Here is a 66752-nt window from a genome sequence, read left to right as displayed (position 1 = left end):
CATCCTATCAGGTGTCACACAGCGATCTATAGCTCGCTACGATAAACCCACATGAGGCTGCACAAGGTTACGCATCATATTCAGATAGTGAAGCCACTACGTCTGCTGCTACAGAGGCTCTTAATGCTGTTTATGTTTATGTTTTCAATTGGAAAAAAACACACTTACTTCCTAAAGGACAGCAGTAGGTAAATGATTTTTACGCACTGCAAAAAATCTCCATCTTAACAAGTCATTTAGTCTGTTATTGGGTCGTAAAAATCATAATTTTCTTAAAACAAGTGAAAAAAATCTGCCAATGGGGTTTGATCATTTCACTTGTTTCCAATGCAAATCGACTTATTTCATGAATTTTGTAGAATCGAGTGTCATGTTTTGATAGCAGTGCAGTGATCTGCCTTATTCTGACTTGATTCAACATTCTGACTCATTTCTAGAAAATTACTGAAACAAGTGAAGCTGCATTGGAGTTATCTCATCTCATTGACAGAATGTTTCTCTTGGTTTAAGAAAAATAAGATTTGAAGGCTGAGTATGTGGCTAAATGACTCGTTAAGATGGGTGTTTTTTGCAGTGTGGACGGCAACATAATGAAAAACACCAGCTGTTGAAACGGGAAGGTTTATTAAAACTCCTAAAGATGAAAGAACATCTACTTCTACTTTGTGATTTGGGAGAAACTGAGAATGAGATTCGTTTTAAGTTTTACTGTCCGGCATAATGTTGATCTACGAAATGTGTTAGATAATTATGAAAAATTTGAACTGTGTTTTAGAAAGGGCAGCTTCCATATCGCTCGCTTCAAGCATGGGGAAAAAAAGGCAGGATATTTTGTCTGTGTGATATCAGAATTTGCTGAATCTTTTCTTTTTTATGATACACCCATGTAATACTTGGCTGGGCATCTTGTGTGTATGACACTCTAATAAACTAATCAATCAATCAAAAAGCACTTTTACAGACTGGATCCTCTATATTTAATACATTGAGTGATGAACTTGAGATAACTACTTTTCCAAAATGGATACACAACATTTAGAAATGAACCTCTGCAAACTCAATTCTCATGAAACAGACAATTAATGCATTGAGGATCCCATCTCCGCTGGGTAGAGCATCATTTTAGTGATCAATTGTTTTTGTTTCCTAAACATAATCACTTAATGCACATGAAATTCGATATTGAACGGTCCAGCTGAGCCGGTGGCTCCACAGCTGATCGATGCGGCTCTGTAATGAGATCAGACGAGTAGGAAGTAGAACAGGAGGATCCTCTCTCTTCACGAGGGGCGGATGTTATGATTTTATGATTAATAATCTCTGAGCCTCGTTCAAGATGTGTTTAGTCTGGAAACAGTGATTTGGGCTTTGACAGTGTGGCATTTCATAAAGCGGCTTAGTAGAAAATACATGGAAACGCCTCCCTGCTGAGTCCTGTGATGTCACTGCGATGTCACGGTGATGTCACTGACTCCTCCTTCTCTACTTCTAGTAGTCAGTAACCCTAAAAGTTCAGGATGCAGGTCTCTAACTAGAAGATCACTGACACGAATCCCAAAACTGACTGGGCCAGTCATGGTGAGGAAAATGAATTAGAAACCAAGAATAATCTGTTGAAGTTCCCATGAGCAAGGCACTGCACCCCCAACTGCTCTTTACCTGCTTTTATATTTCATTTCAATTATTTATTTATATAGCACTTCTTTAAACATGCTTACAAAGCGCTTCACTAAAATAAAATGAGAATAAAACGACCTGACAGAATACAGATATTAAGAAAAAAGAGAAGCAACAGCAGACAATAATAAACAACAATAAAATGTGTATAAAAGAAACAATACGATAAAAAGGAAAATATATTATATGTACAGTACTTGCTGTTTATCTACTCTGTTTTATAACCTGCATTGTTTTATGTACTTTTTAATATACTGCTATATAGCTTTTTCTTTTACTCGTTTGTACTTTATTTACCTGTCTGTTGATTTTTACTGGTTGTGAATCACTTTGTAAACTTGTTTTAAGAAAGGTGCAATATAAATAAAATGATTCTTATTATAAGCTGCTCCAGCAGGCCGACAGACAGCAGGACTGGTTGTACTGGGCGGCTCCCAGGTGTGAATGTGTTTAACTTTCTAAAATAAGATGAGCTTTAGTGATTCCCTGAGGGAGTTGGATAATGAACTGGGCTACGAATGTGAAGCAGGGTGTTCTTAAAACAGAAAGAAAACTTTCCCTGGATAAAGGTAAAGTAACTAAAGGGGCAATAAGTATGATTTTAACTGCCCCATGGCACAAAATGACCATGAAATATCTGGATTTGATAGGTTTGTTGATCAATACCAAGGACTCAATGATTACTTCACCAGCTGCTGAGATTTTCACTGCAGATCATTTTCTAGTGGTTTTATCACGTTATGAGATATTTGCTATTTTTCCTTCATCTTCGTTGTTTTCCAAAATAAATCTTTCGAAATAAACACTGTCTAAATATCACAGTAATGAAGAAGAGGGCAGCAATTTTACGCTGTAATTTGTGTAAAATCTGGCTTTAATTTCTGTTTCATTTTACGGACTATAGCTGGAGGAAGTGTCTTGTTTTGGTTTGTCTGTTGGATTGACTGGGTAACCGCAGAGGATGTTAGCTATTGGCTGAAAGAAGAGGAAAACGTGGAAATCGGATTATTGTGACCCAGAAGCGGTTTGTTTACAAGCAGGAAACTGAAGTAAGACGCCCCCTGCTGTCTCATCTCGGCTCAGTTCCCGAATGCAACACATTAATATGAAACAGTGACTGGAACTTCTTTAAAAATGTAAAAGTTTAGCGCCTGATATTAGCGTGGAGCCGGGCCACACCCACAGAAACCACAAATCAGGCGACTGAGTCTTGGTTTCTGCTGAAGCCGGTAATACAGGACAGAAAGAGACACAGTGCTGAGAGGGCAGAATGTATTGTTGGAGGTTATATGAGACAGTTTCAGACCCGGACCGGACTCGGGTGATCCGCCGCCCTTCATCCACCTCCAACAGGCCGAGGTCAGATAGTATTAGCGTCTCACGATTCATTTTCTCCTGCGCAGGAGCCAGACGGGCGGAGTTTACCACAGAGGAAGAGAGGGAAACAGGCACAGGTGATGATGTGAAGGTCAGGGTGGAATTATTTAAAAGTGAGTCAAGAATGACTTGAAACTGCTGTGTAATCCCTGCTGGTCTTATAGTTGAAGATGATTATATTTACATTTTAGGATTTAGACATTTAGCTCATGCTCTTATCCAGAGCGACTTACAGTATGTTGATATTACGAGGTAGAAAAGCTACAAAAGAAAAGTGTTGCTGGCTGGTTGTCGACGGTTCAAGTCATCAAGTTGTGTGCAGCAAATAATAATTTCATACTGTCATAGCTTTGTTTTTGTCTTGTTTTTATTTTATCGTTCTTGTTAATTGAAATAATCAAGTAAATAATAATAAAGCAAATACAACTGGCCTACGCTACCTTCCCTCTACTCTGATTGGTTCGCACTTCACGGCATCATCAGACAAAGCAAACAATAGTGAGAAGGTCAAGGGTCACGATCACAGTGCCGTGAAAACATTCCTGTGACCCAAGAAGGATCATGTAGAAGAAAAAACTTAAGAGTTAAGGAGAAAGCTAGAAGGGCTTTTTTGCCCATAATTAGAGTGAGTATAGGGTTTTATGATCCAGTGGATTCAGTGTGACGAAAAATAATTATTTTTCATTTCATTAACTTGAGTAAATCATTCAGTTGATGTATAACAATAACTTCAGTAAAATCCAAATAAATCAAGCCTATAACTCTTCTTTTCAGCCCTCAAGGTTAATGACATTTGCTGCTTAGACAAAAGCTTTTTCTATTTTGCTCTCTCCTCTTGTCTGCATATATCCTGCTAGGATTTAGGTGACATTTATGAGCGATCAATAATTGGATGAGGCCACACAGACTGAAAGCCACTTCATCTGTCTGGGTGGGACTTGGGATTCTTGTTGTGTATCTCAATATTTAAAATGGAGATGAACTGGCTTGGGGAGCAGGAGAGACTTGTTTCAGAGGTTTCTCTTCAAGTCAAGTCTCAAGTCTAAATGTAGAACAGCAAGTCAAGTCAGAACAAATCAAGAGTCCAGTATCAATTTAATATCTTAAAGAAAACTAAATATCTAGGACTTTTCAATGCAATATGGTTTTAATAGGATAAAAACTTGGTAAGAGCATCATGAGTTTGATTTCTATAATCAGTTTCAACTTCAATAAATTCAATCATTCCATACAAATTCAGAAAACAGAATTTAAATTCAGTCGTCTGCTGGAACAAATCTCATCACTTTCAATCTGAGTCATTTACACAAACACAAGATCTCAAGTCAAGACTTTAGAAACCTTTTCAAGTCATCAGAGTACAAGTCAGAGTCAAGTCCCAAGTCACCAGAACCCAAGTCAAGTCAAGTCTCAAGTCTTCTCTTCATGCATCAAGTCAAGTCTCAAGCAGTCTGTGACTCAGCACTAAAACTATGAGTCATCTTAAGACCTTTGCTTAAAAAATAGCAACGTTTTTGAGGATAGAGTGAATTTCAGAAGGCAAAATCTTTGCAAAATGGGTATATATATTAACATTTTGGACCGAAACCCTTTATGCACAAGGGAATTTTTATGCTTCATCATCCGTCTGAAATCATCATCATCACTTTGCATAACTGACAATGTTAATTAGCTGAGACAGAAAGGGTCATGAGCACATCACAAGACCTGAACACAAACTCACTGTGGTGTTTCGGGATATTGTGGAGAATGTTAATATCTATCATCTCCACCACACACACACACACACACACACACACACACACACACACACACACACACACACACACACACACCCTGCTGCTGTGTTTGCCCTGGAGTTCACCTTCCCCCCTCTCTCTCTCTCTCTCTCTCTCTCCCTCATCGACTTTGTCCGTCTCTCTGTCTTTTTTTTTTGTCAAGTCACGGTGACTCAGTAGAAATGATCGGTCACATGACGGCGCCCCGAAACGCCTCAGCTGAGGAGGAGGGTCAGTAACGAGAGCGTCAACAGGTCAAACGTTTGTGTCATCTGATCTTTATTTAAGCGACTTCGTCCCACTGAGAACAGCTGTTTTCAAAGAGAGACCCGACCAAGACAGCAGGACGAGATGCAACTAAAAACTATGAATATTTACTACATCATCTATTGTTTACAGTCACAGTGTTTCACAACTCAGTCCTCAAGCTCTCCTGATCCAAACTACACACTTCCATGCTCGCCCTGTTCAGGTAGATCTGTCTTTCCTGCTCAGCCAATCAGCATTAAGGCTTTAATTGGATCAGGTGTGTAAGAGTAGAGGTGGAACAAAAACATGCAGGATAGACGCTAATGAGGACTGTACTGGAAAACACTGGCACAGTAAGACAGTTCACTAGGGTGTGACTGATAGTTGTTTATGAAGGTTGATGTTTATAGACTGATATTTTTGTATTAAACCTGCCGATATCGATATTCAATATCTTTAAATGTGGCCACTTTCATGCCAAGAAATTACAATAATTAAATATTTCTCCTGCAGTTTTCTTCTTGCCAGGGTGGAAAAGCCTCTGAATCAGCATCTAGTCCATCATGGGACACTAAAACTCTCCACTGAAACCAGACTACTTTACTACTTTAGTGTTAGCAGCTCTTTAAGGCATTAAGACTCACCACACCTATTGAATGGTAGAGGAAACTCTGGGATACATGTTTTAAATGAATAATTAATTTACTAAATGCATAACTGAACAATTAAATTAATCAATCAAATGTGCAAAGAAAATACAATGTCATTGCAGGATTTACAGCAAGACACTTCTGTTTTGGCAAAATTAAGAATACAAAATGTTATTGCTTCAGCATGCAGTGACATCTGAATTGGGTTTATGAACTAACATTATATCATTTTGGTGACAAATGTTCAGCCAAGCAGCTCTAATCTGTTTGTTTTTGCATTTCTGATGCAAGTTGGATATTTTCTCTGAAGTCTGAACAGCTGAAGAACAAACAGAGTCAGATCTTTTTAGGCGGCTTGAAACGTGATTCAAATCACATCTCTGGAAACTCAGTCTGATAACCACAGATCGAATTTCAAGTATTTCATTCCCATCACTCCCCACGTGACATGGATTGGACGTCACACATCGTGACACGAAGAAGTAGAGAACAACAAACATGGAGGAGAGAGATGGAGAGGTTTCATGACCAATGGATTCTGCAGCGACTAGAAAACACCTCGCAAAACAAAGTCAGAATAAGCTACAGTGACATTTCCATGTCACTAGCAGCATCCAGAGTTGCTGAACAGAAAACACACCCTTAGTCAGCGTTCACACATCTGCATCGTTACCACGACAACCAGTGTCATAATGACAGCAAAGGATTATACTGCCTAAACACACAAAGACAGTCAGCCTTAAAGATCGAATTTGAAAAAGAAATCGCATTTAAAAGCGAACAGTGTTAAAACACCCAGCAAAGTCTTTTTACAGCCAAAAGCATCAACACTTCTGATGAAGGTCTGAAGACCGAAGCGTCAATTAATAATAAGGAATTACATTATATTCAAGTGCAGAAAGCATGGGAGTCGCTCTCTTTGGCTCATCTAAAGTGAACAATGTTGAATTAAAAACGCTGAAAACATTCACAACATTCCTACAAGTGTCTCAAGTACAAGTAAGTATGTAAGAATCAAACAAGTAGGCTATAAGTCTAAATGTCCTTGTCAAACTACAATTCTGAATGGACTACAACTCCCTTTCCATCTCTCTTCCTGCTTCACTTCTTAATCCTGCCTGCATTTGTTCGCCTGAAGCTCCAAGCCTCTTCATCTCTCTCTCCCTCCCTCTCTCTCTCTCCCTCCCTCTCGCTCTCTCTCTCTCTCTCTCTCTCTCGCCCCATCCATCCATCCGAGAGTGTCTGCATCCCTCCCTCGTTCCTTCGTCGCCATGGCAACAGCCTGGAGGTGACAGTTTTATTGACACGGGCTGAAAGTAACCACAACACACACACAGCAGGGTCTAATACACTAAAGGTGACACTTGTGTTAATGTATTGATAGGCTGCATGTGGGAGGGGAGACACACGCACACACACACACACACACACACACACACAGTGACTTTGTCCACACAGCTCTCTGATGACCTACATCTGGCCAATGCCAACTGCTTCAAAATCATCCCATTCAATCTTGGAAGAGCCAATCAAATCGGCTCCTGTCTGAAAGCAGGAAGTGGGTGCGGGGTATCGAGCTGTTTTCAGTGAAAGATTCAATAACATGACAGGCTGGATCTGGCGTGAGGATCGCGTATTGACGAGATCAATAGCTGGCATGAGTGGGCAGAACGCTACGCCAAGTCACGGCATGCGGGAATGTATACACACACACACACACACACACACACACACACACACACATGTAAGATCCTCTTTCACTATTATATCATCAGTCTGTGATGTTCACTGCATTCCAGGAGTTATTTAGTGATGAAGTGTGGCAATTTACTTTTTTGGTGAACCCACTTTCCCTCAACCTGCCTCGTCTACTTCTATTGCAGTTAGCAATTTCCTACGTTTCCCAGAATGCCTTTCAACAAGCCCCAGAGAACGGGCCTGAACTAGTTGCATTCGATACATGTAGGTGGAGAGAGCGATAGTGATAGTAATAGTAAGAGCGAGGAGAGTGGGAGTTTTTGTGTTGTTCTTACTCAACCCCAAACTGTCTTGATGCTGCAGTGCATTCTGGTCTCTCTCCTGCTCCTGTGGGTGGAGAAACTGGTCTCTCTCCTCTTCTACGATGGATTTCTCTCCTGTATGATTGTTGAACGTCTCTTGGTGCAAAACGGCGGCTCTAGAAAGAAGCCCTCGCTCTTTGATTCTGAGGGACTGACACCAAAACCTGACGTTTACCGCTGATGTTTTACATCCTGAAACATTTTCTCATATCAAACTCCATTGTAGCCGCACTAGAGATATCTCAACATGACGTCACCTCGTCTACGATTGGCCAGTTATCCACCAGGAAGAAGAAAAATACAACAAACAACAAAATGGACCCAGGAACGGAAGGTACATCACTAGCAGTTTGTTTGTTTAACAGTGTTAAAGTGTTTTAGGGTGGAGTTTTCCTTTAATCCTCACAACTACAATCCTAAATTTAACCCTTACCCTAACATAAACATAATCCTAGTTTTAACCTAAACCCTAAACCCAAGTCTTAACCATAAACTAGCCCCTTAAAGAAGTGAGGAGTGGCAACATAGGAGGAGTTTCCTCGTCTTTCTATCATGTGGTCCTCACAAGGATAGAAGGACACACAAGGACATAATCAAGGAGTCAAACATACAGAGACATTGCCTCTCTCTCTCTCTCTCTCTCTCTCTCTCTCTCTTTCACATACACACACACACACACTTGCTTGCTACACACATAATCAGTCAAACATACACAAACATACACACACTCTTCCCGCCACTCACACACAAACAAATTAAATTGCACACCATACACAAAATCCTCAGTCAAGCGCTCCTACTCTACACTCACAAACACATTTACAAACATACACACACTTGCACACACACATTTGCACACACACACACACACACACACACACACACATCTGCATTGCTCATGGGTGACTCACAGACTTATGGCATACAGGCTTAACACCGCCCACGCAGCTCAGCATAGTGACTTTATATAGAAACACACTCTTTCTCTTTTCACATGCAGAATTCACAAACCCAGCCATGTCTGAGTTGTAAAGACAGACAGAAAAAACAAAACATCAACAGCAAACATTTCCTGGTTTTATCTGGAACCAAAATCCCCCCCAAAACACACAAAAACTGGGTCAGAAGCACTCACCTGTCCCTCCATCTTCTCAGGGAGGATGGACGATGTTGCTGTTAAAATTTACTCCAAAAAAAACAGAGATGGAGAGAGGAGGTGAGATCTTCAGGTGGGGGGTGAGAGCTTGCAGGACCCGCCCGGCGGCGCTGAGAGCTGCGAGAAAAGGAACACACCTCGTTAGGCGCTGTCCATGGTACCAGGCTGCTCACGAGGACATGACCGCTACTCCCTGCCTCCCATCACTCCAATAAACCGATAACTAACAATCACTATCATATATTTTACAGTGCACACGCTGAGTTAAAGCCTGGATCTACTTATTCAAGAGGGATTTGTCTGTTACTCTCCTTCCTTTCTCTGTAATGTCGGTCAAACCGGCAAAAGCACAATCTTTCCCCATCCCCGTTTCTCCTAAATGACCCCGCGCCCGTCTAACAGCAGCACGAGCCGGGCACCACACACATATTCACCTGTCGTGACTGCAGTAAATCCCTCTGGAACTACAGCAGCCGTTTTCCAATGTCTCCCTCCGCTGTGGTTCGTTTCATATAGAGACGGGAGCGCGAGCGGCGCCGCACGTCACAGCGCAGGGTTTGGTATTTTGTTTTTTTTTTGACTCCTTACATCAGCCTATGGCAGCCGGGGATGCTGGGATGCCGAGCCGCTGCCTCCGCCCTTCTCTTTTGCATCCAGAAATCCGTGACTCGTTTTTTTTTTTTGCATCACCGCATCTCGTGACATGCAGCGCGTGCAGCGTTGCAGCGTCGATCTCCTATTATGGTTATAACGTTAATCGGTTAGTTGGTCAGCTCTGTGGATCCAGGGAGCATGCGCGGAGGAAAGGGGGAGGGGGAGGGGGAGGGGGCGGGGGTCCCAGCCCGGGGGTCGTTAGGACTGATTCAAGATTGGTTCTCCGTCCTGCTCCTCGCCTTCCCATGATGCCTCTCGCCGGCGACCTTGAGAGTTGCTGCTGAGTGATGGATGCTGCTGATGCTGATGCAACGCGGGCCGTTACCGAGGCAACGGGTCATGCGGTGCTGGGTGGATGCGGGTCAACTCAGATGATGCAGTTTGCATATTATATACATCAGCATACTGCACTACATTTTCTTTTATTTGATATATTTTACTGTATTTTCTATTATACTATACTCTCTATACTCTTCTATTACCATTAATCTATTCTCTATTTTACATATATTGTTATTATTACAAGTATTATTATTATTACCATTATTCCAATCGTTTCTGTTAATTTTGTTGGACTTTTTTCATCATCATTATCATTATTGATCACTACCAAAGCTTTGACAATATATATTGAATTGTACTTCATGCCACTGAAGTTCATTGAATTGAATTGATGCCATGTCAAACACCCTCAGACAGACGTTTAGAGGCTGAGGAGTTTGACTTTTACTATTTTCTGTAAGCTGTGTGCAATATACGCAGTGTGATGGTTCTGTAGCACCTGACTCATATCAGTGTTTATTCCCACAGAGGACAGACTGAATGAACACCGGCCATATTGGATATCAACTAAATGCAGCGCTGCAGTTTCTCCAGTCTTGTGATCCGCTCCTGATACAGAAACAATAACAGAAGTCAGCTGATCGTGCGTCAGGGAAGTTTAGGCAACACAAAGGATTATGCAACCGGTTTTTATGCTCTGTCCTGCCTAAATGGGTTTAGAAAAACTCAATGGGACAATTTCATCTCTCTCTCTGCCTTCAAGGATTATCAGACATCCACACACACACATCTGTTTCTCTGCAGAATGATGACACTAACTTCTCTATCAGTGCTGCTGAATGTCTCCAGTGTTTTGTGATGTCCTTCTTGTTGCTGGTGTTATGCTGTTTGCCGTCTCCGAGTCCTTACATGTGTCTGTCCAGCTCATGCCTGTCCTACTTTACTGTTTCTTTCATCATTAGTTTCTGTTGCCTTCTTGTCTTGTCTGTTTTGTTTTTTGTTCCCTTTCCCCCCAAATCCTCATCAGTCAACTGATTTTAGTCAACAGGCCACGGTGGCTGATAAATCCTTTAATTTAGCACCAAAGAACTTGATTCTCAGAACAGAATCAGATGTCAAAATGATGGTTGTTACCTGCAAGTGGCTCGTCCACAAACTTACCAGCTGCAGCCAAAATGTGCAACCATTTAGTCTGTGATCGGTGTAATTTCCCTCCCTGGTTACAGCAGGCAATCAGTGTCAAACACAAATCAGAAACAAACACAACATGGTTTCCTTTAACATTAAATAATTTATTAGTCGCTTCTGTACAGAAACAGCAGAACGCTTCACATTAAGATACTGAGGTGAAGAGAGAACAGGAGGGAAGGATGGAGCGGAGAGAGGAGAGGAATGTGTCCGTTCAGATCTTCCCCGCAAAATTCCCCGTCTCGATCTGCTCGTCCCATTTCTGCACCTGTAGAAGAGAGAAAGAAAGGGTAAGAGAATGAGTGAGAGGATGAGAGAGAGAAAAGACAAAGGACAAAAGGAAATCAGGCAGATGAAAGCTTAGTGCTGTAATTTTGTGTCCTTTCAGCCACTTTGTTAACCTGATACAGAACAGTCACCTGTAGTTTTCAGACCGTCGCTAATATACATTTGACACACGATGGAAAATGCTTCATAGGTTTAATTAATGTTTAATAAATGAGGAAAACAGTATTCAACATTGACGGTTGTCTGATGTCTCATACAGATAAGTGGCAGGTAGGTGGGTCAAAGCAACAAGCTCTCTGATCTCAGTTCAGTCGTATGTTCTCTGTGTGAATCAGTGTGCGATTGGTGCGCGAGCTTTGACAAGCTGCTCAACTCTGAGCAGATGAGTGAGAGAAGAAGAAAAAGTGCGAGGAAACCAAACAGGTTTAGGAGACAATATGGAGCGAAGCAGAACAGAGGAATTCCTCTCCTCCAGCCTCCTGAACCAGGCCAACCAGCGGTGATCGAAAACCGCCTGCTTTTTAAGTGGATCAATAGATGAAAAGAGAGAAAGCGAGTTTATCCCGTGTTGGAGAGAGAATTTCACGTGGGTGTGACACAAAACACAGCAGTTGACCTGTTAAATTATGCAAAATGGTCGCAATGGATCTGCAAATCATTTTCCAAATAGCAAATTCATATGTAGGACAGAGGCATTGAAAATTCGATGTCACTAATTTAATTTCACAATTTAATTCACTAGAGAATGACTGTTTAGAGATGTTTAAAGAGCTTTCCCTCTGTGGGTACCTCCACTCCTACAGCAGAGACAGTTGTGTACTTCTACTCTAAAGACAAACTAGCACTAAAAGTCTGCTCAGACTGGGACACAGTCTTTATCTGTGGGTCCCTGATGTGGAAACGCAGCGTACGTACCCAGCTCATGAGGCAGAGGCTCTTGTAGACCCTCTGGTACCACTCACAGGGAGCCGTGTCCTGGTCTTTGGCTGACAGGGCCTTGTTACATCTGTGGAAGTCTGACATGAACACAGAGAGGGGAGGAACTGTGAGTGACAAGTTTAAAATAACAAATACCCAACAGCGTTCATATACATGTTTGTTCATCAAATGTCCTGACACACACTCCACATTTCCAAAAAACTGCACCTTGCCTTAGAAAAAAACTGATGTTATTAACTGACGTAAAACATGTCTGTACACAAAATAGTAACAAATTTGAAGATAAAAATTCCTAGTAATGAAATACTGACTCACAAATTTCAGGTTGCAATCATTTTCTAAATGTATATTTGGCATTTTGGAATTAAACAGGTTAAGATTTGTTTTTCCTGAATAGCTAATTCAGCAATAGATTGATTTTTTATCAGTATTGTGCAGCCCATCGTAGAAGTGACACTAGAAACAGAAGTAATTCATTTTAGTGCATAGATTACAGGGCGTGTAGCTCCACTGTGCCAGTACTTTGTTATTATTTTGGGAGGAACAGGTTTACAGCTACTTTTACTGTGAGAATGAGCAGGGAAGCAGCAGCGATCAGTATGAAGACGGTTGGACAAACTGCTCATCCATCAGAGTGACGGCTGGCAGCAGAGAAGCTGAAATGTGACGCTGGCTCTCCAGGCTTGAAATAAAGCTGGAGCAGAGCCACTGTCAGCTGCAGGGGAAGAGTTATGGAAGGATCCCCGGCCAGAATAAAGACATGACATAAAAATATAACACAATAGAAAGTGGATTTGGAGAAAGGCCCAGACTTTGAAAGCATCATCACTCCAACATGAATCAACAGTCTGGATTGGTCAGTTCAGTCGGCTGGTTCGCTAAACGGCTGCCAGGGAATGTGGTTACTCTTTTAGCAGTTCTGATTTTAAAATTCAAGACCTTTTCCAGACATTCATTTCACAACTGTATTTGAATATGTTTGTCAGCGTTCAATATGATTTGTGCTTATTGCTCAGCCACTTTTAGCAACACATCATGTTATAGATGATAATTCTTCAGAATAACAAAAATATACACAAGATGACAGAGGTATAAAACAGAAAACGTGTACAGTGGTCATATGTATATTGGGACTAGATGTAATTTTTCTATACTTTTCAAACATTTTTGTGCAATTTCCAAACTTTCTAAGACCTGGAAATTACTGTATGGAAACCTAGTCTAGCCAAGTCTGAATCTAGATACAAGAATAACTGTATAAAATTTTGTAAGGCTCATCGATTGGCCGGAAATAGAAGGTAAAACATGATTTAATAGGTCAAAGGACTCTTCATCTCAACAGATCAATTGTGAATGAGATAGACAACTAGTTTTATGGTCTACCTCATGTCTTTTTTCTCTGCTAGACCTGTGACACTTTGTCATCATTTAAAGTAAAACAGGTGAAGCAGGATGCGGTTCTGTCTTTCTCACCCAGATAGTTCTGGAAGCAGTTGCGTGTCTGGTTGGTGTTGGGGAAGCGGGCGTCGAACGGAGCCGTCCGGTATTTCTTGATCTTCTCCTCGATCACGTCAGACATCTTCAGATCCTGGTGGGCTGGTAAAGAAATACGCGTCACAATACAATGCATATAGTGCTTGAATTGGAATAAACAATAATAGAATGAGAATCAGAGTTTTCCATGCATCTTTTTTTCGTTGGTCACTTAGATGAAACGTGAAATGCACGATAAGCTACACTTCCTTTCTCTTCCAAGGTTAAAGTAGTTCTTATTTGTTGCTTGGAGCTTGTAAATGCTTCTCAGTTTGATGTTTTCACCTTAAGTTTGTGTGTTCTCAGTCTTCAGCCTCCCTGTGCTCATGCAAAAGTCACCACACTGACAATGTTACACCCCTAAACCTTTCTGAAAGCCTGGGAGAGAGTCTGTATCAAATACCAACACACCTAGACAGAGCTTATCTCTTTACAGGCCAACTTGCATTATAGTGTGTTACAGCTTTGTGGCGCTACAACAAGCAACAAAGTGAAAACACTATTGTGCATTTACCTGACTTGACTACCTCACTCACGCAAAGTGCATTCATGGTACGTTATGTGCAATAGTATCTCTCATACAACATGACTGAAAACCTTTTAGGATTCATTAAAATCCACTCTTCACTTCGGCATACATCCAATACGCCAAGCACCACTTATTTCAATAAAATATCAACTTTTAAATTGGTTCGGCTGTCCGACAATGTTCTTCCACCACACCGACTTAACGTTTGTTACATCGTGCAGGTGTAGGCCTATATCGAGTAATATGAACCAGATTTTAAACGTGATAATTTACTAAAATTAAGCTTGTCTTGGTGAATCATTTGTATGCCGAATGTACCAAAAGACCCTACTGATTCGTGAAAGTCTTTAATTATGCTGTATCAAGTGTGTATGTCTGCCGACAACAAGGCAACATTAAATTCCCGGATTTTTAATGGAGTTTGGTGTACCGTTCTCTCCATACAACAGATAACGGAACGCATCAGGACTGTTGATGCTGAATAGTTAACGGTAGGCTTACCGCGTTTGTCACTGACAGTGAATTGTTGTTTAGCTAACATGCTAAAATGTACTGAAATGTGTGTAAAGACGCGTCTGGATGAAGAACCCAGTTTCCAAAGTAACACAAATTAAAAATTCAGTTCAAATAAAGACTTGTTAAACAAATCTATAAAGATGTCTGATGAACTTTAACTGGTCACTGCTAACGTTAACTAGTTAAATCCGCTAGCATAATTGCTAGCCAGCGCTAATAATACTCCCATATCCAAATTGTCCCGTGTTTAACTGCGGTGACATTATAATGGTAGGCTTTAACAAATACAAAACAAATATCTCAAACAGACTGATGAAGTAAGATTGAGGGTATTTCTGAGAGAGATAGCTTACCTTTGATACAGAAATACCGCTAGTCTCAACCTCAACCGACCTCTTGCAGTGTCCTCTGAAGGGCTGTGAGCGCGCAAAGCATGACGGGAAACAGAATGTTCAGCTAGTTAGAAAGAGAAGTGCTGCCACCTGCTGGAAGAACGAGGAGGTGCAACTACACACTGAACTGTACAAGGCTGACAGGTAGGCAATTATTCTGATTCTGATGATGATGATGATGATGACGATGACACTGATGATGATGACGATGACGATGACGCTGATGGTGTATAGCATAAAGCTAACACAAAGACATTGACACCAGGGATGAAGATTAATTTACAGATCAGGTTAGTGGAAAATTATCCTCAGTGGCCAGAATTTCTTGAAATAAAAAGACAATAGCAAGTAAAGTGTTTTATTGTTATGATTAAAACATGAATAGGTTTGAAACTGAAGCAAAGAAGGCTTATATAAACAGCAACACTCCTCTCCTTTCTCCTCTCCTTTACTCTGCTCTCGTCTCCTCTGACCTTGTTTTGTTTCCTTTGTTTTGTTTCCTTTCCTTTCTTCTCCCCTCTCCTTTCTCCTCTGATCTTGTTTCCTTTCCTCTCCTCTGCTCCTTTCCTTCACTCCGCTCCTCTCTCCTCTGATCTTATTGCATTTTGTTTCCTTTCCTTTCCTTTCCTCCTCCTCTCCTCTCCTCTCCCCTCCTCTCCTCTCTCCTCCTCTCCTCTCCTCTCTTCTCTCCTCTCCTTTCTCCTCTCCTTTACTCTGCTCTTGTCTCCTCTGACCTTGTTTTGTTTCCTTTGTTTTGTTTCCTTTCCTTTCTTCTCCCCTCTCCTTTCTCCTCTGATCTTGTTTTCTTTCCTCTCCTCTGCTCCTTTCCTTCACTCCGCTCCTCTCTCCTCTGATCTTATTGCATTTTGTTTCCTTTCCTCTCCTTTCCTCCTCCTCTCCTCTCCTTTCTTCCTCTCCTCTCCTCTCCTCTCCTCTCCTCTCCTCTCCCCTCCTCTCCTCTCCTCTCCTCCTCTCCTCTCCTCTCCCCTCCTCTCCTCTCCTCTCCTCTCCTCCTCTCCCCTCCCCTCCTCTCCCCTCCTCTCTCCTCCTCTCCTCTCCTCCTCTCCCCTCCCCTCCTCCTCCTCCTCCTCCTCCTCACTGCAGACTTGCTTGTCTCCTCTCACAGATCCTCCTCAGGTTGTTGGAGCATCTGGAGTTGACCCAGCCCGTTCTGTAGCTTTCTCCTGGAGAAATTCGGGCACAAAGCTCCCTGCTGTCTCCTTTATCTGGCTCACTCTCCCAAAACCTGGACAGATGAAGGAAAACACTGACTCACTGTTACCAAGGCAACAACCAGTCTTCCTGGAGTCCACATATAAAAACACATAATACATTTACAGCAGCAGCGCTCTCCCTCTCCCTCCCATTAATGTAAACATTGCAGGTAGGGCTGCAACTAACGATTATTTCATTTTCAATTAATCTAGCGTTTATTTTTTCACATTTAGTGTATAAAATGTGCTGTGGCAAACTGCTTCGTAGTTTTTCTTACCTAAGGAATCAGTCTGAGATGTTTGTTGCAACATTCTCAGCCAATTTCCCTAAATTTAGGAAAAATAAAACCTAAAGTGAACTTGAGATGAATAATATCTACGACTGCCCACTGGTGGTGACCTTCAGTCCTCAAATCACCAGTCATCATCACGAAGGGGTTTTCCCTAAATGAAACACACCTGGCAGATGTTCAGGTGAGGTTCTGTCCCGGGACAATATGTTTCTGAAACAAGTTTCCGGTGTTGGAAACTGGACTGCGACTGTGTTTTTACCATCCGGGCTCCCAGACTGACGGACCTCACCTCTTCTTAAAACACACTTTTACTGTAAACACTTGCTTTAACGCAATTGTTTTTGATCCTGACCGTTTTATATCTCATGTTGTTTCCTCTTTCTTTGATCTGATTTTATTTGACATATTTATTCATTCTTCTTTTAATGTGTTTTCTTTTGCTTGCGCTTCTTATTTTTATTTTTTATCTAATCTTTATATATTTTACTATTCTTGTTTCTGTGCCTTCCTTGAAAGCGCTCTGTAAACTCTGCTTTTTGATTTATTTATTTTCAAGTTTATTATTATATCTGTGCCATGAGTAAAGCAGTAGGTGAAACATCAGTTGCAGATTTAATTTACATGTCTGCCTCTCTTATAGTTTTTCCCCCACAAAACAATGACTTCACCCAGGGTCCATATGCATCTTGTATCTTCCTGTGTCCTAACAGCAGATGTAATCCAGCTCCTACAGGCCTACAGGAGTACAGATGGAGGTCTGGTTTGTCACCTCGACTGCCCCGGTTTCCCGGTTTCCCTGTTTCCCTGTTTCACCCTCATCATTTTAAAAGAAAGCTAAAAACTTATCTCTTCACTGTAGCCTTTAACTAGCTATGACTTTCCCGATACAGGCCTTAAACTCTTTTTTTTTTTTTTTCTCACTTTGCTTCGCACTTGTGCACTGCTGCACTTCTTTTAAAATCTGTATTTTACTTGATTTTATGCATCCTATGTACTTTTACTTTATTTTTATTATTATTTTACAGTGGATTTTATTTTCCATCTTATGTTATGCATTCCTCATATTTTTACTATTGTTATTCAGTGGGTTTTATTTTCCATCTTATGTTATGCTCATTCTATGTCTATTTTCATGTGAAGATGCATTTTATGTATTCTATTCTCCTCTTTATCTTATTCTCACTATCATTATCAAGTTTTACGTGAAGCACTCGGTGCATGTAATTTCTCTGTTGTAAAGCACTTTGAGCTGCATTTCTTGTATGAAAGGTGCTATACAAATAAAGTTTATTATTATTATTATTATTATCATGTCTTACTGTGGCCCCTGGTCCAGCGGGGCTCCGTCGCTCCACTGCCAGCCCCCCTCAGCACCGCTGCTCCTCAGGCCGACCCAGTAGGAGTCTCCGTGGCTCAGAGCCTTGGCCTGGTTCCACAGGAAGACCTGAGGAGGACACAGCAGACACAGATCACACTGAAGGAGGATACTGCTGTGGTTTAGAGCAGTGGTTCTCAACGTGGGGTCCGGGGACCACCAGGGGGTCCATGAGGGGGTTCCAGGGGGTCCGCAGCAGACTGATGAATTGTTAAACTTCAGCATTATATCATTTACAAGAAGTTAACACAATTAGAGAATGTAGAAGAATGACTGTTTTGATCATAGTTTCTCTGTTATCTCTCTACCTACAATACAGACAGTCATGGGATTCTGGACAAAATGATATCTAACAATAAAAATATTCTCAGATTTGGGTCCGAGAGACAAAATCTCATCAAATGGGGGTCTGTGGCTCTAATGTGGACTAAATTAGGGTCCTTGATATGAAAAAGGTTGAGAATCACTGATTTAGAGTTACAGCCTGTTTGCCTCTGTCTACGTCTAGTTTACATTTCACCCAATCATTCTGCAGTGCATGTTGTTAGCAAATTAAATTAGATTTTTTGAACATTTAGACGTTTTTCATTGGTTTTAAATTCCAACTTTGTGGTGTCAAATCTAGCTTGAAATCTGACAGGGCTAAAAAAAAGACGGCCTAAATAAAAAGACATGGATGTGACAGTAAAGACCTTGTTATTTACATGTGTACATTTCAGCCATTTAGCTAAGCACCTTACCCAGAATGCAACAGCATCAACATGACAAGAGACAACCAATAGAGACACAGGACAATACTGTAGATGTAAAAATATTCCTGTGATCCTCTAATGATCTTTATTTATTTAACAGAAGTATGTTTTAATGACATTTTTGGGAAAGCTGAAATTTCTTTATTTGGGTCCTGGGATTAATTTATTCATGTGGAATTGAAGAGTTAATTCCAAAATGCTAGACATCATTACCACAAAGTTAATCATTCAGTATCTCTAAAATGTAAAGGATACAGTCCATAAAAATGACATTATTTTGTCCAGCAAGGACTTAAATTACATTCATAAAGTAATGTAATTTGTGATTTGAGTATGTGTCACGTTTTTTTCAAATGGTTTGGAACAAAAAAAAAGTGATCCAGACTGAGTCACATGTACAGTAGGAGGAAAATAAAGTGTAAATCCAGCCTGAGATGACCTGAGGCAGAGACCGTTCCTGCAGACGTCTCCATGTTTCATCCAGCTCTTAAATCTATTCTTAGATGTGTGTGTGTGTGTGTGTGTGTGTATGTGTGTGTGTGCGTGCACAAACGTGTGACCAAGCAGCTGATATTTCATCGGAGAGCATCTCAAATGTTTACAACTGCAAAGATGTACGTATATCATCAATGAATTTCCATGTAACTCAAACACAAATAGAGCTAGCTGTATCAGCAAGAGTGTTTTAAAAAAAAAACCCCAAGGGCATAAGGCTTTCAAAGAGGAAAAGAAATCATCATAAAACAATGAAGAAAGTCTTGAAACAAGAAATTTTCTCCGAGACAATTTCACTTTTACCAAGAAAATGTCCTGAAACAAGTTACATTCTCCTGAAAGAAAAAGTCTGTGAGAGAGAGAGAAAGAGAAAGAGAGAGGGAAAGAGAGGGAGAGAGAAAGAGAAAGAGAGAGAGAGAAAGAGAGAGAGAGAGGAGGGAGAGAGAGAAAGAGAGAGGGAAAGAGAGAGAGAGGAGGGAGAGAGAAAGAGAGAGAACGAGAGAAAGAAAGAGAGAGAGGGAAAGAGAGAGAGAGAGAGAGCGAGAGAAAGAAAGAGAGAGGGAAAGAGAGAGAGAGAGAGTGAGAGAGAGAAAGAGAGACAGAGAGAGAGGGAGAGAGAGAGAAAGAGAAAGAGAGAGAGAGAGGGAAAGAGAGAGAGAAAGAGAAAGAGAGAGAGAGAAAGAGAGAGAGAGGAGGGAGAGAGAGAAAGAGAGAGAACGAGAGGAAGAAAGAGAGAGAGAGGGAAAGAGAGAGAGAGAAAGCGAGAGAAAGAAAGAGAGAGAGAGGGAAAGAGAGAGAGGAGGGAGAGAGAGAAAGAGAAAGAGAGAGAACAAGGGAAAGAAAGAGAGAGAGGGAAAGAGAGAGAGAGGAGGGAGAGAGAGAAAGAGAGAGAACGAGAGAAAGAAAGAGAGAGAGGGAAAGAGAGAGAGAGAGAGAGCGAGAGAAAGAAAGAGAGAGGAAAAGAGAGAGAGAGAGAGAGAGAGAGAGAGTGAGAGAGAGAGAAAGAGAGAGAGAGATAGAGAGAGAGAGAGAGAGAGAGAGAGATAGAGAGAGAGAGAGAGAGATAGAGAGAGAGAGATAGAGAGAGTGAGAGATAGAGAGAGAGAGAGAGAGCTGTGTGTACCTGCTCCTCCTCAGTGTTGACCGTCACCAGTGCGCCCCCTGCTGCCATGCAGCGGTACTGGCTGCCGATCCAGTCGGCCCGGTCCCGGCTGAACAGGTAGCAGCTCTCGCCCCGGGCCGTCCAGCTGGCGAGGCACGGCCGGCACTCGCGCTCTGGACCCAAAAACACCGAGGAAGACAGACTCAATAAATCGTCCTCAGAGTCTGTTTTAATCCGCTTCGAGTGCCAGATGATGTTTTCACACCAGAAAGGTCAAACCGAGGTCAAAACTCAGCTGTGTTTGAATTTTAAAGTTGAAATGGTGACAATAGACTCACTTTCTGTACAGACCAGTGCTGTTAGAGTTCATGGGACAAAATAGTGGTTATAATTACATTTCTGCTCTTCAGTCGATGACTCGTCGGCCTTTCTAGTGCTTAGAGTCAGATTAGTAGAGCTATTACTGAGAAGCATCCTCTTATAATGGACTGGTTAGTGTTCTCTGTGTGTAAATGATGCATTCAGGAACAAAGCTCTGCAGGACTGTGAATAATGGCTGACTTGAGACCTTTTGCCCCTGGTGAAATCCCTCATGAAAACATCTTGCTGAAATGTCGGGGCTTTTTATCGGTGTCATGTTGTTAGAATAAACATTTAAGTTAAGTGAATCATTCCATCAGCAGCAGGAGACACGGCTGATGTGTTTCTGCTGAACTGCTAGTGGCTTGATGGCCTGTCACCCGCCTGGCTTAGGACCAAGAAACACCTCGAGAATCACCATGGAAACAGGTTCAGGACTTTTTGTGCTATCAACGAGAATTTTCTTCTTCACATCTTCTGCACACACAAGTCACACGTTTTCTTTTCATTTGCAAAGGAAAGAAAGAAAGAAAGAAAGAAAGAAAGAAAGAAAGAAAGAAAGAGAGAAAGACATGCAGCCAGTCTCATACATTCAACCTTCAAGTCAAAGCCAAAGCCCCCCAAATGGTAAAATACAGAAACCACCAAACAAACAAACAAACACATAAAGAACAACAACAACAACAACAACAAAAGCTAAGCAAATAAGGCAAAACAAAGCAAAACAAAACATTTACAAACTAGACAGAGAAAGAGAAAGAAAGAAAGAAAGAAAAAAGAAAGAAAGAAAGAAAGAAGATGGGTAGTGCTCAGGCAATACAGTACAACCACAGGAAACAGTTTGAGCATTAGTTTAATATTTTCTGTGACTGACAACTTCCCAGGTAAACTCCACCCACCTGGTGCTCCAAGCAGATTAAATCAAACACCAAGAACTATTTGCAAAATACCGTTTGACCCCGGTCCGGTCTAATTTGCATAGTGATTTGCAAAAAGCACATAGACTACAAACAGCTCAAGAGTGACAATGTGAACCACACAGTTTAAATGGATATAACTGGCATTCTCATTCAAATCAACAGGGTGAACGGTCACTTGGCTGCTACAGTAAAGATGGCCGCCGCATACTGTAATATACTGTGTATTCTGATTGTATTGAGGGCAGAAAGCATTGGCACAGTCCCAAGTCAGTCTCAAGTCTAAATGTAGATTACCAAGTCAAGTCCAAGTCAAGTCCAAGTCATTAATGTCAAGTCTCAAGTCTAAATGTAGAACAGCAAGTCAAGTCAGAACAAATCAAGAGTCCAGTATCAATTTAATATCTTAAAGAAAACTAAATATCTAGGACTTTTCAATGCAATATGGTTTTAATAGGATAAAAACTTGGTAAGAGCATCATGAGTTTGATTTCTATAATCAGTTTCAACTTCAATAAATTCAATCATTCCATACAAATTCAGAAAACAGAATTTAAATTCAGTCGTCTGCTGGAACAAATCTCATCACTTTCAATCTAAGTCATTTACACAAACACAAGATCTCAAGTCAAGACTTTAGAAATCTTTTCAAGTCATCAAAGTACAAGTCAGAGTCGAGTCCCAAGTCACCAGAACCCAAGTCAAGTCAAGTCTCAAGCAAATACAATTGTGACTCGAGTCCAAGTCATGTGACTCGAGTCCAAGTCATGTGACTCGAGTCCCCGCCTCTGGTATCATCACACTGAACATCCCAGTAGCAGTTACTACAATACAGCCACAAGATAGTGCTGTCTACATACAGTATATACTGCAGATAAATGTTCTTTTTGCAGCAGTTGAACATGTTACCTGCTTGGTAGGTTTGTTAAATGCTCATCAATAATACGCTAAGACATTTTATTCCTTGTTCTCATTGAGGGTCTAAGGTTGGCGGTGTTGTTTTTGTTTTCATTTATCATTTCATTTTTCATGTCTTGTTTCATAATAAGAGTGTTATGAAGCCCTTTGAGACTGTAACTGTGATTGATTACGGGACATACAAGTAAACTCGACTTGACTTCACTATATTTCAGAAATCAATAGAGGCTCATTACAGGCATTATGCATGGCCACACACACACTTATAGGGTGAGGGTTCAACCAATAGTGCCAATACTGATACCAATATTTTTAGAGATGAATTCACTGACACTCGCTATTCTGTATCTTTCAATTTGACCAGTTTCATGCCGAAAAATTACTAGGATTCAGTGTTTCTGTCTGAAATATTTTCATTAGGCCTTTGAAGAATAAATAATTAATTTACAAAAAACATTATTGAAATGAAAACAAAATGAGTTAAGAAAATAGAATTTGCTGTTTTTCTGTAGCTGTGGACGACACTAACTGGCTGATATCTGATATTTAATAAAAGGCTAATATCGGCCCAATATCTCTCTAACACTAATCAATACTATTGGTTTGTTAAAGCTATTATTCAGTTACACACAAGCAGACAAAAAACACACACACTTGGAATAATATCATGGTTTCTGTGGGCTTCTCCTGTGACTCTGCACACACACACACACACACACACACACACACACACACACACACACACACACACACACACACACACGCACACACACACTCACCATTGGTGGTGGTGTTGGTGAGTGGGCAGTACTGGTTGAGGGCTGGATACTGGGAGAACAGGAGGCGGTGGGACTGGTTCAGCTTGTCCAGTTTGTGTGTCAGGTCCTTCAGTCTGGCTTCCTGCAGCGTCGACTGTGAGCGGAAGACCAGGGTGATCTGTGCCACTGTGGCACACACACACACACACACACACACACACACACACACACACACACACAATCACGGTAAGACAGACAGGCAGAAAGACAGAAAAGCATATATGCACACACACACATAACACACAAACACAAAGTCAGTCACACAGATAGACAGACAGACAGACCGACAGACACACACACACACGCACACACACACACACACACACACACACACAAACACAGTAAGACAGACAGGCAGAAAGACAGAAAAGCATATGCTCAGTTGCACACTCACGCATACACACACACACACCAACAGCCAGAGAGACAGAAAAGCATATATGCACACACACACACACACATTCACACAAACACAAAGTCAGTCACACACAGAGACAGACAGACACACACACACACACACACACACACACACACACACACACACACACGTTGTCCCAACACCCGTTACCATGGATACAGGATAATAAGGGATGTGTGGGGGGAGAAAACAAAGCAGAGAGATAGAGGTAAAAAAAAAAAGAGATGAGACCATTCAGAGAAGGCTTCAATAAGAAACAGAGAGAGATTTCTAAACCTTCAAATGAACACATTCAATCCAGAATGAGATTTTCAACAAACCGACGCCAGCAGTCTGACAACATGACAGCAGTATGTTATGGTTTATTATTTAGCATTAGAAAGGCAAAAGCCACCCTCTGTCGACGGCCGTTTTGAATTTCAGCATTTAAATATCTCAGCTTTCAAAATATCCCTCCACAATGTTTCCAAGACCCGCTTTCTGTACAAACCATTGTCAATTTTTCAAAATTATGCGAGGAATAATAATAGTTCCTTTGTATTTAACACCTTCAAGTGACAGATTGTTGGCCTTCTCTTTAGATTCCCAAAAACATGGATAGTCTTAAGCTCTTTGCTTGCGAAATAGCCTAGTTATGATTTTAAGGATAGAATCACCTGTATTTTTGAAGTATTGACTGATGAATTTCAGAAAAAACCCCATCAAATATTAAGTATAGTACATTGATTGTAGGAGTCTCACTTTTTACTGGCTGCAACAGTGCAGTCCATCTCATTTACATATTTATTGATAAGGTGTATTGGTTTTTTTTTTGCAATGCACGAATGCAAGCCAGGACACTTTCTGTACATATGTAGTGTGTTTATGGCCTTCTGTAGACTTGTTAGTGTGAATATGATATTATGATATATATTGCTGTAAATTCACTTATCTGCTTTCTTTAAATTCCTTTATCCCTCTCATTGTTGCATACACAGCATTTATATTCATATTTTATAATGGTTTCACCTATTTACATAATGTTGCATACATATAGGTATTGTTGGAATGTTTTGCTACCAATGTCATACAGCATATTTCATAGTGTGGGTATATTTTCATATTCTGCACTCATTTATCCACTCATTTTGCCTCAGTGACAAGAGCCACTACTCTTTTGTACGGCCTAACAATGTAATGCATATTTTCCATACTTAATTAACTCATTGGTTGAGTTAAACCTCAGTGGGCGGAGCCAAAGAACCACAGTTTTTCAGAGCGCAAGTTAGCTAACTGGCTAACTTGAATGGCAAAAAGGAACTCTGGTCAAAATATAGGCAAAATAAAAATAAATATACGCAAAATAACTAGTTTTTTCACATCCATTCATGATGACCTTGGCATTTATGATGCTGGAAGGTCAGCAGTTAGCTAACTAGCTTACCTACAGTAGATAGCTATAGGCTAGTATGACAAGTTTGAACCCGTTTGAACTTGGAAGGTAAGCTAGGCTAAGTAGCTAACCCAGATAACTTTTTTCACTTAGTAGTAAGAGCGCTAGACTTCAAAATATTAGCTACCTCCTCTCTTACCCTTTGCCTTTTTTGGGATTCAGTCTAACGTTACTCAGTTTTGGAAGTGTCGTTACTTGCTTTTAAGAAATAAAGTCACCTGAGTGGTCTGAAAAGTTGCTAAATCCCTGTGAGGTTTAGCTCAACCAACAGGATTATTTCTGCCTCCAGAGCAGCTCTGCCTCTGAGAAATGTTTGTACAACCTGCTGAGAAACGGCCAAGCCGACATGAAGCAGGCTACTCACAGCAGAGAGTCTGGAACAGAGAGGCGATGGTCAGCAGAAAGCAGAGCAGGCCGAGGTAATGAGCCAGCTGCCGGTAGTGAGAGCACCAGTCTGAGGGACAGAGGAGCACGCTGTAACACCTTATCACTCTACTACAAATTAAAAATTAAAAGTGACACCTATAGCTGTAGCAGTGTTATTCCTCCATGTACTGTGAAGAAGAATTACCTTTCTCTGTGGATGTTTGCTGTTGCTTAGATTCCAGAATAGCTGATCCATTATTCACGGCCATGTTTTCATCAAACAGGACTGAAAATGCCTGAGGAGGCACAAAGAGCGTATTTAAATTCCTAAAGTGTCCCTCAACAAACACAAGAGAACTGTCCGGTTTGCCTCTGGTTAGACCGAGTTATATCTCACATGAATATTGAAATTATGGCTCCTCTGCAGCCGTATGCAAAGTAGGCCTGTGTCTGATAACCAGTAGAAATCGCACTGAGATGAGAGTATCTACACTAGCAGTCAAAAGTTTGGACACACCACATTTGTCTTTATTTTTTACTATTTTCCACATTTTAGAATAACAGTAAAGACATCAAAACTATGAAATAACACAAATTGAATTATGCAGCGACCAAAAAAAGAGTTAAACAAATCAAAACTATCTTATATTTTAGATTCTTTAAAGTAGCCGCCCTTTGCCTTGATGCAAAGGCAAAGGCTTTGGAGAGAAATTCATACATAGGATCAACTTCACTATTTATATTTGTCTAAGAAACAAAATTTCAAGCATTTAAGCAGAAGCCTTTAGATCAGAATGGCTTTAAGAGAATGAAAAACATACATTCAATCAGGTGTGTCCAGACTTTTGACTGGTAGTGTAACACTAAAGTAGGATTTACAGCTAAATACCTAAAATGTACAGGTAAATATACTGTAACCAGGCCATCCTGTCATTATCAGCAGCAGTTAGTTAGTGGGCATACTGTTAATATATTTTCACAGCCTTGACTACGCCACCGACTGGATACGTCAACGTGTTTCTGCACGTGTCTTGGTCTTGTGTTGCTCGGACACCTGAAGACTATAAGCAGCTAAAATAAACCACAATATTAACCTCCTGCCTCTAAGCCCCTCACCGACTTACATAACAAACAGGAGGGGGTTGTTTTGATGTGTTTACCTCTGCTTTCACCTCTGACTCCTCGCCAGCCAGCATCCTATGAAAACAGACACCGGCCTAATAATCCATAATCATATCCAACACCAATTTTCACGCTCTGAACACTAATAAGGCTTGTGTAAGCTGCTCTGTCTGCTGCTGCTGCTGCTGGTGAGTGTGCACAGTGTGTGTGTGTGTGTGTGTGTGTGTGTGTGTGTGTGTGTGTGTGTGTGTGTTTTGTGTGTTTCTTGGTGTGTGTGGGTGTGCACTCGCTTCTTTGTGTGCTTGTCTGCATGTGTATTAATCTGTCTTTGTGTGTATGTGAATGAATGGTTGTCTGCTCACACTTGTGAATATGGATTTTTGTGTCTATGAGCATGTACAGTATGTACTTATATGTACTTATATGTTTATTGTATATATGTATGAATATTATTATACTTGGTACAGATTCAGATCTACAAGGGATAAAATAGTCACACGTCTAATACAGATAAGTTACTATTAATTCGAGTTCGACCGATATTCCAATACTGATATTTTTGGATTGAAGGAGAAATACTTTATGCTATCGTTCAATATCTTTAAATTTGACGATTTTCATTGCCCAAAATTACATGAATTCAGACCATCATGGGACACTAAAACTCTCCACTTAAAGCCAGGATAATTGTGTGGAATCTGATCAAAATGTCACATGACATCAATTCAGGTTAAGGGCTTTCCATAGACAATCAGTGTTGTGTTGATCAATTATACAGTACAGTATAATTGATCAACACAACACTGATCAATTATACTGTACTGTATAATTGATCAACACAACACTGATCAATTATACAGTACAGTAGATATTTAATCAAACAAACTGCATCATATCCATAATTTTTGAGGTGGATACACACTGGCTAATATCCAACTTTTAATAAAAGTTGGCCCGATATATCAGTCTAAAACTATTATTAATGATAATAGAATGGGTCAAGATACATTCCAGCCATGCTGATAATTCCAATAATGAGTTATATTAGTTGCAAACCAATCAGAGAACTAGTTATTGATCTTTCTTGCTGTTTTGCATGTACATTCTCCAGAATAAAACCTGTTATGTATATTACTTTGAAAAGAACAATTCAGTCAGTCAGTACACATCCGTTGGTGAGGAAGATCTTTACTGTGACTTGTGTGACTTGAGTGCTGCTGACCCTTCATCACAGTAAAGAGCGCCCTCTAGAGTATAACTGCATATCACTGCATTTAAAAATCAAACCATTCATAACTTATTACATTGTGTGCGGTTGTTGCACATCATACGGTGTGCAAAGGAATGAATTTGCAGTCCAGTTTGAATTCATAAAATATGCAATACTTTTATTGAAAATCTTGACTTATATACAAATATGTAACAGCTTTTATAGTGCATTTTCTTCCTCTTTCAAGTTTTACGATTGAGTTTATAGTTTTGGCTTACACACAGGGGAGGGACTGTTGACCAAACACACTGTAACACACACATAACTTACATATATTTACAGCCCAAGACACAAGAATAAACAAACAAAAATATAAAGAAAATGACCTATTGAACTTCTGTTTATATAAAGTTTCAGATTTACACCAAAGGCGAGAATAAGCGAAGTCTTTTATGTTAACGATGTATATTGTGAAGTTGTGTTTATGATTTTTTACATGTCTTACGTATTTGCCACCATGGCCAACGTTCAGCTTACAAACTACTCAGTTCCATTGTAGTAGCATGTGCAGCCGGTGTCTATGTAACAAAGACAGAAGAAGAAAAATAAGAAAAAAAATGTTTGTGAGAAGTCACGCACATTTGGCCCACTATCATGAGAGGAGAACAGGAGCATGGTTTCAAAGTGCTGCTCGTCTTGGCATTACAGTCAGGATACGAAAACAAACCACTACTCAAAGATATTTACAGTCGTAGCGCGATGCTGTCGAAAAGATGCGGTCTGGTTTGCGCGGCCGGGGGGCGTGTCCGGCCGAGAGAGCTATTCTATCACCATGGCAACAACAGATACCCCTTTTTTTTACTATCAGTAGAGAGAGTTCAAAGCAGGAAGACGGAGTCCGAGTTTAACTCAGGGGAACAGGAACACGGTAAACAAATATTACAACAATTTACTCCCAATGTGCTTTACAAACAAACAAGGGGTAAAGACTGGGAGGAGGAAGAGCTCTGCAGGGGATTCATCGCACATTTTCAACTCGTTTACTTATTTACAATGTAAGACGTACCGTAATAAATCTGTGCCTTTCAATTAAAAATAGGTTATCTGATATAGTCATAGTTTTACATGTACAAAAAGAAAAGGAACCTCTTTTGTTATAAAAACTTGAAAGTGCAGCTACATACAGTTAGCATGATGTCAACAAAGACCACCAGCATTACTCTTTTCACCTCCTCATCTCCTCTGAGCATGTGCGAATACGTGTGTGTGTGTGTGTGTGTGTGTGTGTCTGTCACTGCCATGTGGTGTGGCCGGTCGGCACAGAAATAGGCAGGATCAGATCAGTTCTCGACAGGTAAATCCCGCCGTAAGCCACCGGTTGCCGAGGAGACATCAGCATTACCGCGGCAACACGTTGAGGGGCGGTTAACCTGTATTTATGCGGTCAGCTGGCTCGTGGCCCATGTCTGACACTGTGCTGATCTTACGTAACGGCTGTTTGCCTTTTGAAAGGAGAAAGCAGATCGACAAACAGATTGACAGACGAAAAAATTAAAACCCCATCCTCAATCCTGCATAGAGTATGACAAAATGCCATGTATTTTGTTATGAAAGTAAAGTTTCTCAACAACACAGAAGCAAACTCCTCTGTTTGCTTCCTACAAAACGCCCGGTGTAGAACTTTTTGGTATGATATGCTAGTACAAAACAGGCTGCTGAAATCTCAATGTGCAAGGTAGAGTTGAAAAGGTTGACTGACTCTGTGCCAAAGCTTACAGGCCTTGTGAAAAAGTCCTACAACAACAACAACAATCTTTAATCTCCATACACAAATAAGGAGACATTCAAGTGTCCATCAAGCAATGTGCTTGAACTCTTGCCATTCACGTCTCAGGTGAGTTTTGCTAGTCCGCACACTAGTCCGTAACGTCTACGCTAGCTTGGTTTGCATCAGAGTAAGCTATCTTGTGCCTTTTAGCCACTCTTTCACCTCCCGTAATGTTTGTGTTGCTCAAATACCAAGCAAAACAAGCTGGTACCGCCTCACTAATGCCAGAGATCACCCGCTGGACCCATTTTGAGGGAAGGGAATCCTATTATGTGGGTTGGATCCCTCAGAGCGGCGACGGTCATGACCACACAGCCGGTAAATCCAAAGCCAAGCGCTCTTAAGAGCCCTCCAAGGTAGAGCGATGAGGGTGAGGGGGGAGAAGGCAGAGAAGACAGTAAAGGAATGGCAAAAACAAAATGTCGAAAGCAAAATGGCTCCTTGCTCTTCCTGTCCGTTGTTGTTGCCGAGCGCTGACCTTCTTGCTGAGGGTCTCTCAAAACCGTAGACCAGTATGACGAACAACCAGCACTAGCAATGAAATAAAGTATTCCCCCATCATTTTCCGCTCTCCATCAATTTTGACATGGGGGTGTAATCGATTAGAGAGGCAAAGACGGGAACTGTGGTCCATATAGCAGCGGGTGTTGGGAGTCCGGTTGCAGTCCTTTAGTGGCAGGGGTCGAAGGGGTACTTGGCGAGCCCGCCGTGGAGCTCCACCGTGTCCTCTGACCAGGACATGATGTCTCCGGCGAGGTGGCCGCTGCAGCTCGTCTGGCTGTAGATCTCGTTGGGCGTCAGTACTCTGGACCAGAACTGGAGATCCGCCATCTCTCCCATGAAGGACTGAGTGGCGTCGAAACGGCCTCCCAGCGTGTCCTAAGGAGCGGGGAGGAGCGTTAGGGTCAAGATTTAAATTGTAATATGGATCGAATCTAAAAAGTTGGACAGGCTGTAAATTGTATCTGTTTCTTTGTTTAATTTATTCGTAGAGGAATTATGTAAGGGACAAAAACACAGCTCCTACCTGCTCCTGTCCCATGATGAAGATCCCGCCTGGCTTGATGGGATGCCAGGCAGACAGGTTTTGTCCGGAGCCCTTCTTCACCCCGTCCTGGTAGGCCTCCCAGAGGCCGTCGCGCGTCGACCACGTCACACACACATGGTGCCACTTCCCATCTGTCAGGGTCATGGGCAACGTCACCGCCTTGACACGCAGATAGAGGGACAGACAGAGACAGACAGACATGAAAGATTAGGATAATGAAATCAGTTTGAGCAAATGAAGGGTTTGGTTCCGCTATCTATTTTGGATATCTAGCTGAACCGAAATCCATCAGTGAAAACTTTAAAAACAGCTGATTTTAGCCTCAAAAACACAGCTACAGAGGGCTTTCAGGTGATGCAACCCTCTGGCGGCCATATTGGAGGTCTTGCTCAACAATGGCTGTGAACAGCTGACTGCGTTTCTAAATGTCCGACTTGGCCATATCAACAGAATTCAATAGACATGAATCATAGCTGTGCTGTTCTTGACTGGAAACTGATCATTTCATAACTGATACATCTGAGCAATTTTGTGTTTAGATAATATCAGCTTGTTAGCTAGCTAACATAGTATCTGGTCAGCTAACCATCACTGTCTTGTTGTTAACACATCTGATTTATGCACTAGCTAACGTATCTTGTAGAAGCTAGCGTTAGAAGTGGCTAGTAGTCGTATCTTAACATTTGTTGCGTTTCTAAATGAGCCTGCTGGCTAGTTAGCTAGCTAACAGTTTGTTCAGGTTAACTGAGCTGACTCTTCTCAAGCTACAACTCAGAGTGTTTTGGAGTAGAGACTAGGGCTAAAGACAAGACAGTTTACTGTGTCACAGTAACCTACATTTGGAAACAAATCCATCTTATCACACTATTCACTTTTACTGAAAACATTACTGATTGGATTCACACCTTCACCACAATCTGTTTTAAAAGGTGTCTCTCTTTATCTTGCACAGTTATCCATGCACAGCTAATTCTCCACTCAACCTCCATGATATCCTCAGACATGGTTGCTAGGATTTTTTGTGACACTCCAAAGCCTCTATTGTGAGAGCAAACGTCTTAGGATGCTTTAACAAGAAAATTAGAAGTCTCTGCTTTAACTAGAAATAATGCATTTTGCTTTCATGCTAGCTTTTGTTATATTAGAGTCAGTGCCAGTGTTTTCAAATAGTGGATATTTCACTTTGGAATTATTGATGTTGAGATTAGTAACAGGCTAACGCTATATGCATCAGTTAAGAGAATGAGCCTGTGATTGGATAATGGGATAATTGAGGCTTGACCTGCAGTTAGCCTACTTGGGACACGTCACCAGGTTGGAGGAGTGACAACAAAAGTAAAAGGTTATAGACTCTTCCTCCCTGATCCTTTTACAGTATAATATGAACAGCCAACCGCCGTTTCTTTGTTTTTGTCAGGGAGGAAGAGGCGATAACGCTTCAGTCTCTTCTTTCCCCAGCGTCACGGCGTGGCCTTGCGACCACTGGTGACAGCTTTCTGTGACAAGTCTCTATAGGATGATAGCTTTAAACAGCTTTGCTCACTGCTGCAGGGAAAGTAGATTAGTAAAAAAAATTAGAATCTCTACTTTCTTCTTCATCATGAGCCCCAAGACATGAATCCAGTCCTGAGAGTGAACTCCATTATGAAGATTGTTTAACTGTGTCATCGATCAATTTGATGATTGCCAACTAGGTGACTCAAAGAAAACAGACGTGACAGTTTATCCCTCCTGGCAATGTGACTTACACAATTAAGCCAATCAATTAAGATAATCTGATTAATTGCTTGGTTAATTTGTTTGTTCATCTCACTGCGCACAGTACTGTACCGTACCGTGTGGGTAAAGGCAGGAGAAAAAGCTGAACGTCGATCTTTCGTTTAGGGAATTTCTACCAGTATTTCAGAGAATGAGAGATCATTGTTAACTGATAGATTAATAGAATAATTGATTAATTACATTGTCAAGAACTTGTGTGCGAAGTAACGTCTCCTTAAATCATAAAGTTTCAGTCAAAATGAGATATCCAATATTTTAATAAAGTCAAACCTAGTCTTACAAAATGAGTGATAGTTCAACAAATGATGGTACTTTTTAATGATAGTGGGTAACTGAAATCCTTGGTTGACAAAGTGATAACACATTTACAGAATAGATTAGCTATATTTAGAGATATTGAATGATCAACAGATAAAGATGAAATATATTCAGCTTTTTTGGAAAATAACTCTTCAGTTATTGGAAAACTATCCATCAAGATAAAATCAAATAAAGTAATTAGTCGGCTAAATTTGCTCTAATTTACTCAAGGTACTGTGGACACACACACACACACACACACACACACACACACACACACAAAGAAAGGCCCTAAGTCATGTTGTGATGTGATGTGAAGCTGAGCTGATGCAGTCAACAAAACCAAATTAAACAATATTTTAGGAATTGTGCAGGTTAGATAAAATTATGCAGTTAGATAAATTGCACATTAAAAGCAGCTCAGAGGTGGAAAAAAAATAAATATGTTGTTAGAAAGCAACTAGGAAGCTACTGCATGTAGAACAAATTGTCAAATAGAGATAAAACTCCTTTTCTGAGGACATTCAAGATAGTTCAGGTGTTATATAAAAATCTTGCCTAGTGCAGCTTTAAGCAGGATATATGAGACAACGGTGAGAATATATTGATGCTACAACAATGAAGCCAGAACTGAACAATAACCAACAGCTTGACAAAAAGCGACTGAGAGTCTGAGCTGTGACTATCACACCTTACTGCTGCTAGATAGAAACACTCTGGGCCATGGATGTCTGAGAACTACAATGTTAGCTGAGGACAGAGGCTTAACGGTTACAGAAGGAAGTTTGTGACTGGAAGATTGCCGGTATGAATTCGTCCATAAGAACCTTGTAGAACTGAGGATCCCGCAAGCATTTGACGAACAGCGATTTGCAACGTCAAGATTTCAACAATATGGTATTACGAAAACAACTTTGGAATCTGATTTGATATCAGAAAGATATTTAGGTCATTTCACAAAACAATGCGGTTTTTCACCGTTGGTGCAGGCTCTTCTATCTATTCAACGTCAAAATGTTTGCTGGGTTTTATTATAAATATGTGGATTACTTACAAAGAATCACTGTATTATATGGAAGCCCATTCCCGCCACAATGATTGAGTTTTTTTTCTCGCAATTTACTTTATTTCTCAGAATTCTGACTTTTTTTCTACCAATTCTGACTTTATATCACAGAATTACAAGAAGTATAACAGGTGGTGATGTCACCTGGCACCAAAGACCAGCCAATAGCAGATGGCCAGTTCAGTACCCTACCTTTCACCATTAGGTGTTAAGCCTCACCACAGATTTGGGTTTGGGGTTTAGTTACTGTTTAATGAGCTGGCTCCACATAGTGAGTTCTATATTTTTCTGTAGGAGCTTTCTAGTCTCTAATCTCCAATCTCCGTACATTATTATACTCCGTTGTTTTTACCTTGTCGTTGATCAGCAGCTCCATGGGGTTGTTGCCCCATTCGATGAGCACCAGTTCGTTCGCCTGTCCCGGGACAGAGTAGGAGAAGGGGGTGCCGAGGCCGGGACCCGAACCTCCCTTCAGCCACAGGCAGATGGTCAGGGCAAAGACCTCGTTCACGACCGGCTGCTTCATCTTGGCGTACATGTAGTTGGTCCTCATGGGGAAGTCGATCTGGAAAGCTTCGGGACTCTTTGGCTTCTTGTTGTTTCCTGCTGAGATATGAGTTCAGAGTTTATTCATTTGTACAGTACAAATACAAATGATTCAGCAGAGGAGGGGGAAAGGGTAAATGCTGATTGTGCAGGTCTGCTAAAAAACAAGGGGCGGATTAAAAGTGCAGAGAAATTACAATGTTTCTGTGTGTGTGTGTGATTTCTTTTTGTGTGTTTTAAAGTTCAAAGGTCATGACTAGGATTTTGATTTCAAGAAAAGATCCAGACATAAATGTCATTACATAAATTCACACAAATGTAATTGAAATGTAAATGTAAATTTAATCAGTAACGCATCTCATTGACTTCCAAATTATGTGCAAGTCAGACCATTACTTTCTCAACAAGCAGAAAATGCTAGCTAATCTATCTGATATTCCATCCACTTCTCTATCAATGATGCTTTTGTTGGGACAGGAGATGAACTGTGTGTGTGTGTGTGTGTGTGTGTGTGTGTACCAGGGTCAGTGTTCCTGTGGTGCAGGTGTGTGAGCACTGTGTCCAGCTTGCTGTGGCCGGAGCCTCGCGCAGTTGTCTGTTTGCTGCTGATAGGCAGCCGCGGCGGGTGATGATCATTGCCGTGGTGACCGTTGCCGTGGCGGTCGTCGTGGCGGTCGTCGTGGTGATCGTCGTGGTGATCGTCATGGTGGTCATCGTGGTGGCCGGGGCCGTGGTGGCTGTTGTCGTGACGATCGTCGTGGTGACCGCCGCCGCGGTGATCGTCGTGGTGGCCAGGGCCGTGGTGGTCGTCGTGGTGATCGTCGTGGTGATCGTCGTGGCGGTTGCTGTGATGGTTGCCATAGTGACCGTAACTCCGGCCGTGATGCCTGTCGTAGTGGTGATCGTAGTGATGGTCGTAATAGTGATTATTGTGACCTCTGCGATGGTTGTTTCGGCTGTTGTAGTGGTTATTGTGATTGCTGTCGTGGTGGTCATCGTGGTGGTCGTCATGGTGGTCGTCGTGGCGGTCGTCATGGTGACCAGTACCATGGTGGTCGTCGTGATGATCGTCATGGTGGCCGTTGCCGCGGTGGTCGTCGTGGTGATCGTCATGGTGGCCGTTGCCGCGGTGGTCATCATGGTGATCATCGTGGTGATCGTCGTGGTGATCGTTGTGGTCGTCGTGGTGACCGTAGTCATGGTGACCTCGGTCGTGGTTGTGCAGCTGCTCCTCCAGAGCGTTGATCTTCCTCTGGAGGAGATCCCTCAGGGAGCTGGAGTAGGAGCTGGAGGAGTTCCTGGCCTGGAGACACACACACACACGTTTATTTCCTATTATTTTATCATTTGTATCATTTGTCTTTATTTGGTACCATTTAGAAAAGTGCTACTAAACAGTAAAAAAACAGTTTGCTATAGGTTTATTATGATCTTTTACCATAAAAGAATCCCATAAAGAATCCCATAATAATGGAGTGAATGAATGGAGGAATAAATGTACGGTGCAGTTCAGTTATGGCTGCAGACACATTATTCCATGTTAAGTAGAGTGAGTTGCAGTGGATGGAGATGGGCGGCGGCCCCTCCCTTCCTGCCACCCTCCTTCCTCTCCTTTCCTCATCCTCATCTTCCTCACCGGCAAATCCGGCTTTGTTCCCTGCCAGCACACGGCAGGATTAATAGCCTCGTCAGGGAGGATGAAGCTAATTGGAGGTGAGGGTGGCCAGCGCCCTGCGGCGTGCGGCCAGGGGCTTGTGGCGTAGACATCCTGTTAGAGGAGGGAGTGACGGAGGTAAATCCCGGCTCCGCTTCTTGTTTTGTCTCACACCTTCCAGGGAGATCGAAGGGGATTTTGGCAACACTTTCCCTGAGCGGAGCCTGAGAAACCACCTGCGCTGAAACTGAGGCTTTCACAGGGCATTGGGTGGAGAAATGGCATCATGAAAACATATTTATTACTGTCTTGACCCACCTGAACCAGGTGTATAGCTCATTTTAAGTCCTGATCCATAGTTTAGGAAATGCTAATTTAAAATATTTAAAACATACAATGTCTACAAATTAGAAAAGATTTGGGAGCGCAATTAAACTGAGTTAAAAGTTAAAATTGACCAAACCCTGAAGAAGGCTCATTCAAGCTGAAACACATCGGACAGGTGTAGCTTTTCAGATTGTCAATGTAAAATAAAGACTTTTTGGGCCTTATTTGGTTTTTAATACAACAATGTCTCCTCCTTCTTCCCTTTCTCTCATTATTATTCTGCCTGTAGCTGAATGTGCTGCTGCTGTCTTGGCCTGGTTTCCTCTTGGGGAAAGAGATCCTTGATCTCCACAGGATTAACCAGGTCGAATGAACATTAAATCCATAAATAACAACACCCTGATCCCGTGATCAAATATTCCACAACGTAGCTCTCACAGCTTGGGCTTTCCTCCTCCTCCTCCTCCACCTCCTCCATCCTCCATCCTATGCTATCATCTCCCTCCATGTGATGGTTGGATACAGGGGTTGTTTGGGGTCAGGGGTCAGGGGTCAGGGCTAATCAACTTAGAGCAGCTTCCCGTTCGGGCTCGGGGCTTGGCCACTGATATCTACTGGCAGCAGGAGAGACAGCGAGAGCCGGAACAACTCAGAAAGAACATTAGCTGCCATGGCTCCAGGACAACAGGCAAACAGCCGTGATATTAGCCTTGTGTGTGTGTGTGTGTGTGTGTGTGTGTGTGTGTGTATTAATGAGTCTGTGAGGGTGGCTGGGGGTAGGGTGGTTGTTTATGTGTGTGTGAGAGAGAGAGAGAGAAAGAAAGAGAGTATGCATGTGATGTATCACCTTCAACATTTGAATTAGTGTAATCAAATACATTTAAAATGTCTCTGTGTGTGTTTTTATTACGGGAAAACTGAACTTCTAAAGAGAAATATCAAAATCTGCTTTTTGCATTCATTCATCTTCATCTATTTTATTAAAGCAGAATAAAGCATTTCCATCTAATACAGTACATATTTATTAAAAACATAACATTGGCCTGTAATATGGCAACATAATCAACAAAGTATACAGTATACTATGGGTTAGCATGTTGAAACTTCTTACAACTTTTGATGTGTGTGTGTGTGTGTGTGTGTTTGCGTGGGTGGGCGAGGGCATCATGGGTAGCTGATGCGGTGCCTGAGCTCGTGACCCTAAATGACGCAAGAAACGACCCCGTTTAAGTCAAACCTTTGATAGGCTTCCACCTGCTTTTAGCCTGGGCAGCCTTTTGGTCAGACGACAGACGCATGACTAAGCATTTTAACATGTTTGCGTGGTGCAGAAAACGCACGTCCTCCTCCAGAAGCTCTTACCAAATGTTTAGCCTTTGTCACCTGAAACATCGGGCTTTAATTATTATACCACATGAATATTTTTTTAAATGAGAGTGCTGTGCCTCGCTTGCTCCATCATGTTTTTATATAAATAACATCTTTTTTGAAAAGCTCTTGAAGTTATTAGAGTGCAAATTTAATTCACACCAAGAGGAAACAGTTCCTGAGGGACACATGAACAGTTTTGATTACTAAACATTAGAAAGGGCAGAAACATCACTTGTAACTCTACACTGTCAGAATGAAAAGTGCAATTTTGAGGTACCTTTTTGAGGGAAGTGTATTGTATTTATAGAATGATTATAGAATACTAGAATATTGCTGCTGTCATGTGAAAACCTTGTGACTCCAATTCTGGTGATTTTCATGTTTTCACTTCAATTGAAGGATAACATGTTCCTCTATGGGTTGAGATAATTTTACCCTCCTTGGGCTTATAAAACCCTTTCAAACGCCTTTGGATAAACTCAAATATGCAAAAAACAAGTTCTTAGTTCTTGAAGTTTTCACCCAGCAGTGACGATGTAATGATTAAGAGTACATAGAATATGCTCAATACTAAGAGAATATAAGAGTTGTCCTGTTGTCCTTGTAGGGGAGAACGGGGCAAGATGAGCCGCCCCTTGTATCTAGGCAACCATAAACAAATTTAATCATGTGATCGCAGATTTAGGAAGAATAATTCATTTCTCTGAATCTGTGATGAAGGAAAATACATGAAGAAAGTGATAAAAAGTAAAAAAGCTCACTCACTTCATCATGGTAAAAATGTCATGGTTCTTGTATCTAAATGGAAGTAGATGCATTTGAGGCTTTATTATATATTAGTTTAAGGATTCATAAAGTACAATATGAATTCATAAATGACTGTGGGCTTGAATTGCTGTGTGACACAGGTTTGTCAAAATGTTGTTTGTGGGGTAAAATGTTCCAGTAGCCCTTGGGTCAGACTAAATTTTTTGATGGTTTGTACTTCAAAAACCGTATTAGTTACAGAAAGTTTTAACTTCCATGAATGCCCAACAACCATAGCAATAAAACATTTTTTATATAATTTTTTGGGGCATTTCTGCTTTATTGGACAATTGCAGTAGAACCACCGGGGGAATTATTCATTGAAATAAATATTTTCCCATAGTAGCACAAAAAGCACCCCACTCTCCCCTACCATGTGTGTCAGTGTGTACAGGAAGTTGTCAATATGTTTCTGCTTCAGCGTTACCTGCACCAATGGTACCAAGTCAAATTAAGACTTTATTATAGTTTACTGCACTTAATTAATTCCGATACTTCGTTCTGCTCACCTGCAGGTTCTCCAGCCTCTATCTGTAACTCTGCTGTGGAGTTGAAAACTATGAAAACTGCACTATGGTACTTTTTTTTGAACTCACCTGCAGGTTCTCCAGCCTCTCCTTCAGCGTCTGCAGGGTTTTCCCGGTCTGCTCCGGGGAGAAGGAGCTGTGCTTGCTGTAGGACACGCCCTTCCTGTGGTGCGGGTCCGGCCTGTGGCCGTTGTGCGAGTAGTGGTGATCGCTGTCGTGGTACGACGAAGGCCCGTGGTGCGTCGACGACGGCGGGTGGTGGCCGGCGGGGCCGCGGTGCCCGTGGTGGTCGTCGTGGTGGCTGTCGTGGTGGCTGTCGTGGTGGTTGTCGTGGTGACCGATGCTATGGTGACCGCCGAAACCCTCGCACAAGGTGAGCTTGGCGGTCAGCTCCCGGATCGTCTCCCTCTGGTCCAGGATGGTCTCCTTCTGCCTCACAAGGCTCTCGCGGAGGTGCAAGATGGTGGTTTTGGCTTCGTCGGACATCATGCCTCGCCGGCTGCTGCCGTTATGGCCGTTACTGTGGCCGTTACTGTGGCCGTTACTGCTGGGTCCGTGGGGCACATTGGGTGGGGAATAGCAGCTGGGGTCTGCCTCCGGTGGAATTGGGGTGCAAACGAACTTGGGGCTGATGCCATAGTCATATTCTATGCCGGGCAGATTGCCTGCTGCTGATGTGCAGGATATGAGGGAGTAGAAGAGGAGGGAACACAGGGGGAACGATGGGAAGACGAACCCCAGCAGGGCTCCGCCCCCTCGCTGCTGCCCTGCAGACAGGGGGGTCAGGCTCAGAGGACCGGCGTCTCTGGCCATACTTGCTTAGAGTCCAGTTTATGCCTTGTCAAGTGACGGTCCTCCCAGGCTCTAGTTTTGGTGTGACGTACACCATGAGTGGAGGTCATTTGCGATGGATTGGAAGCTGTCGGTGCGAAGCATGTCAACAATAAGATCCCCGATGAGATCTCCTCTCAGACGCACTAAATTCCTTTAAGAGGGCAATTAGTTAAAACTCCAAGGCGGGAAAACACATAAACACGCGGCCGTCGCTGCCAAACCCGTTAGCTGCTCATCTTCAAGCCGACTCTGTGGTGTCAAGCAAGGTTTTTTGGCCCCATGTTAGGCTGACGAGCCGCGAGAGGTTGGCTGGCGTGTCCCGGCAGGGCCTTCCGCTGTTTTGGGGACGCGGCGTCGGACCAGCGCCAGCCAGGTGATCCTTCTTGGCTCCAAGGATCTCCTGTGTTCGACAGCCAAGCTAATCCCTTTAACTTGGGCTTCTAACCATCCATTAAATCCCAGGGTGCTCTTGCCTACAGGAAGAAGAGGAGAAAACAAGTTATACATAGCTGAAGATATCAGCCAAGTAAGTCACCGAGAACTGTGACGATATGGAAAAAAGTTTGAGTGTGCTTCTTCAAAACTGCATCAATTACACTGACAGAGTACATAAACGTTGTAGTTCCAATGTGATTTCCTCAAGCCTGAATCAATCTAACTTTACAACCAGTCACAATGACAAATACACAACAATAACAACAGGTCAGGTTGAGCAAAATTACTGTCAGGCAGAGCTGCTCAGTGGCCAAGTTGTGCCATGAAAGAGGAAATAAAGGAGTAAGAGGTGAAGAAGAGAGAGTGAGGGAATCTGGGTTATCACATAGATAGATAGGATAACACTTTACAATAAGGGTACATTAGTTAGTTAATGCTTAATAAGCATTAACTAACCCTTAATTAACAGTTAACTAATGTGTCTGGTAATCATTTACTAATGGTGTTCATGTTAACTAAGGTATTAATTTATACATTATTTAAGTCATCTTTATAAACTATTACATAATGTATAAATTAATACCTTAGTTAACATGAACACCATTAGTAAATTACACATTAGTTAACTGTTAATTAAGGGTTAGTTAATGCTTATTAAGCATTAACTAACCCTTAACTTAGTGTACCCTTATTGTAAAGTGTTACCATAGATAGATAGATAGATAGATAGATAGATAGATAGACACAGATAGACACAGTAGATAGATAGATAGATAGACACAGATAGATAGATAGATAGATGGATAGATAGATAGATAGACACAGATAGACATAGATAGACACAGTAGATAGATAGATAGATAGATAGATAGATAGATAGACACAGATAGACACAGTAGATAGATAGATAGATAGATAGACACAGATAGATAGATAGATAGATAGATAGATAGATAGATAGATAGATAGATAGATAAATGGATAGATGGATAGATAGATAGATAGACACAGATAGACACAGTAGATAGATAGATAGATAGACACAGATAGATAGATAGATAGATAGATAGATAGATAGATAGATAGATAGATAGGTAGATAGATAGATAGATGATAGATAGATAGATAGATAGATAGATAGATGGATAGATAGATAGATAGATAGATAGATAGATAGATGATAGATAGATAGATAGATAGATAGATGATAGATAGATAGATAGATAGATAGATAGATAGATAGATGGATAGATAGATAGATAGATAGATGGATAGATGGATAGATAGATAGATAGATAGATAGATAGATAGATAGATGATAGATAGATAGATAGATAGATAGATAGATAGATGGATAGATGGATAGATAGATAGGCGAGAGAGTGCGTAAGGGAGAGGTGATCTGCATCGTAAACAAGTCATCTCTTCATTATCAAATGACTCATTCAGTCAGTCAGCTTTATGTGTTTACACTGAGCCAGCAGTGACTATAAGTTGAGTGACAGCAGCAGGCTGGTAGACAGTGCGAAGGAGGGTGTGTGTGTTTGTGTGTGTGTGGAGGAGGATGTGTGTGTGTGTGTGTGTGTGTGTGTGTGTGTGTGTCTGTAATCAGATCACAGCCAGCAGCTCTGCCCCCAAACCACAGGCCGGCAATTCACATAATCAACAATGGTTTTCATTTGAAACGTGGGCAGGCCAGTCAATTACACCCGGCCACAGCCTTATGAATCAGTGTCAGCACTTGTCCGCCCTCGACCAGCATGTTTGTTGGCTATTTCAGGACAGTGAGGAGAGACGGGACAGAGGCAGAGGACAGGGAACCCAGCAAACATTTTGACATTGAATAGATGTTGATATGATGATAAATTTAGTGCCAAAATGAAAGTTGAGACGTCTGTAATCGTCCATAGCTGCTACCTGCATCGTTTTCTGAAATCAGGACATCTGTATCTTATTGATATCAGCTCCAAACAGTTTTAATATGAATGTTTACCATGCCGCAATACCATATTGGGAATATTATGTGCTAGGGTGTTTGGGTTGATGTTGAACTCGGCCACCTCCCACATGTTGCCATCTTTCAAATGCTTGCTGCGAAGTATCGTTTCCCCAATATAAACACAACTTTAAGGTTTCCTGGCTATATGTAAACTGATACAACAAACACAAGCACGTCAGGGGAGCAGTTATGGACTTTTAGCTGATGAAAGTGGGCAGTGCTGGCTGGTAGGCCTGAGTAAAAATGTTGCATGTGAGAGAATTGATCAGTGATGCCCTTCTGTTTATTTCAGTTTTGAAAGGCTGAGAATTTAACTGGACAGAGTACATCATGCTGAATAATTTATGTGTTGTTTTTATGTGAGGGCCTGCAGCTGAAGATCTATGATCGAAAGTAGATAAATTTGATTTTCAATCAAGCAAAATCAGCGTTCAACCACAAATAAAACCCCACTCTGCATTCCCAACCTGGCGCCACCTGACTCTCTGCCCTAAAAAAAGGTTGCATCTATGCACTTGTCAACATCAAAATAACAACAAAATACAGGCTTAAACAAAATGGATCAAACTGGTAGAAACTTCTTTTTCCATGACATATTAGGTGCCATTACAAAGCACTCCTTTAACTTCTTTGCAATGAATGATTTTAGAGAGGACGGTTTCATCACACATGTCCCTTCTCAACTAGTAGCTCCTGAAAAGAGTTGGGACATCTCCTTGGGCAACAGTTGCCCGACAACACTGCCCAAAAGTTGCCCAAAACATCAAGCCACATCATCACAGAGTGGTAATACACTGTAGGCAACTTTCGGGCAACAACAGGCAACAAAGTGAGACACGGGGGGGTAAATCTATTCAATCTATTCAAATGCATCCTGGTAAAAGATAAATTCAGATTGTGATTAAAGCCACAGTGTTGAGGCAACTCGTTGGACGCTGCTGCTCATTAGAGTTAGTTGTCCAAAAAGTGTCACAGCCTGAAGGACGGAGGCAGGTGTTGTTGGGTCGGCCAGAGAGCGAGAGACGAAGCCAAGAGGAAAGAGTGCAGAACACAAAGACTCTGTTCCTCTCTAAGCTCCTTATCCCCGCGGCCTCATCAGTTAAAACACAAACCTCAACTTTCTGCTCAGGTTCCACTTCAGAGCCAACAAACTTCTACAGGAAGGCTTTACATTCACTTGTCAGTTATTATGAGTGAGAAATTGGGCTGTTGCGTTATTAAAACCTAATAAAATCTGAATCATATTGACTAGACTCACCAAATATAATCAATGTACAGAAATTTTTGACTTGGTGTACACATGGTGAAGGACAACAGGACTTTACATACAGTACAAAGAGATAGTGGAAGACATATCACGTACACATTCAATATGTTGAATCGTAAGTACAGTTGACCTCTATCTTTTATTTTTTTCCATTTTCCTGCAAAGTATTGAGGGTTTCCTGCAGAATTGTCTTCATGTCAGGGTGGAAAAGCCTCTGAAACAGCATTTAGAGCATCATGGGACACTAAAACTTATGAAATTATTTTAGTGTTAGCAGCTCTTTAAGGCAGAGTGACACACCACATCTATTCAGTGGCAGGGGGGAAACTCTGGGATAGATTATCAACTTTAAGTTAAATTAATTTACAAAAGAACATTACTGAATAATGAAATGAATAAATAAAATATGGACAAAAAAATCAATTTCATTGCAGGTGTTACAGTCTGTTTTTCTGCAGCTGTGGTCAGGGAGGAACCTCCATGACTGATCTGATATTTAATAAAAGGCAGCACTTTTTTTTATTTTTTTTATTTTTTACAGCACTTATAGAATAGCCTATAAGTGTATCTAGAAGTGTATCTGCAGAGCTTCCTGACCCATGTACTGTACAACAATAAACATATGTTGCTGCAGTAAGTCAGATTAATCCATGACATGCTTAAGTGTCTTTTAATGAGGCATAAAGAGGTGTGCGTGCAGCAGCAGGCTGAAGGCATTAATCTGCCGGCAAGCCCCAACTGTCTGATACTTAAAGACAACATTAGGAGAGCATTAGCAGACATGATACCTCGCTGCGGCACATGGCATCACACATGACCCCATGGGACGGGACGCCCGGCGACCAGCAAAACCACCGAGGGAAGGGGTCTGGTGGAGAGTCGACCGAGTGTGGTTCCTCTACCTCTACTGGTCTTTGAGGGATTGGGAACAAACCATATACTGTTTCTTTTGTCCTTGCTTTACTCTACATGGCTGACCTGAACACTGATATCTCTCTTTATCTCTCTTTCTTTTATTTGTCTCTTTAGGAACTGAATTCACAGGATACAGAACAGGTCAGCTACATTAAAATATGGCCTTTTCAACAAAAGATAACATAAATTGATACGGTTCTGAAATTATTGTCACTATATTTTTGGTTTATGGTTTTATTTCTTTGTGCCTTGTGGTTATCGACTACCTTACACTTTACAACTACTTACATGTAGTTGACTCATCTTTTCATTTACTCCTACATCACTTTACTTTATTGGGATCTCATTTGTTTGTTTCTCGATTGGGCGGTTCTTCTATGAGTCGAATATGAAACAAAATAAATACAATTCCCAAAAAAACATGAAAATATGAATGGCTTAATTTCTCAAACGTACTGCAGGACTGGGATGCATTTAAAGAGGATAAAACAATATAAAAGTGAGGGTACAGTGCTGATTAATTTCCACTGAAACAGGGCCTGTGGGTCAGTGATCTATTCTATTCTATTCTATTAAGGCCTTACAAAACAAGATATTACAATAACATCAATGACAACTGCAACAACAACAACAACGCAACAACAACAGCTAAACAATTATCTTTAAACACCTGTAAGAAAAGATAACGAGGGATTTTTAAACTTTCTCAACCACGGACTCAAATAATTTGCATCAAATAACTTTGGCCGACGCAATATTGATGAACAAGACCTCCTTCAGTCCTCCACTGTCCTCAGCAGGAAAGTGACGAGACTCTCCAGTTATTTATTATAAAAAGTTATATATTACCTATATGCCATTTTAACATCTCATCTGATTCGGAGTTTCCAACCACAGTTTAAAAAACATTATATAATACTTAATACTTAATATTATGTCATGTTTGCGACAAACAATGAATTGAAAACAATGAATTTTGCTTGTCTTAATGTATGCTACAGCACACTACCATACAATATCCACAATCATTTGAATCAGTTTGGTCATAAGTTTATATTCTATCACTACAGCTGCATACTATGATCTATAATTATATTGATCGGCCTCCAGTGGAAGCCGTCATGTTGACCGTTCATTAACCAGAGGATCCAGGGTTGAGCCTCCTGTCAACAAACACCCAGCCTGCTGAAGTCCTGGAGCAAAACTCTGCAGCTCTACCAGCTCCGGAGACTCTGCTCCAAGGTTATTATCGTTAACGAAAACTAGGTGTGAAAAAACATTTTCGTTAACTGAAATAAAAATAAAAATGACTGAAACTGTATTGTGTGTTTACAAAACTGACTAAAATGAACTAAAATTATAGAGAAAATGTCTTTAGTTTTCGTCTTTGTCAATTCATTTCATACATAAGCCTAGTATTTTGGGTGGATATGAAATCTATCTTCCAATTTTTCCAATTTTTTTGACCTTTTTGAATCTCGCCCCTGACAAATACCCCATATTACAAAAAAAGACTAAAACTAACACTGAAACTAATAAAAACTAAACTAAAACTAAGCATTTTCAAAAAATAAAAACGAAACTAAACTAGCAAACCCGCTTTAAAAACTAATTAAAACTAAACTGAAATTGAAAACAAAAAGTCAAAATGAAATAAAAAATAAAAACTAATGAAAAATGCAAAACTACAGACTACAAACTACAAACTCTACAGCTGACCTCTGACCTCTGACCTCTCTGTGGAGGGTGCAAGCAGAAAAACAATTACCCTCTGGCGATCAATAAAGCCTCACATCATTTCATCAGTGCGTACAAGTTTTTTGAGCATGGACGACCCCGGTGGGACTCAAACCCCTGAAGCCCTGGACAGTTCTGAGCTATGTGTCAAACTGAGCGGCTCCAGTTCGCCTGCAGCCATTGACCCAGTATTGTTCATATAGGTGCGTTTGTTGACACTATCATCTGCCGCTTTCTATCTGTCCGGGGCTTAACTCTGGCACTGCTGGGGCCAGTTGCATAAAGCAAGTTTAAGACCAGTCTAAGCCTTAGACTGGTCTTAGATTCTCAGGTTGGAATAGTCTAATTAAGACCGTCTGTTACTTAAATATTACAACTGACGTACTTTGAGGTAGGAAAGTTAGCCACCTTCCCCCCCGGCTAATTTTGTTGTTATGGCAACGAGTCGGCCTGTCAGAGTGGGGCGTTTAAATACTGAAGCTGTTTCATACAAGACGCCAAATCTTTGGTTTTTGGGAAGAGTCTGAAGAAGAGAGCGAGTCTTTAGAGACAGAAACAACCCATTAGAGATCTACAACAACCAAGAAGTAGTAGGAACAGGTAAATATAAATGTCTACAGCAAGTTTGACTTAAAGTCACATTTAAGTCTAAGACCAGGTCTATCTTTATGCAACTGGCCCCTGGTGCCACGCTTTCACACTTCCCCGATTCACGTGTCTTCCTTGTCACCTTGATTTCTGTTCCCCTCTTTTTCCTCTGGGGTGAGATTTTTCTCTTTGTCTCAACTGCACAGTTTGTATTTCTTTAGTACAAAGTACAAATTGAACCACCTTAATGTCTCCCAGCTGATCTACAGACGGTCACAGCAGCACAGACTGATGATTTGAACTGTTCATGCTTCTCTCAGACGGTGGAGCGAGCCTCGCTGCCTCTGCTCCTCTCAAGGTTGACAGACTAATAGGATTGGTTGGTTGGTTGGATTTAAAACTGGGAGGGATTGGCCTCGGGGTCCTGGGGTTGCCGATGGGACTCACCCCCCCCCCCCCCCCCCCCCCGCCTCACCAAGTCAAGCCATTGTTGTCACACGTGTCACCGCACATATAGAACCTGTGTGTGTGTGTGTGTGTGTGTGTGTGTGTGTGTGTGTATGTACAAGTGTGAGTGAGTATCTGTGTGCATGACTGTTTGCAAGCGTGTGTATGTATGTGTGTGTGTGTGTGTGTTTATGCATACTTACATAAAGCACTAATTTTCTCTTTTTCTTTTTTTTTTCTTATTTTCATATAACTTAGATGAGTTTAATGTATTTGCTCTGTGAAATTACATCAGAAAGATACTGTACATGTCGGCTGAATAATGTGGGTAAACTCTATTTTGCAAATAAAAAAGTTTGGTGGGTTTTCCCTGCACTGCATCCCTGCTTGCCTCTGTGTGCCTTTGCACATGCACACGTTTGCATGTGTATGTATGTGTGTGTGTGTGTGTGTGTGTGTGTTAAGCTTGTAGAGGCTGCTCCTCCTCCTCCTCCTCCTCTTCCTCCTGCCGGGTCCCTGCTTCACCTCCCTGCCTCACGCAGCAGGGCACGAGTCGAGCCTCTGTGTCTGGACGGTGGACGCCACGTCCGTCTGAACGTGACCGAACAGTGAGGCGCAGTAGATGATGACATCACACCTCGCTTTTACACTTTAAAGTGACGATCCGTGACATTTTCATATAAATAAATGTCTGTTTTGCTCCTCTCTATCGCTGATTGCTATAACACAACAGTGATTCAACCTATATCCAGTTCATAAATCTTCTCCACTGTCTGTTCTAAGCAGCCGGTGTCTGGTCGCTCTTTCCTGGGAAAAATCCTCCGCCGCACAGGAAGTGATGCGTTTTAACGTTTCCGGTTTGTTTGGAATCAACAGAAGAAGAAGAACTGGGTAGTCAGCATGAGCAGTGATAGCCACCATGGCTGAACAGACAGAGAAAAGAGAAACTCAAACTGCATCAACAGAAAATCCAAGCTCCGCCCACACTGTTTGATTGACAGGTGATCTGTGGGAAGTGCAGTAATTAAAAAAAAAATTATTACTACTATATCTGTTGCTGTTAACACAAATTCCTACTTACAGTGTGTGTTTTACGGTGACTGATTGCTCTAAATTCTTTAACTTTCTAAAAATTAAGTTTAATTTAAGTAGTGTATGTAGAGTCTGTTAGCATCAAACCAATGGTAGAAGTCTATTCTATATTAAACTTATATCAGTATGTGCATGTTATTCGTTTTTAAAACTTTCCGCTCATTTCATTATGCAAAAGAAAAGCCTCAAAGTCCATTTATGGCCAAGTCTGAGACATGAAAGTGATTGAAAGCTCCCTTTCTGCTCCAGTAAAATTATATACTTCCCTCTCTCTTTAATAGGGTTCTCTTAGTGGTTATTACATCTGTCTGTACATCCTGATGAAAAACGCCGTCTGGCTTTCTGCATAATAAAGAAGCCGTTCCAAGTGTCCAGAGTTTTCATCAATCTAACAAAGTGGGAGCCATTTTCAACGCAATAATGTGTATAGTTTGGCACATTTACATAACATTTACATATTCGTTTTGTTCAGAGAGAATAAATGAGTTCAGTGTCTTGGTGGACGCTTCACTTGATGGACACATCGGGTTTTGTGGGGATCAAGCCTGCGACTTTTCACTGCTCACTCACTGCTGGAGGAAAGAATCACAACTTCTGCTCCTTTTTCACACAAATCCTTAATTTCCTCCACCACTGCAGTTTAAAGGAGGTTATATTTTCACACCGTCTGTCTCTTTGTTAGTCATTTTAATGACGTGCTTGTTTTTAACTAGTTGGAGCACCAGATGAGTGGGATTTGCCACGTTAGAACAATCAAGATTGTGTCAGAAAAGTACATTTTCAAAGACTTTAATGTGATTGTCTTGTCTCTAAACTTTCTTGCACTCACTGTGTTGATTTGTTTGGCAGACCCCTCCCACCTGGCACCCAAGTAGGATAAAATAAACCATAAAAAGTGTACTATTTGGACGAGGTACAGTATGAATTCTCCTGTTCAGTCCCTTTGAGAGCTAAATGTTTGAGAGCTAAGCTACGTGGAGGGAGAATATTAAAGAAAAATGCATCTGCTGTGATAAATATTAACAAAATAACAAATAAACGTGGTCAGCACACTGAAGGAAAACAAAACTTCTTGGTTTGGAAAGTAATGTGTAACTTAACAGCATCTCCAGGAGTCTCTCAAAGTAAACTATATCGAGTAAAGGCTAAATAAAATAAATGAATAATTAAGTAAACTAGAAGGCACTCGGAGAGCAAAAACCTCCTCTAACACTGAACAATTCACCCTGCAGACAGACTTTTAGGATTTAGAATCAAGTTTCTCTCTCAAGTTTCAAAGTTACAGCTAAAAAATATTTGTCAAAAAGTGATAATCCCAAACCACCAAAATCGAATTATTATTCCTTGGCCCAAAGCCGATCTGTTAACCAAATTTCACGTAAATGTGTTCATGAGTTTTTGAGAGATCCTGCTGACAGACAAACTAACAGGGGTGAAGGTAATAAGAGTCTCAGTATGCAGGTAAGGCCTCATGCTCAGACCCTGATATTATGTACTGTATATAAACTTTCCTGTCACTATCCACACACTAGACTAAACTATCTAGAGAGGCGTCAATTTGAACCTCGAGAGAATTTCCCTTTAACTTTTATTTATCCTCAGAGGAGTTTTACATCCTGCCTCTACTGTGGAGCCACAAAGTGGGAAACTTGCTCAAAGGCACGTCGGTATCGGGTGCTGAGGGAAAAGGAGAGATCCAAACCAGAAGCCTTCTGGTCACACAGCAGCTTTTTTAACTTCCAATGTGATGGTCTTCAATCTGCCATCGTAACCCAGCAGTCTGCAGGTTTTCATTCCAATGAAAACCTGGATGGATTGGCAAGGAAGTTACAAATTACAATTCTCATTACTGTAACTGAGCAGCTTTTTTTTTAGTCTTACTTAAGTATGCTTTGACTAAAGTATTGTACTACACTAAACTTTAAACTGCATCCATTACAGAGTACAAATTGTATTTCCATAATCACTGAAACAGAAACTGGACAACTGTGAGATGTATCTGCATCAAGCATGTGGATGAACGTTAACTAAACTAAACTGTAACAATAAATGCTCAAATTTATCTTTGCTGTATTTTTAGCTTAGTTTGCATTAGCTGAACGGTATTATTGTTTGCATTTGCCTGGTTGTTGCTATCTAGTTTGTTTGCCTTTCCAAGCTAGTGAGATAAAGAATCAGTGATGTGTTGAACGTTATTGAATCATGGAACTGAATCTCCATCGTTCAATAACATTAACATATTGCTGAAAAGTGCCATTTGCTCTGAATATATTTTAAATGAGTTACTTAAGTTTTTCATACCAATAATTGTACTTCTATTTGTAATATTTCAGCAAAGTAACAGCACTTCTACTAGAGGACAATAATAAAATTGGTCCTTGCAGCCCCCTGCTCTAGATTACTGTCGCCCCTAAATGACCACGGGCCGGGGTGAGTCAGAGGTCAGCACCCCGGTCACCCCGAGGTCAGCACCCCGGTCACCCCGAGGTCAGCACCCTGTCTGGGTTTACACAGGGACAGCAGCCTCAGCAGACCGGCCTCGCCCCGCCAGGCCGGACGGGAATACTTGCGATGCCGGGGAGATCTGCCAGGCTCAGGCGGAGAGAGTGGAAACACAACAACTAATGTGACAATACAGTCGCTTAATGCAGCAGCTTAGAGCAGCAGCGAGCTGCGGGGTCGGCTTTCACAGGAAGCACAAGCACTCTGATCACAACACTGTGCTGCATCAAGTCAAACTGCTTTGAAAATGGAAAGTAATGGAAAACGGTAAATATTCAAAAAGGAGATTAACAGGTATGACCAAAATCAAATAAATATTCCAAAGCATCAACAGCTTGGTCCTGGAGAGGTTTTCTTTGATGTGAGACCAAATTTTTAATTTGTATCATATCGTATTTTGTTCTATTCTATTGTGTCTGTATCTTAGAAATGAAGAGTATATCTATTCTATTGTATTCTGTACTATTCTATTGTATTCTGTACTATTCTATTGTATTTTGTGTTTTGTCTGTGAAGCCCTCTGTAACTGTGTTGCTGAAAAGTGTGGACTTTAAAGGTGCTGCACAAACAAATGTTACATCTATTCTGTTCTATTCTATTGTATTCTATTGTATTCTATAGTAAATGCTGTTGAGGAAACCATCACAACAAGTCATTCTGACACACAGTAAGAGTCTGAGTCTTGGTGTGAAGACGACAACAGACAGGATCACTAACAGGCCTCACGCTTCATCAGGCCTGCTGGTTTCCACTGCAGGGCCAGAAAGACAAAAACATCACACTGACCCTTAAAAATGCTCATTAGTTTTCATTACATTACTTTTCATTAAATAGTCAGTAACGTAGGTCCTTGGTTGGTGAGGTGATGACAGCTTTACAGCCTGGATCTGCAGACTTTTAGAAATATTGAATGATGAGATAATGATTTTTCCAAAATAGTTATGCTGTAGTGTTTTGGAATTTATTATCTATACCACCAAATATAATCAAAAATATCTGTTATTTTTTATATTTATATTTTCTATCTTTATTTGTTTATTTATTTCTTTTTTTAAATTGTGCATGCATTTCTTTAACAACAGTGATGAAATGTCTGCCAGACAGTGGCTTCAAATAAACAAACTGCACTTTGTTCCCATATATTAATGCTAAATGTAGGTATAGGTTTGAGGTAAATTCTGAAATAAAACATATTCATTTTTGAAAAGAAATCATCATCTCAGGTCCATTATTCAGCAGCTCTGTGATACAGAGGATCCAGTCTGTGAAGGAGTGCTATCACTTCGTCAACCAAGGAATTACGTTACGTACTAACCTTTAAAAAGTACCAGAATTCAGCTCGGAGGATACGAGACGCCAAGGCAGGAAAGTGTTGTGGCGTCTTGCCTTCTTCTGGGAGCTGAAACAAGACTCAACGGTAAAATAATTATTTTTCTATTGAGTCTTGTTTAAGCTTTTAATTCTTTTCATTTCAAGATGAGTGCCTTGGTTTCTCATATCGTCCTCACTAATATAAATATACATCCTCTGCCTAAGAGCACCTTCTTGTTTGATACAGTTGATGATAAGAAGCTCTCCAGTCTTATCGTCCTCTACACTACCATCATTTATTTTAATTTTATAAGAGCCAGTGTCACGTTTGTCACGCAGTGTATTTCTGATGGAAGGGGTGATGTGTTTCTTCATGTTGTGTTTCACCCCTGGCCCTGTGAGCCTCCCTGCCTCAGTAAAGCTAATGAGGGGTCAGACTGAGGTGTCAGTTCAGCGCCTCACGTGTCCTGAAGCCCGTCAGCCTGCAGGCCGGCCAGCGGCTCAGGAGGCTCATGCAGGAACTGAGAGAGACGAGGAGGCGGAGGGCGAGGAGGCAGGGAACTAGACACAACACATGTGTGTCTGCTCACAGCATACATGGCAGATGCTCATGCTTCATGTAATACTGTATGATAACTATGGTGCAATACTGTGAGTACAGTTAACCGATCAATTGCTAAAATTTCCACAGCCGTCCCCTCCAACTGAACACTAGACATAATTTCAACTTTGCGTCTATCCTTTAGCTCTCATATCGCCCAGGATCTTTTTGCCTATGTATGGCCTTGTTTTAGACCCATTAGTAAATACATACATATTTAAATAATGCATAAACAGCTGTAAATACCAAACATATGCACCAGAGAAGTCCATATGTACAAGATAATGCTGTATTTCTGTCATATACCTCAGAAGATGTAGTCTACTAAACTTTCACTTTTAAATCCTATGTAGCCAAATCTTAGCCTACATGTCTTTAACCATTTAGGCGTCTTTTAAACATCAGCGTCAAATGGCTCAGTGGGATGGAAAGTTCATTTATTGATCCAGTGAGCAAAACTAAGAGTGTCATTCCAAAATTGAATACAGTATTCATCATAAGATAAATGTGACTCGTATTCTGACAAAATGATGTTCTGATGATGCTGGCATGAAAATACTCTTGAAGTTATAGCTACTGTATCTGAAGGGTTATTAATTAAACAGATGTATGATGAGAGGATGGTTTGCATCACTTCTTAATTTCAGCAGTCAGACTCAGGTCAGACACATGGTGATGCTCTCAGGAGGGCTGAAGACGAGGTGTTAACAGTCAAGATCTCACCAGCGGCATGTGAGCTAAAGCCCATCAATACTGCGCCGAATATTACAGGAGGATCTGAGCATGGCACATGTAGAGAGGGGGGGGGGGGGGGGGGGGGGGGGGGGGGAGGTGCAATGTATTTAAAATATAAAACAAAGAAGGATCTTCCTGAGACAATGTCAGAATTACAGAAGGTAAAAATAAATAGTCTTCATTGAACGAAAGGCATTTGGAAATACTTTAGACAGAAAGTTTCGACACTAACAGGAAAGTATTTGAAAGTCAACTCCACCCGTCCGGTACTCCAAGTAAGATAAAACAAGCACAAACAAGGACTATTGAGCACAGCGGATTTGCCTGACTCACAACAACAACTTTTATTTTGCTGTGAGTAATAAAACATCAAACTGTAAACGCAAATGACCACAAGTGCAACGGCTCTTTGATTTTGTGACCACAATTCAACTCAATTCAACTTAATTCAACTTAATTCAACTCAACTCAACTCAACTCCAAACCACAGCACTATTCAGTTCTCAACACAACTCAACAAAATACAAAACGACTTGTCTGAACTCAACATAACTCCCTGTGATTCAGTTCAGGACGAATCCTTAAGTTCCCCTGCTATTTCTTTTGCTTTTAATTTTAAAATGAAAACACACTGGACAGACAGACTGCCTCATGTCAGCTGTACGGGTGTGTAGACTGCAGATGACTCAGCGTCTTCAAACCCTTCTCATCCAGTGTGAGCCCAACACTTTGTTTGTGTTTTTGTTTGTGTTTTTGTTTTAAAATGTATATTTTCAGCACGAACGCTAAAATGGCCGCTGTCTCTTTGGCGGTTGGACAGACAGCATGTAGAGTAGAGTAGAGTAGAGTTTCTGTCAGAGTCTCAAGTCTAGAGCAACATGAAAAAATCCTCTCCATGCATTACATAACAGAGTGCATCACACCTTATCCTCCACACCGCTACACAGAATAACTGTTTTCATCAAAAACTGGGTGTGATCTGAAGAAACGAGAATTATCGTCATGTCAGACGGTTTGCAGGATCTGTAATATCTATATCAGTCCAGACAAACCAGCTGACTCACTCTAACACTTTGTAACGTTTGGGTTCCCGCTGTACAGGGACCAAGCAGCTCCCACCAGAAGATTTGAAACAGTTATTGATAACAAAACCGTTAAAAGAGCTGTTTGATATCCCAATGGTTTGATTTTAGTAAATAATCGCGATGATTTTGTAAGAGGAAAATAAAAGTTTCCTTACCTGCCTGCAAGCGTCAGAGTCCCCAAGCTGGTTAGTCCATTCCATACACTGATCAGCTTGAGGAGGATTGGCTTTAGGTGGATAATTTTAACTCACTCCTTCCTCTCCCTCCCTCTCTCTCTCTCTCTCTCTCTCTCTCTCTCTCTCTCTCTCTCTCTCATCTCTTCATTCAGCCATACTAACTTCAACAACAATCCTTTTTTCTTCAACTTACTCCCTCAGGATGCGTCCGCCATAAGGGCCTCCATACAACCAGGCAGACACTTTTACTATACATTTGGATTGGTGAACAGATTACAATGCAAACTTCTTATTCTTATAAATTTAGATTCGTATAAACTTATTTCAGAGACAAACGATTCACTCCTTCACTCTATGTATGTTCGACCGGCTTAGAGCAAGTGAGAAATCTCAGCGCGCCAAGACATATGATTTAGGTGGTTTGTGTCACATGTGGGTTAAAAAAATTGGAGACAAAAAGAAGTCAACAAGAACCAATAAAATGCATTTTGATCACTAGACCTTCATCAGTTCTCTTCCTAAGTTGAGAGCTGATAGCTGAAACAGTTTCTGCCATGATAGCTAATATCGTTTTTGCACTTTTTGCACTTTTGCACGTTAATGTCAGTCCTTTTTTTGGATTTCTTCTTCCTTTACCAGTGTACGATTTTTTGCACACTGTAAATACGTCACTGGTGTTTTGGATTGACTCCCAAGCGCTTGCTGTGAAATCCCAGAGCTGGGTCAAACTGTATTTGAATTAATTCCAATTACTTTGGCATCTGAAGTCCTTTTAATTGCCTTAGTTGAGTGTTTGGTTGAGCCTGCTTTTATCCAGACTGGCAGGACTTGTGATGTTTCTAAGGTTTTTACAGTAAAAATCCACCCCTGGATATTCTTACACTGTTATATATCGTCTTTCTGTGATGTCCACTTCATTCCAAGAGTTATTCTGTGATGAAGTGACTTCCTACGTTTCCCAGAATGCCTTTCAACAACCCCCAGAGAACGAGCCTGAACTCTGAGGGTTATGTGTGCAGGTGGAGAGAGTGATAGTGATAATGTGTTAAGAGCGAGAGAGCGAGAGTTTTTCCAGTTGAGAAAAAGTGAGAATCGTCCCCCTTACTCAAACCCCAACCTGTCTCTCTGCTGCAGTGCATTCTGGTCTCTCTCCTGCTCCTGTGGGAGGAGAAACTGGTCTCTCTCCTCTTCTACGATGGATTTCTCTCCTGTATGATTGTTGAACGTCTCTCGGTGCAAAATGGCGGCTCTAGAAAGAAGCCCTCGCTCTTTGATTCTGAGGGACTGACACCAAAACCTGACGTTTACCGCTGAGGTTTTACATCCTGAAACATTTTCTCATATCAAACTCCATTGCAGTTTTGCTGGAAAAATGTCGATGTGACATAATGTCAGCTATGTGTGGCCAGCTATCCGCTCTAATATGAAAAATACATCACCGAACAACAAAATGAGCCGACATCACCAACACCTGCTTTTGAAGGGTGGATTTTTCCTTTAAGCCCTCCTAAAAAACCACAGAGAAGTATTTAAAAGTGTAAGTAATCTTCTAACTCTCTCACACCTCAGGGTCTTTAACCCTTACCCCTAACAAACCCGCCGCAAATCACCATCTTAGCAGGCTTTAAATGCTGCAAACATTTTAAGTCGGGGTCCAGAAAGCTTCTTATGAGTGATAATGCACTTACTGGAAACGGCAAAATTCTCAGAAAATGATCCAAGGATATATAGGGAATTTGATTTTTGTAGAGCACTTCAATCATCATATCATATCACGGTATAATTAGAAGTTTATCTCTTTTCATATCCCTCTGATAGGATTTGACCAGAGTTTCAGTAGAGTGACACACTTGTCTGCTGCATAGGGATCAAACCTGAGATCTTCTGGATGGTTGAAGGCTGAAGGTTGAACTTCACCCACTAACAAGCTGCATGGAGCGGGCAGGTGACACTCGAAAAGAGGATATCCCAGCAACACTTGCAGCACTGAGAATAAAGGTTAAGTAAAATGAACATGTTTCGGCACGTGGCGAACCGACGACTGAAGTCCTGAAATTTTGTGCAAAATTTCAGGACTTCCAGTAATGAAAAAAGCTTTAACTGTGACTCTACACAACACTCAAACCTTCAGTCTTTAGAGAATGAGGTTTGAAAACTCATTATCTCACTCATCTGAAAACTAAAACCAGAATCATATGGCTCTTCTTCTGAGTGGTGTGTGTGTGTGTGTGTGTGTGTGTGTGTTTCCCTCAGAAGATGATGCTTTACTCTTGGTGTTATGAGGAGGTGAGAGAGGGTCAGCAGTAACTTTTGCAGCTGACGGCCTCCCCACCACCTAAGCATGTTTCATAAGTGTGTTTCAGCCTGACCTCCTAACCCCGGGCCAGGCTAAATCCTGGTCTGACCCCTGTTATTCTGGTTATGGCAGCCATGATGTTAAAGCCCTGTTATAGCTATGGTTTGTTCCATGTATAGAAGCCTATGCTAAAGATATGCGGTGTGAAGTCGAAAATAACCGGATTGCTAGCTGTTACGTGTATATTGTGTCTTTAAGTCGGATTTGTTGATGCCCTTTTGTTGTCTTGTAAATCAGAATTAATAAATAAGAATCAATAAATGTACAGGAATTTGTCTTGGTAAGTCAGCTAGTATTTACCAATTCACAGGATTTGATGCTGTAATCAACAGTTTTGGTAACTCAGCCAGTAAGTACACATTTGGCAAATATTTACATTTTAGTATTCATTTAAAACACTATCCAGTATAATGAGGAAACAGTAATACTTGAAATTTAATCATTCAACATCTAAAAAAATCATAAATTCCAAACATTTTGCAAGCAAAGGTCTTGAAAGAGCCCTTAACTTAAATATTAACTTAACTTAAATGTTTTTAAATTTGAGTTTCGCTTTCATGCCGGTAAATTCTCCCTCTTGCCACATTAGCAGACATCGCATTTTGGAATGAAACTCAATTTTAGCAACAACATTCACTTCCAGGAGGTGAAAGCAGAAAAACGAGGTGCTTAAAATGATTTGACGACACCCAATGTCACAGTTTTATCAATATAGTAAGTTTTGGGTTTGGGGTGAAACTCAGTGCTGATACCTCCAGGTTGATTAGATTAGATTGGATTAGATTTTACATCAACACTCACAAACACCCAAACATTACAAGTTATTACTCGTCATACTCAAAGTCGTTGTTTTCCTTGATATTATGAGCAAAATCTATTGTTGGGAAAATTGGAGTAACCTGCACACTGGTATAAAATACTAAGGAGAATGTTCAAAACTTACTGATGCAGGAAAAATATTAATTTATTAATGTACTCAAGTGACAAAAAAGTACAAACATTTTTTAGGGTGAGGTGAAGGAAAATGTTTCAGTATGATACCGTCCTCAGGGATTTGAGAACTGAGAGGCGTTTTTGGGTAAGTGAGAGATTTTTTTTGCACTTTTTTGTCACTTGAGTACATGAAAATGAATATTAAAAGTAATTGGAAATGAAAAGTGTGCAAATCAATGAGTGACGGTCCCTTGAATCAATCCAAATAATTAAAATCAAAGTAATTCTTGTGTGCAATGCCATTTTGTGCATCAATGTAGTAAATTATGGCTTTGAAAACGATTCAATTCTTCTCCTGTGAGCACTCCCTGGCTCTTCACATAATAAGAAAACTAAATTAAGTATGTTGAGTCCTCTGCTGACAAAATAAAATCACTTTTCCAGACCGGCTCCTCTGTATTCCAGAGCTATTGAACGATGAACTCCAGGAAATTGTTTTTATTCCCAAATGTATTTATCCCACTCTGAAACAAAACTCTTCTTATGCTAAATCCATTTCAGCCGTTGTGTGCGACGGACAGATACATAATAGTTTTCAGAATGAGATGCATTGAACACAACCACCCAGAGACGGAACTATGAATAAATTTAAATATTTCTGTTCAAACTGTGTGAATTAGGAAACTTTGTCGTCTGTCAAAACATTTGATTGACAGCTTAAGGAAGTGCAGTGCCATCACAAGCCGCCTCACACGACCTGCACAGGCCCAGCTTTTGGGTAAGAGAGAGAGAGAGAGAGAGAGTGAGTGAGTAAGAGAATGAATGAGTGAGTGAAGGAGTGAATGACTGACTGAGTGAGTGAGTATAGAATACATTGAATAGAATACTTTATTATCCCACAGGGAGATTTGTTTTGCGATAGTAGGCATTGGCATACACGCATACAACATGACACAGAGGATCAAGACATGACATGTAAAGCAGTTATGAGTCCTTGTTTAGAAAATCGATGCTGGTTAGAATAAATGATTTGCATGCCTGGCTTGTTTTACAGAGGAGACTTTTGAGTAACTTGAAGCACTGAATTTGATAATAATAGTAATAATAATAAAGTGCACAAAGTGCTTTACAGAGAGAATAGAAACAGACAGAAACACAGAAGTACAATCAGTTAAAAGCCAAACCATAAAAATGTGTCTTGAGACGTGATTTAAAAGTAGTAACGGATTCAGACAATCTGATGATGGCAAAAGCTATAATAATAACACACATTATTTGTATTAAATAAAGACAATTTGTGTTACTTTTCAAGAAAACGTGGTGTGAACATACAGGATTTTATGTGGCTAGGTGTTGCTATGTTGAACAGCAAAACAAATATGTTTTCCCAAACTAGCCATACATCCTTGTTAAAAGTTGTTGTTTTTTTAAGCACAAAGTGACCAGATTTCTGTCTTTTTTAACTCATTTTCCAACCCTTTCACTGTTTTGGAGCAACAACTCTCTGCACCCACGCCCCTCCTCCCCACTTACTCCCCATCCATGTTCACCTTCTCACCGATGGAGGCCGGTGGAGCGAGCAGGTGACTGGTATCACACACAGGGGGATCCCTCTCTGCCTCGGCCCGCCCAAGGCTTCCTCCAACTTTTTCCTGCTAAGGGTTTTCTTGGGAGTGTTTCCTTGTGTGCATTAGGGTCTAAGGCTGCTGGTGCCGGGCAGGTTAGGCTACATAGAATATGGGTACGTCTCAAGTCTCTTATTTGATATTTCCTCGCTCCTCGATCCTCGCTTGAACCGGAAGTCGTTCTGGTCCGCCATTTTGAAGGTCGTCCCAAAGCTCTTATTTCTGCTCCGAGGATCGAGGAGCGAGGAGGGATCTCTGAGGAGATATGAGCGAGGATACACGAGAGCAGCCTTCCCGGAAGACTTTCAGCTGAACGCCATGACGTCAATTCCTCCGCCCCTACACCTGGCAAATTTGAACGAGATGACAGAGAAACAGTACAAGTGTAAGTGCCCGTGAATTTATGCTTTTTGATATATAACGTTAATGCAAGAACATGAAGAACCTAAATTACGTTTATTTCATCCACAACCCGTTTTGTTATGTCATAAATCTCACTAACAGCACCCTCCTAACGTGTGTAATGTCTATTATACAGCATTGCCTTATTTATCGGACCTGTGTTGGAAAATGTGTCAGTGTGAATATAACGGTAACGACAGAGGCTTCACATGACGCTTCAGAGGAAAGGACGTCTCATTTCTCTAAAAACATATTTCCTTGTTTCCTCTCTCCTCGCATGGTTTCCTTTCCTGGGAGGGACTAAGACACAAGGAAAAGACACAAGTGAGAGACGCGTGGATGCAATTTAAGAGACTTGGGATGCACCCTATGTAGATTGTTTGTCTTGCTAAAATCTGATCTTGTCTGTCTTGTGCTTTTCGCTATACTTGTCCTATATCATTTTGTTCACCGCTGATTTTGTTTAGTTAGATCTAGCTAGGCTCATTCTCTGTAAAGTCCTCTGAGACATGCTTGTGATAAAGGGCTGTATAAATAAACAAACTTGAACTTGAATTTCACCTACGAAGGCTAAAAAGCCTCCTTCCCAAGCCCAAAAAGCCAACGACAAAGCAGTTTCATTATTCCAGTATTCAGTATTCTAAAAAACTTCTGCCAATGTTGTTGCAATTCATACTGGTCCCATAAAGTCAGAGATGACTTAATACTGTTTTTAAGACTTGATGATGTATTGATATGATAACAGTACAGTTTTCAAAGTGCGGTACTTTTTTTGTTCTCTAAGTTTCACAGATGCCTTGACTCTGTACCACACTTTGAAAACTATTTAGCTACAGTGTGTGTACCAAAACTTCAGCTAAAAAAAAAACAAAAAAAAAAAACCCACATACTGAAAGACACTCACGTAACAAAGGAAGGACGCTCGCTCCGTCTCACTTTCGTTCCGCCATAATTACCGCAACGCATCATCAAGGAAGTGGAATGCTAATTACATGTGACGATGTGGAGCGTGACCCGCGGGTCAGCGCTGACGCAGACGCATGATTGTGTTTGATTGTCTTTTATACAATAACAACTGAGGATGAAAGAGGATGGAGGGACCGAGAGGACAAATAACAAGGTCACAGAGAGAGTGAAGAACAAGAGAACATCATGTACAGGAAAGTTTGTGTGTGTGTGTGTGTGTGTGTGTGTGTGTGTGTGCCTACATCTGTACGTTATGAGTCACACAGAGAGAGGAGGGATTGGGAGGGAGAGATGAGGTTGATTAGTAATTTTCTTTCACACACCGGCAGGCAGCCATCCTCTCCCTCCTCTCCTTTTCTTTCTTCAACTCTCCTTTTTCCTCTCCTCTCCTTTCCTCTCCTCCTCTCCTTTTCTCTCTCCTCGTTTCCCCTTTCCTCCCCTCTTTTCCCTTTTCTTCTCCTCTTTTCTCTCGTCCTCTCCTTTTTTCCCTTCTCTCCTCTTTTCCCCTCTCCTCTCCTTTCCTCTCCTCTTTTCCCTTCTCCTCTCCTTCCCTCTTTTCCCCTCTCCTCTCCTCTTTTCCCCTGTCCTCTCCTTTCCTCTCCTCTTTTCCCTTTTCTTCTCCTCTTTTCTCTCATCCTCTCCTTTTTCCCCTTCTCCTCTCCTCTTTTCCCCTCTCCTCTCATTTCCTCTCCTCTTTTCCCCTCTCCTCTCCTCTTTTCCCCTGTCCTCTCCTCTCCTCTCCTTTCCTCTTTTCCCTTCTCCTCTCCTTCCCTCTTTTCCCCTCTCCTCCCCTTTCCTCTTTTCCCCTCCTCTCCTTTCCTCTTTTCCTGTCTCCTCTCCTCTTTTCCCCTTTTCTCTCCTTTCCTCTTTTCCCTTCTCCTCTCCTTCCCTCTTCTCCCTTCTCCTCTCCTTTCCTCGTTTCCTCTCTCTCCTCTCCTCTCCTCTCCTCTCCTCTCCTCTCCTCTCTCCTCCTCTCCTCTCCTCTGGTGGCAATCCCCTTATCTCTCTCTGCGTCAGCCACATCCTTAATATAATCGGAGAAAATAGTTTCAATTAAATCTGTCACAATCTTTTTCAAGAGTTGAATTAGAAACCACGGCTTTGAGTAGCGTTTATTGTACATGGATATCAAATATAAGAGTGATTTTGAAACAGCTGAATCAGTCTCCGTCTCCACTGGCTGTCCTCAGGTTTTGGTGAGCTGTTAGGAATTTTGCTGCATTTCACCGAGGAAGCATCTGCCCCAGTGCACCATATTATTTATTGCACTTGGCAATTAAAGTGAGGCTGTTCCTGCCTTGAGCACCACCATTATTTTGCCCATTAACTTATGTAATTATGCAATAAAAAGTTATTTCACTATAGAGGCTTTTGAGAAACTGTCCGCCCATCTACCACGAGTTACCATGGGCCCACTGCAGTAAATACACATGCAGGTGTATTTTCTCACAAGGCCCATAACTGTAGCATTAGCCTGGGCTAAAGTGTGTATCATCCCCAGCCACTCCTCCAGTCTTACAGCCTAATGAATCCCATTGGCCCTTTGCACTGGTCTAATCCCATGAGGCCACACTGCAACGCACAAGTTCAGGGTCCGAACCCTGTTTATCCCTCCGTCTCTGTGTAAGTCTTGCTCTTCTCCTCTCTCTCTCTCTCTCTCTCTCTTTCTCTCTCTCTCCCTGGATGTCTGAAGGATCAGGACAGCTCAGGGTATCACCCCACGCCCCCCTCCCCCCCACACCCCCCCCCCCACCCCCTCCTCCCTGTACACTCTGCCTGGTAGTGCCATCTTATGGAGAGGAGTCACTACTGCACTGGACAGAAGTTACAGTCACTGCAGCATTTCTTTAAAGATACACTGCTGGATTTCCTTGACCACCTAAGTTTTCTGTTATGTTCATATTACGCTCTTGAGGATTTACCCTTGTGTCTCTTCTGTGTGTATCTACAGTTTAGAGAAGCAGGCTTCTGACCAGAAAGGTTGCTGGTTTGAATCCCGGCTGGAAAAACTCTGTGAGGGGATAAGTGAACGGGTAACGGTCTCCCCTCCCTTCACACCTACTGTCGAAGTGAAAAACAATAAAGCAATAAACCATGACTGTACTTTACAGTGATTTTAAAACAGTTAAGAAGAGTCGATGTAATTCACTGTAAAGCACGGTGTTGAGTGGTTTATTTCTTTCATAAAACAGTGATAACACACCGTTGTGATAAAAAAGAAAACAAATGTGCAATAAATGTTTCACTGCTGATCAGTTCATCATAAATGTTAAATGTTACTCCACCACCAAGCAAAATAGATCTAGTGCCAGTATGAGTGGTGATTTTTGTTTAGTGCATTAAAGGTGCTATGTGTTGCATTATAAATAAATCGTTACCACATTGATTTTGAGACATTATTACACAAATGAGACCATCAGTGAGAAGCCTCTATCAGTCTCTATCAGCCTCTACTCTGCATCCTCCATAGTTTCTCCACCTGGTGGATCTGGAGGGAAATCTGCTGGATCGCTTTACGGCACAAAACAGGAAGAGGTTCTGTTCTTCCAGAGCAAACGGAGCTAAAGCTGAAAGAGTTTCTGGCAGCAGATGGTGGAAGGAGGGAAAGGAAGATGGAGAAATCACTTCTGACATGTTGATCCTCTTCAGGAAAGTCAAGGACGAAACCTCTGAGCTGGGCATCACAAATGAAATATCGATGTTTAAAAACACCACACGTACCACCTTTAATATTCACAGGTCACAGGTTTGTGTTAAACAGGTATTTTACAGCGGCTTCAGAGCTGAGGACCAGAACGATCCATTTTCTAACTATTGACACTGCTAAGAAGACCATGTAATCAGCTGATAACCGTTCCACATCAGGGCGACCGTCCGCCTCGGCATGCCACGCATTTTAATTTGTCTGTGAGCGGTGAGGTAACCGTCTGCAGTCGTCTGGTCTCCCTCTGTCTCTCTGACTGTCGTTCTCTGGTTCCTCTCTTTCCCCTCTGCTCTCCTTGTCTCTTTTTAAATTCTTTGCTCTCTCCCTCACCCTCCACCTCTCTCTCTTTCTGTCTCTCTTGCTCACACACACCACTTATCACAATGCCAAGCACATCTGACTGCAGTATTCTCTCTCTCTCTCTCTCTCTCTCTCTCTCTCTCTCTTCCTCTCTCTCTCTCTCTCTCTCTCTCTCTCTCTCTCCTCTCTCTCTCTCTCTCTCCCAGACAGTAAGGAGACCAGGCAGTTGAACCCTATCATCAGATGAATGAAAGAAAGAAAGAAAGAAAGAAAGAAAGAAAGAAAGAATGAACGAATGAATGAATGAATGAATGAATGTTTTCAAGGGGTTACAAAGCCAGTGAGATACAGCCAGTACATTCAGAATATACTGTTATTAATTAATTATGGAATGCCATTTAAGTCGATATTAAATAAATAAATACATAAATAAATAAATAAATATGGCTATGAAATAAATCCTGAAATAAATAAATGAGGCAATAAATATATAAATATATAAATGAATGTAAATATAAATATATAAATGAGTCAATATAGTTCAATAAATAAATAAATAGGTTTTTGTTTCAAAATGACGTTTTTTAAAGGACTACTTTTATTTATTTCAGGGGATTTTTATTTCATAATTCCACATTTATTTATTTCAAGGGACTTTTATTTCCTAATGCCACATTTATTTCCCAGCTCTTTTTATTTCCATCTGTTATATTCAAATGAATGGGGCGTGGTTATCTCACAGATTCAGACCAAAGCAACAGCACCAGAACAGCACTGAATCTATATATTGCATATATATCTATATATGCAAGCTGTTGGAGAAGGACCGAGCTGCAGACAAAATGGCGGACAATATGGAAGACATCGGTGGGCTCCGAGATACTATGCTATCCTTAGCAGATCAAATTGATCAACATGGTTTATCAGCGGATACTATTTTGGCCCGTATTGAAGACTTTTTAGAAATACTCGGGCGGATAAGTGCTCTTCAAGATACAGACATGGATGTCGAAGTTTTAAATTGTTTGAGACTGATTGAGCACCGTGTTCGTGTGGAAGATGTCCAAGAAGTTACTTCAAGCACAGGTGCGGGACGCTCGCCTCTGGATATTCCAGGCGATATGCTCGCTACCTTTGTGTTGTCTGGTCTATCAACCTGAATCGCGGATCTGTTTGGTGTGTCACCCAGCACGGTTCAGAGGAGATCGGCCGAAGAAGGCCTACGGTAAGTTACTTGAGCGAACGTAAAATCAATTAAAGCTGCAAGCAACGATGATCGGGCCCTCGTGCCTGACGGGATGCTGGTTGACGCAGCTGTGCACTTTCGCGACCATTGGACACAGCGAGTAAGATGTTATTTCCTGCGTGGAGTGCGTGGGGGTGGACATGTCGTATTCACTTCCTGTATCACTATGTGGCGCTAGAGAACACGGACCAAACATGCATTATGTTGCTGGATATCAAGTGTAGACCACACAACGCAAATTTCATGTAAATTGAATGATGTTTGTCACACAAGGCTTACTTCCTGTTGCCACTAGGTGGCACAATTACTATGAATCAGTATTGGCACGTACATGTCCACAGGTTGGGACTCTTATCAATCATGTCAAGTTTGGGGCACTGTCTCATGTTGACCTTGTCTGGTCATGTTTGTGTTTTGGTGTTCTGCCTATTGTGTTTGTGACTATGAATTGATACCAGTCATGATGTCGGTAAGTATCAATCTTTATTTTCTTTTATGGTTGAAAAGAAAAAATATATATTTAAAACTGCTTTGGTTACTAACGGGGATGATGGTGGAGGTCTTGAAGCAGGCTGGCACGTGGCATGTCTCCAGTGAGGTGTTGAAGATGTCTGTGAACACCGGAGACAGCTGATTGGTGCTTCAGGGTGGATGGAGAGATGGAGTCTGGCCCAGCTGCTTTGCGGGGGTTGTGTCTCTTGAAAAGCCCGCTAACGTCCCTCTCCAGGATGGAGAGAGTCGTCACTGTGGTACGGGGGGAGGGGGGCTCTGAGGTGGGCAGCTGTGGAGAGGTGTCAGGACTGTCCCATTGTCTTTCAAACCGGCAGTAAAACTCATTCAAGTCGTTGGCCAGGCGCAAGTCGTTAGCAGAGCGGGGGGCTCTAGGTTTGTAGTTGGTGATCTGTCTGAGCCCTTTCCAGACAGAAGCAGAGTCGTTGGCTGAGAACTGGTGTTGGAGTTTCTCAGAGTACAGTCGTTTAGCTTCTCTCACCGCCTTGCTAAACCTGTACTTTGAAGGCCCTGACACACCAGGCCGACGGTCGGCCGTCGGCCAATGTCGGGCCGTCGGTAAGCGTCTATGTCCCTAGTTTTTGCGGTGTGTCCCGCACCGTCGGCACTAGTCGGACCCTGTCGGCGTCTTTTCAGCCGATTGAGCATGTTGAATCGGCAGCGGAGCCCGTCG

The 66752-nt window shown here is 41.4% G+C and overlaps 3 protein-coding genes across 3 annotated transcripts; all 3 read right to left on the bottom strand.

Annotated features, from left to right (window-relative positions):
- Positions 1-11154: 11154 nt before the first annotated feature.
- On the bottom strand, positions 11155-15297 carry LOC139924145 (cytochrome c oxidase subunit 6B1-like). Its single transcript, XM_071915097.2, has 4 exons — positions 15230-15297; positions 13772-13894; positions 12275-12375; positions 11155-11339 (listed from the first exon to the last, which is right to left on the bottom strand). Exons 2-4 carry the CDS (start codon positions 13875-13877, stop codon positions 11286-11288), a joined length of 261 nt encoding a protein of 86 aa, XP_071771198.1. The 5' UTR covers positions 13878-13894; positions 15230-15297; the 3' UTR covers positions 11155-11285.
- Positions 15298-16363: 1066 nt separating this feature from the next.
- Positions 16364-25997, bottom strand: LOC139924128 (C-type lectin domain family 6 member A-like). Its single transcript, XM_071915071.2, has 6 exons — positions 25934-25997; positions 25727-25816; positions 23474-23638; positions 20521-20672; positions 18095-18219; positions 16364-16514 (listed from the first exon to the last, which is right to left on the bottom strand). Exons 1-6 carry the CDS (start codon positions 25995-25997, stop codon positions 16364-16366), a joined length of 747 nt encoding a protein of 248 aa, XP_071771172.2.
- A 4560-nt stretch (positions 25998-30557) lies between these two features.
- LOC139924135 (uncharacterized) lies at positions 30558-40126 on the bottom strand. Its single transcript, XM_071915085.2, has 5 exons — positions 39383-40126; positions 35165-35930; positions 34434-34693; positions 30916-31095; positions 30558-30767 (listed from the first exon to the last, which is right to left on the bottom strand). The coding sequence occupies exons 1-5, from the start codon at positions 40124-40126 to the stop codon at positions 30558-30560; spliced, it is 2160 nt and encodes a 719-aa protein (XP_071771186.2).
- Positions 40127-66752: the final 26626 nt, after the last annotated feature.

The sequence above is a fragment of the Centroberyx gerrardi genome, chromosome 19 (assembly GCF_048128805.1).
Source record: "Centroberyx gerrardi isolate f3 chromosome 19, fCenGer3.hap1.cur.20231027, whole genome shotgun sequence".
In the NCBI taxonomy this organism is placed as follows: domain Eukaryota; kingdom Metazoa; phylum Chordata; class Actinopteri; order Beryciformes; family Berycidae; genus Centroberyx; species Centroberyx gerrardi.
Note: the sequence above shows the minus strand (reverse complement) of the source record. Positions and strands in the feature narration are given on the sequence as shown.

Excerpts from the sequence above, each read along its gene's own strand:
- LOC139924145 (XM_071915097.2), bottom strand. The coding sequence starts at position 13,877 with ATGTCTGACGTGATCGAGGAGAAGATCAAGAAATACCGGACGGCTCCG. Across the intron at positions 12,376-13,771 it reads CTGCTTCCAGAACTATCTGG|ACTTCCACAGATGTAACAAG; the intron begins GTGAGAAAGACA and ends TGTTCATGTCAG. Across the intron at positions 11,340-12,274 it reads GCCTCTGCCTCATGAGCTGG|GTGCAGAAATGGGACGAGCA; the intron begins GTACGTACGCTG and ends TCTCTTCTACAG.
- LOC139924128 (XM_071915071.2), bottom strand. The coding sequence starts at position 25,997 with ATGGCCGTGAATAATGGATCAGCTATTCTGGAATCTAAGCAACAGCAA. Across the intron at positions 25,817-25,933 it reads GCAAACATCCACAGAGAAAG|ACTGGTGCTCTCACTACCGG; the intron begins GTAATTCTTCTT and ends TCTGTCCCTCAG. Across the intron at positions 23,639-25,726 it reads TCTGTTCCAGACTCTCTGCT|TGGCACAGATCACCCTGGTC; the intron begins GTGAGTAGCCTG and ends TGTGTGCCACAG.
- LOC139924135 (XM_071915085.2), bottom strand. The coding sequence starts at position 40,126 with ATGGCCAGAGACGCCGGTCCTCTGAGCCTGACCCCCCTGTCTGCAGGG. Across the intron at positions 31,096-34,433 it reads AGCTGCTGATCAACGACAAG|GCGGTGACGTTGCCCATGAC; the intron begins GTAAAAACAACG and ends CTGCGTGTCAAG. Across the intron at positions 30,768-30,915 it reads TCATCATGGGACAGGAGCAG|GACACGCTGGGAGGCCGTTT; the intron begins GTAGGAGCTGTG and ends CCCGCTCCTTAG.